Raw genomic sequence first — 72,089 nt, forward strand, 5'->3', positions numbered from 1 at the left:
TTCAAAAATGAATCAATGAAAAAATAAATGACTGTGATTAAACTGTATTTTATAAGCTCTGACAGTAATAAAAGGCTTTATTGAAAGGGGAAAGAATAGAGTTAGACAAAGTAAGAGGCTATTGAATTAATCTTTATTTGTGTAATTACCATTTAAATGACACAAGCATGATGCCATGAAAAGAAAGGGGACGTAGGGGCTGCTGAAGATAGGTCTAAAGAAGATGATTTGAAGAAACAAACAATAGAACTTGACGATAAAGTAGAGGAAAGAAAAAACTGAAGAATCAAAGATGTAATTCAGAAATCACTTAGCCCGGGAGCCTGGAAAACAGGAGGTCCTACTAAGAGAAACAGAAATGTGGAAGAAAAGCCAGCTTTAAGGGAAGTTAAAAATTCAGTGTTGAGCATATTAATTTACCAACCCTACCTATGGTCCAGATGCCCTAAGGGCATCTCACATTTTTTAAAATGTAAGTGTGAAAAGACAGGCAGTTTCTGCTTTTCGTCACCTAAAATACCATCAATTTGATTTCCTGAAAGTCTCTTTCGCACAACTCTATTTAACTTCCTGCCTCCTTCACCAGCTCATTTATCAGGTGCAGCCATCACTTGCAGGGGTTGTGGAGATCAGTTTAGACCGGCCCCGCCCTTGGTAAATCGGGATTCGGCTTTGCTGTGCAGGAGTGCCACCTAGTGCTCAGAGGATGTCACTTCCGTCTAGATTGTACACAGTAGTACAGGAGATGGGGGAAGGGAACATCCTGCTTTTCCTTCCAATTTCCAGGTGTACCTCTCATTGTCTAAATATGACTTTAGGGAGCTTACCTAGTCACAATGCTAAGAAATGAAGTATAACGTCTGCTTTTTAATTTCTTAGCAAATGATATGGATGCAGTTTAACGGAGAGAACAGTGAAATCAGTATAGCTCTATTTTGTTTCATTTTTCATCATTTTTCATTTTTGATGGAGAAATGTTATTTGTAGCCATAAATATAATTTGGCTATCTTCAGATCATTAAGGCAAAGATTTGAAAATACCTAACTGTAAACATCTCACATATAAATGGGTCACTTTCCTTAACTACCTTAAAGTCTCTCCCTTCATTTGCTCTTCTATGTAGCCCTGATTCATTCTGGAAAAAAAAAACATTAAGCTGTTTTGATGCCCATGGCCCAAATTCATCTCTTTTTCTCAGAATGTCAGAACATTTTGTCAAACCTTCACAGTTATTTATTATATGCATGTCTTATCTCTTTTGCTAAGCTGTAAGCCTCTTGAGGCAGAATCCCTTTATAACTTATGCATTCAAAACTCCAAACAGTGTTTCTAACATTGGGAGTCAGGGCCTCCTTTCAGAATCCCAGGCAAATGGCAGACTTCCTGGCCAGAAAATAGGTGACCTGCACATACATCCAAAGTTTTGCTCATACTCTGAGAGACTTCAGTGTTCCATCAAGCCCGTCAGCATGCTGGTCCAGTTAAGAAATCCTGACCTAAATGAACTTCTGGAACACAGCCCATTCATAAGTTGGACAAAATGGGCACATGCAGAAATACAAAGTAAGCTTTTACACGAACTGAATTCCCCTGTATTATCAAGTGTCCACCAGAAAAAAAAAAATCTACTTATGCTTACTGAAATTAGTAAAAGGCACAGTTGAAATTCCTTACACTTGGGTGAATAAACAAAATGTGGAAATGGTCATCCAAGGATTTATATACAAACAAGATCCCAGGATCTCTTAATCTCTTCTCTCTCTCTCTCTCTCTCTCTCTCTCTCTCTCTCTCTCTCTCTCTCTCTCTCTCTCTCTCTCTCTCTCTCTCTCTCTCTCTCTCTCTCTCTCTCTCTTTCTCTCTCTCTCTCTCTCTGTCACACACACACACACACACACACACACACACACACACACGCACACATACTCTTAAGTGGCAAAAATGTCCAAAACACAAAAATAGATTTCTTACTCTAAAAATCTGCCTCTGGATTGGTTTGGATGGCAAGCCTGGGATCTTTTGCTTTCACCTTAACCTCCCCAGAACTTCCTTCTCAGTCTAAGAGCACTGATGACCTACTCCCAGCTTTGGACCCCTCCTTCCTTCCATACAAAGGACTAGCCCAGAAAACTCAGCGATATCTTGACCGGATGCACAGATCACTATGAATTGACAGGGCCCGCCCCAGCAAGGCGAGCAGAGCTGTCCAGGCCCTTCTCGAAGTTCACATCAGCATGTCAATAACCACAGGCCCCTTGCTACCGACTCTGCATGATGGTTCCTTCTTGCTCATGAAGATAGAAGTGTCTTTACTCCACAGGAAATTTTGATCTTCCGCAGTGATTTTCAATAAAGCTTTTAAAACATATGTCTACTTTCACAACATGGTCCACATGCAAACATTTCATCAGAAGTTAGGCAAATAGAGTTTTGAGAGTTTACAGCAAGAAAAAATTAATGCAAACCTTACTTAGCAGTTCTTGCATGTGGAGGAGAGAGAAAATACTGAGAAAACATAAAATTCAGAGTCCATGCCTCAGTGTGGTTCTAAAAAAACTAACAGATATTACATACAGATCATTCGACCTTGGGAAAGTACCTTGTAAAGGGAACTCAATATTTACCTCTGGTGATCAGATCAATGTCTGCACTGATGCTGTTAGGTACAGTCCCCTGAGAAATAGGTAAAGCAAAGATCAGAAGGTTACTAAAGTGGCCAAAAGGAGAGGCAGTGGCCAGCTAATTAAGTGTTAGATGGGTTAACCAGACAGTAAAAGGCACTCCCAACATCACCTTGAGCAGAGATGAGAGTCAAGATCAACTGTACCCAGCATGACACTGCCACTAACATTTTGGAACAATGTCCAACCCCTCCTCGCAGTCACTGGCCCATGTGAGGAACTGAGACCTATCGCCAGAGTTCAGTTCAGATAGGAATGATTATCAAGAGGCCTCAAATAAAACGATGTGTAAGAAATGCAAATTCTCCCAGCCTCGATATTACTGCAGGACCATATTTTGAGTTAAGACAGGGATTCTCAACTTGGGACTGTTGACACTGTGGTCTGGAAAATTCTTTGTGATGGGGTCTGTCCATGGCATTGTAGGATGTGGAGCAGCCTCCCTGACCTCTATCCACTAGATGCTAGTTGTACTCACACCACCCTCAGTTGCGACAACCAAGATGTCTCCCCAAATTGCCAAATGTCCCTAGGGGCATTGTTGAGAGCCACTGTTTCAAAAACACTTTTTATGACCATCAGATCAGAAGAAACAATGCCCAGATATTTCGTGACATCTTTCCCTGTGCTCCCTGCTGAACTTGACCACTTGAGCATCGATCTCCCTGTTCTCTTAACCCTGACCTCAACTTGTTGCCTGATACTCTGGCCTTGGCATTTCAAACTATCCTTTGCCTCTACCTTCACTGTTACCTAGAGTCTAATGCACTGTGGACAGTAGTAGATCAATACCTTCTCCTCTGACCCTCAGATCCTTCCTTTCCTTCCCATAATGCTCCACAGCCAAGATCCAACATTTCTTCTCCCGTGCACAGCAGTCTCCTGAGGCCTCAGTCACCCAATGCCCAGAACCCCAACCCAAGACTGAGATTCTGACAAGTGCGATTGAAGGGATAAAGTTATTCTCTCTTTATTCCTGGGGACCCCAGAGGCTGACAAAATTGTTCTTCCCTTTCCTATACTATCTTCTGGGAGTAGAGCCATGAGGTGCCTCTCACCTGCACAGGTGTTAGAGCAGGACCTCCAGGGACAGGGCCTAGACACTCTCTTCCTCTTCCAAACACCCAAAGGCCCAACCTGCCTCGACCTCTCTGCCCAGCGGAGCTATGTCCAGTTCTTAGTTTGTAGTTTTCTTGTTTGTGGGTTGACTTTGCCAATCACACCCTCAGAAACTTCTCTGGACCATGGGGGCCAAGAACCCTACCCTTGAAAGAGTTTCAGCCACATGGCATACTGTTCTTTTTTTAAGGAATTTTTAAGGAGTGATGCAAGTTTATTTATTCAAAGAGTCTTTCTTGTGAGGCATGTTTGTTAATGTTTCAAGTAAACATATTTCACGTTTTAAAAATGCAGCCACATTGTGATTTACTTAACCAGATTTTTGAACTCAGACTTTCTTAATCTCACTTCTTAATCGTCACTCCACTGAAACTGTTCTCTCCCACCTTCTCCTACCTGGGCCGCTGATGGTGTCATACTGAGCTGACATAACTTCTTTTCGCTTCAGTTTCTACATCAATTGAAAAGACACTAATTATTTTTGCTTTTTTTTTCAGATAGATCTTTAGGTATTTATAAGGTAAAGTATTAAAAATGCAATAAATTATACTAAAATGTCCAATAAATTTTCCCCAAAATATTTTCTTTCTCTGGCTGGCAAACAAATAGGGCCTTCGGTTCAATAGTGCATTATATTTTATTCCATACAGATAACATGCAAGGTATAAAACTGGTTATGGAACTTGAACAGAACAATGCCCTTCTTAGCAACCAGAAGTATCAATAATAAAAAAGGCACATGAATGATGAGTTCTCCATCGATGAAGCTATTCAAGGGGACAGTAGATGACAAATGTTAGGTATGAAATAGCCAGGGTCTGGTGAAAGTAAGTAAACTCTGAAGTCTTCTGTAGGTGTTCAATTTGTCTTCTGTGGGTGTGCAGTTCTAACATGACTTTTCTTTGACCATCAGTGATGTTTCCTAATCTAGGATGGGCAATTCATTTACAATGGAAGGCTATGTTCCTAAATTGGATGTTTTTATTGTGTGATGATATTCCCTTTGTCAATGGAAGTAAGGGTTATTCTTGGAATTGATTTTTTTTTTTTTTTGCCCTATATGTAGAAGGCTATGGGGAAAATAGTACGATAATTAAATAAAGAAAGTTAATCTCTACTTTCAAATCCTTCTGAAGAACAAATGTTAGATACTTTTTGTTCCATGACCACAGGGGCCAAGGAACTCACTCTCTGTGTCAGGGTCCCTCTGAGACCCCAGGGATTATTGAAGAGGTGTCTACAAGGGCAGCTTACATAGAGCTCAGTGACTCATAGGGCACTGCAGAATAATTTTTTCAAATTTTTTAATTTTCAAGATCTTTTTCTTTTCCCAACAAAATATTTTGCAAAAAGATTTGGCTTTCAAAAGTATTGTTTGTGTTGTAAATCTCCTCTTTGCATATCTGCAATAAATATATTTTTTCTCAGGGCAATGGGAATACCTCAAACAGGATAAGGGAAGAGCCATGTGCAAGAAAGTACAGATTAGCCTTGCACGATACCTTGCTACATGGAATTACATTAAGACAATTCTACTGGTACAGGATTGTTATTCAAGAAAGATTTTGGCATTTGAGGGTGGTACAGGCATGTCTTTAAGTAACTTTACAACAAGATTCAGCAAACAGAAAGAGCAAACTGATGTGATGCCCACCCACTCTGTAGGAGGGGCATTACTTCAGGATGTAGGTCAGGTCACAAACAATCAGAGAGGCTGTGGATAGCTGTCTTCTAAGTGTTAGAAATTATTGTTGCATTTTTAAAATCACAAACTATGTTTTAAAAATAAAAATGCTAATTTCATCCTTAATAAAATGTTTATGCAGTTATGCAGTCTTTCACCAGACCTTTAAGTATTAAGTTGTTTTTTTTTTTTCTTCATCTTATTATCAAACTACAGAGAAAACAGTGCTAAGCTGATAAGATGCTCTGTGGAATTGAGTATTCTTTTATCTGTCCTTCCCTGGCCTTCAGTTTACTAAAATACTTTTTGTCTCTCAATAGTTCAATTACATGGGAAAAGACTCCCAATAACACACTTGTGGTGTAGTATATTAGAATTAAATGAGGGGAAAACTTTTCATTATGTAGTTTTATTGTTCTTCATTTGTACAGTCATTTGACAATACTGGCTCATGCTGCTGTGCATTCTCTTCAGCTCCAAATGTTTTATATCCCAGAGCTCCATCCAAGAAGCCACATAATTAAAAGAAAGGAATAGTTTGTTTTTCTAATACTATATAGACATAGCAGAATTTCAACTCACTCTATTTTTATAAAGCCATATATAAAAGCTACACTTTTCTGTGTGAATGAACTAATTCTTGCCATTCCAGTACCCAGCCTGACATATGTGTTAACAAATACTGAAATTAAATGAAAATCCTGGGTCAGACAAATTCATCATATATGAAGTTAACCATTATAAATGAAAACAAAACCCAGTCTAGCCAAAGGTATAAAAAATTATTCTCACTTTATTCACACACACATTCTCTCACACACACACACACACACACACACACACACACACACACCAGTTAAAGTCATGGAAAAATTTAGCTAAAAATATAACACATTTCAAACAATCATTTTTCTAACCGTAAACTGAAACCTTATTCTCAGTAAGATTATAAGGGGAACTAAGTTTTAAAGGAAGAAAATCAGAGAGTTCCTTTGATACTGGAAATAGTCCATTTCTGTTCTGAAATAGTTTTGCCCTTATGACTCCGCTCTCAAGGCAGGATTTTCTGGCATAAGTAGAGTTAGCTTTATTTCTGGGACAAGTAGTCTTTCTTCATAAGTGTCACACTGAGCTGGGCTGATTTAGCTTTCTGTCTCTTTTATACCAGCCTTAGCAAGTTTCAAAATATATGGCCATTCAAAGCAAGTTGTATTGCAAGCTTTTCTCATTTGTTTTCACATATCAAAAAGTTAGAACTACATGAAGCCAGAGTTCTTCAGTCAACACTAAGTCAAGGTCAGAATTCACTGGTTAATGAAGGGATTTTTCCCAAAGAATATGCACAAATTCCCAATCAAGGAATTAGTCCAGAAATTGTAGACTACTAAATTTTCACTTGAAAATAGATGAAACACCTAGTTCTTTGAGCAAGGAATTAAGGGGATAAGAACCATATAGATCCAAAAATCTACAAATCAATGCATCCCTTGAAGATGTTAAATATCCTATTTTTGCAAGGAGATTTCAGTTTATGCTGGATCTACCTACCAGTAAAGAGAAGAAATTAATGTTAAGGTCACTGCAAAGCAAATGCTCTTATTTCATGAGTACTTTAAGTTTTCCTTCCTGACGTGATGGTTCTATATGGCTTTGTCTAGGTTTTATATTTGCCTTTGTATATCTGTATGATGCCCCACAAGTTCTTTTTCACAAAGGCTCTGATGTCACTCATGACATTCTGTGGTGATTTATTCTCTGACCTTATGCTTCGGAAAGGACAGCGTGAAATGCTCAAGAAATTGGGGGCCTTAATGGATTGTACTGTAAGTTATGCCTCTTTCCCAGAGAAAGTATTATCAACCAAAGCAGGGGCCAAAGGAGGGTCCCTCTGGAATGCCAATACCCTTTGCAGAAGAACCATTTGAGCGGCATACAGGTTTAAAATTCAATTTGAGGCTAAGATGGTGGTCATGATACAGAGACAATGCTCTGGCAACTTTCCATTCATTTTTGAAACCTTGTGATACTTCAGACAACACTGAATCTAAAAAGGCATGCATATATAAAATTCACAACTGGTGCCTAATACCACAGTAGACGTTGTTCATTTTTTAAAATATTTCAAGCCAAGAAAATTCCCCCCAAATGTTCCAAAGTACATTCAAATTAAGTTTTTAAGATCTATTTCATTTTAAAATGTTTTGACATTCAGATTTTATATATATATCCATCCTGTTATTTATGTACAATACCAATTTTAAACTGGTGTGCAGCAAGAATTTTTAAAACATGAAATACCTGACTGTTTAGTCAGGGGCACTGAACTCTTTTCCCTTAGATTGTCAAATTTAAAAAAATAACAACATCCAACGTAATAGTAGCCACCAAGTGTGAATGAGTTAAAATTATACCTTTTTTTGTCAGATTGGACAAAAGTATACTTTTTAGTGTGCCACAGAATTTTAGTAATTAGTTTGTGTGCCATGAAGTGAAAAAGGTTGAAAATCACTGACATACAATGTGAGTCAGATTGAAGACGAGGACCCACACTTAGCACTAACTAATTGACTGAAGCTAATAGGAATTGCACAGTATTTTTTTTTTCATTATTTACTATGTAATGTTTTGTGATGATTTGTAAAACATAAAAGTTGCACCATTTAGTTGTTCTGGTACTGTGGCTCCTTTGATATTTATGTAACAAGTAATTATTAAGCATCATGTACCAGCTAATACTCCAGGTACTAGAGGCACTGGGCTTTGCAAAGATCCTTACTTTGCAAAGCCCAGTTTTGAGGTTAAAATCATCCAAACTATACATTCTACTCTAAATCAGTATGATTTTAAGTCACTCTATGCTCACTCCGATTCCCACAAGCCTCTGCATTTTCATTCTCCGAAGAGGGTTGATAACAAGGGAAAATCACCAACTGCTCATCAGTAGTGTGTGTTCCTCAGCTCTCTTCACATTGCTCTAGATGTCCTCGTCCACCTTGGCCAAACCACAGCTCTCAGTGCTCCCTAACAGAGTGAAAAATACCCAAATCTATCTCTGTCCCAGCTCCTCTCCTGAGCTTAAGACCTACACATCCAATTGCCACCGGCTACTGTACAGAAAGCTCACATTACATGGTCTGAAAATCAACTGACCATTTGCTCCATATATCTGATTCCTCTCCAAAAGAATTTGTCTCACTGAATGGCAACACCAGCAATACAGTGTGGCCATTCTCTTCCCCTCCCTTCCCTTCCTTTCCCCTCCCATCCTTCCCCTCCTTCTCTTCTCTTCTCTTCTCTTCTCTTCTCTTCTCTTCTCTTCTCTTCTCTTCTCTTCTCTTCTCTTCTCTTCTCTTCCCTTCCCTTCCCTTCCCTTCCCTTCCCTTCCCTTCCCTTCCCTTCCCTTCCCTTCCTTTCCCTTCTCTCTCTCTCTCTCTCTCTCTCTCTCTCTCTCTCTCTCTCTCTCTCTCTCTCTCACACACACACATTTCAGTTACTATGCCTTCGGTTTTGATGAGGGGAGCTTTAACTGTTAATAGAGAAGATAGTATTCTGGATTCATTATCTAACTGGTGGGGGTCCAGGGACAGAGCTGCCTGTCATCAAATGTAAGACCCATGTCCAATCTCCACCTCAGAAACATTAAATTGCAGGAGAAAACATGTGGTATTTAGAATCAAAGACATACTGTGTTCTTTCTTTTTTTGTTCTCCAGGATGATGCCCTGTGATAGCTATATGTTTTACTGACGTTATGCATTTTTAAAACATACAGGTGAGTGAATCTCCCTGTTATTTCAGAATATTTTTGTTTTCCCATTCTTGCTAGTTAAGTGTAGGATTTATATGATTGGTCTGTTGATAGCATAGGTGAGGATACAAATAATACCATTACAGTCAGGACATTGAGTAAAGACTGAATATCTTTGGAAAATTCTGTAACATTAGATGCCAAGAGCTCACAAGAAGATGAGACATTGAAGACTGAATTTAGAACATAGATCTCCCCTACTTTCTTTATAATAAAGACTTGACTACTTATTACAAATATAGGTTATTCTAATGACAGGAAGAGTACTTGAAACAAACTGAATATGAGAGGTAGCACACAGAGTAATAAAAGTTGGATGATATTTTTAATATTAAAATTAGAGGCATGGTTAAACTTTGATCAAAATATAATCCACTTGATTTCTGCTGAAGATAAAAATGTTCTCACGTGTCACAGCTGATATCATAATGGAATAAAAATATGAACTAGACAACTGTCTTATTTTCCTTCCCCCAGGATTTCAGAGGCGCACAAAGAAAACCACAAAGGAAGAGTTTACTGACATTAGCAAATTTTGTTTCTTAAATCTGTATCAAGTCTTCCCCGCTTGCTTGCCTCTGTATTAGCTGATGCTGTAGCCTAAATTCTGGTCATTTGTCTGTCACCTGCATTCTGTTATAGTCTTATAGCTGGTCTCCTTGCCTTTTGTCTCTCTTCTTTTAAAGCAGTTCTCCACACTTTGTACTTATCATCATAAATTATAAATAGGTGTATTTGCTTACTTCTCTACTATCTCTACATTAAATATTTGTTCTTACAGTTCCATGAGGGGTCTATCTCTAACTCAGCAATGTTGCAAAGCTTGAGATAATGTTATTACTGAATGAATAAATGAATGATAGTATCAGCATGGCCTTTCTTAGAGTTAAACATGGTTTTTAGACAAGGATTTTGGATAAGGTCCTGTACTCAGTGTTTTCAGCTGTACTATTTACCTCAAAGTTTTTAGGAAAATTAATACATGTAAACCATTTAAAACGGTGTCTTTCACATTGGAAGAACTTAATTAAATAGAGCTGTTTTAATTTATTATAATAATCATACAATGTTACCATCATCATTGTTATCTAATTCCCCTTAAAATAGGTTCCTCTTGCTTACAGTTCAAAATCTGTGCAAAGTACATCAAATCCAACATGATTGGTGGGGTGAACTGAACTGTGTGCCTCCAAAATTCAAATGTTTAGGCCCTCATCCCCACTGTGATTAGATTTAGAGACAGGCCTTTTAGGAGGTAATTAAGGTTAACTGAGGTCATAAGGAGAGAAAGAAAAAGTTTCTCTCCATGTGCAGACACCAAGGAAAGGCCATATGAAGACACAGCCATCAGTCTGTGCTGACTAATACAACTGAGGTCATGAATGATTCAGCACAACCCACCTTTCTGCTTTACAAAACCATCTGCAACCTACAATTCTTTCTCTTACCTCCATGCCTTGATGAGAACACCTTTCCCTTCTTCACTAGCTATTTAATTCGTACACATCCTTCAAGAATACATTCAGAAATTCCCTATTCCAGCAAGAGTAACTTAGCTTACCCCCATCTAGGTTAACAGCCCCCACTCTGTGCTGCGAGTTGCCCTGTGTTACGGTTCATTAGAGCACTGATGACTACCAGCACCACTAAGCACACTGTGAGTGCTCTTCAAATAGATATTTAATAAATATGTCACTCAAATGTCATCTGGGATAACCTCGATTTTCTGCTGATAGATTGACATCACAGCAATTCACAAAAATTTCAAATAGAATATCAGACGCTCCTATTACTAAAGTCTATCAGGCCATCTTTACAAATTGCTTGACTACTGCTTCCCCTTCATCTGTCCTTCCCTCTTTTCCTTGCCCATCCTGACCACCAACAGCTGCACCATCATCACCACCAAATTTCTGTTATTGCAAATGCAAAGCATCTTAGCTAACCCATTTTTCTTCACTTCTGACTCATGCCTTTAAGATTCACATTCCACTTGAAAAGAATTTCACAAAGAAAAACTTACAGTGGGTTTCCCTCACTATTAGGAATTCATAGACATACTGCTTACAAAACAATTGTTTAGACTTCGCTGTCTATGAATGATGGAGACTGGCAGCTAAACACAGCTTTACAGTGCCAACTGAAAGGGATTTGTCTCAGTGAAGGCAAAGCCCTGTGGGGCTAAATGCTACTGGGTGTCAAGAAAACAGAACTAGGATTTAACAAAACTTCAGCAAATGTTGAGAGAGGGGTAGAGAGAGAGAGAGAGTGAGAGTGAGAGAGAAGAGGGGAGGGGAGGGGAGGGGTGGGGAGAGGAGAAGAAGGGAGAGAATGAATGTGAAGGAGCCTGGAGAAGAAGGGTGAAGGAGACTCCAACTCAATCACTTGGACAGCTGCAACCAGACAAACCATCTGCGTGTTTCTTGCCTAAATCTTCCACTTGATCCAAAATGTGAAATAAACTGGGAAATTTTATGTTATAAACACGACTATAACATATTATGTTTTAGACATAGCTGAAGTATGTCTCTAAGTCACAGAAGAGAAAGAGAGAAACTAACAAGCAACTACTGAAGGGCCAGGAAGATATATTTGAAGTATTTACATTACAAACTATATTTATCTACACAATCAGACAAACAACAACCTTGATGTACATCTTTTCTTTCCAGCTCTTCTTTCATAAGCTCCTTTTAAACATCCTTAGTTTTCTTTATTTTCTTCATGATCTCATTCACAATATAAGAATAATAAGGACTTAGTGTAGTCACAAGAATAATAGAATGTTTTCCAATATCTTAATAGCATATGTAATGGTAAGCCAATGAGGCATCTATTGTTCTAATTGGAACAAAGTTTTCAAATATGTGTATATACATATATATTTATGTACCCCATCCTTATTTTACTCATTCTTCATTATAATAATAATTTTTTTTCAATTTTAAAATAAACATCTTTTCCTGGGAAATTGTTTTATACATGTGAATCAATATATTCTTACAGAAGAAATAACAGCTATGACTCAGGGCCATGAAAGAAGCTTCCTGTAATAAATTACAATGATTAGTGCTTCTAGACAAAGTGCTTTAGCTCCTGCAGCAAATTCATCCCAGCTCCTTTCATTAATCAGACTGCTTACCTGGCTTTATCATTAGTGCCAGGCCTTTGGACTTGGTGCCTGAACCAATTAATACATAATTTAAATCAGAGGCATGTTTAAAAGTCTATCAAAGTACCCTGTAGTGACTGGGATAAAAGAACCTAAGTACATCATCCTGCATTAATTCTCTAAGTTTGTTTGTAAAAGTAATTGATAATTACTGACAATAAGTTTTCTGAAGCAAAAGCTACCTTTTTTAAAATTCAACATTCTTTCTGCATGCAACAGATAGTACTATCTGCAGTTAAATATCATGTATCCATGGAACAAAGCCCTGGCTGGTTTAGCTCAGTGGATTGAGCGTCGGCCTGCGAGCTAAGTGTCGCTGGTTCGATCTTCCAGTCAGGGTACATCAGAGAAGGAAAACTCTGACTCCAAAAAACCTCTGCTGCCTTGCGGCATACCTCTTCTGGGGAAAGGCTAAGGGAGTAAACCCCGACAGAAAATCCGGAGCCGGAGTCCCTAAGGCGGTTTGACGTTGTAGTCAACACCGGCAACTCCTGCGGCGCACCTGAACCCAAGCTGTATCGACTCCGTCTTTCCCTTGGACCCTTCAGCTGCGAAGAGAGGGGGGGTCTGCTGCATGGGCAACAGCAGACCCTCCATATCACCCTGCCCAGGCTCTGTAGCTTCAGCTCCACTGGAGAGGACACTCCAGCGTCATCGCAAGATGTCGATTCAACACGGGAGGAGACAGATGCCGTGTCACTCCCGAGTCGGACTGCACAGCCATTCTCGGCGGTGCAGATAGACACTTAGGAAGCTACACCATCGTCTCTCGAGACGGACGGCTGCCGACGACGAGACATGGAACAAAAAATACCTTACTATACTTATATCCACACTGCCTGAAAATTTTTTCTTGAGTTTTTCAATCAACCTCTCAATATTCATAGTAACAGAATAAAACTTGCAAAGATCCCAAAACTTAAAAAATAATACATTAAACTGGGTAAACTATTACTAAGTCACTATTCATTGATTTCATGAATGGAGAGGTGAATGACGAAGACCTCCACTCATCATTTTCCCCATGACTTGCCGGTGTGTCCAGAAGATCATCTATATAGATGCCAGTGACAAGCTACTTGTCAGGACTGAAGATGAAAACAAAGGGCTTTGTTTAAAATATGTCAGGCCCTGTCAACTGCTGATAATAGAAGCTTTGATAATCTTTATTCTGGTTCTCATTGTAACCAAACTGCCACTAATAGCTATTTAGAACCCTACAGCCAGATTAACATGGTTTCCCCAGACTGAGTATTAGACTTCAGTATATGTGACAATCTTCTCTTAGAATAAAATCCTGATTCTTCATGCTAAGAGAAAATTACTTCAGGCATTATTTGTTGTTACCCAACAGCCATACACATTCTGGACCCCAGTACACACACACACACACACACACACATACACACACACACACACACACACTTCTTTATGAAGAGCCCGGATTTTATTCACTTTTTGTTGATAATATACCTGGACTTCTTCCGGCCTTGGGGTGATTATGAGGGAGGGTAAAGCTTAATTAATACACACCAGTCATAACAAGTCCTTTCTCCTTGCTAGAGTTTGACTTTAAAGTGATCTGATGATAGAATTCTAGCAAAAGGAACATGAAGAGGCCCTGGCCAGGTGGCTCAGTTAGTTGGAGCATTGTCCTGTACACCAAAAGGTTGTGGGTTTGATCCCTGGCCAGTGTACATACCTGGGTTGTGGGTTCTATCCCTCGTCAGAGCACATACAGGAGGCAACTGATCCATGTTTTTACCTCACATCGATGTCTGTATGTCTGTCTGTCTGTCTCTCTCTTGCTCTCCACCCCAACCCTTCCTCTCTCTCTAAAATCAATACACATATCCTCAGGTGAAGTTTTTTTTTTTTTTTAAGTAACATGAAGGGACTGTGTTTGGGGACTCCTGGAAAAAATTGTCCTTACTTTAAAAACAAGACATGTCAGAGAAAACAATTCTTTCTGCCTCTGGAGTTTACAGTGATGCTGGAAGCTGCTGCAGCTATCTTGAAACAATAGGGTCAAGTCCGAGGACAAGTGCCAACACACTGAGGACAACAGAACAGAAACATGGAAAAATCTAGATTTGTGATGATGTTATTGAGTTGCTCAGTTGTCTGACCTTGAAACCACTTTACGTTGGGGCTTCCACTTATGTACAATAAAAATATATTTATTCTTTAAATCATTTTTCATCATAAATGTGTTATTTGCATTTGAAAGCATTTCATCTGATAACAACTGCCAAGGTTCTGTGCTCAATAGCTCCAAGAGATGCTGTATTTCCAGAGAAAAAAGGGACCTATACAAATGTAAATAAGAATAAGCCAAAGTACAATTGAACCAAATAATCAGAACAATCTCACACCCTGACATTTTAGCTAAATATAATCATTCTAATTGTCCTTGTAATTTTATGTCAAGACATTGGAATGCTCTTCTGTACTTGCACAGTAACTATCAGAATTCATTCACACGACATAGCACAACACAGAGGTTAAAACGTCAGGCTCTAGATTTAGGTACACAGAGATTAGGTCCCAGATCTGCCCCTCTCTAGCTATGTTAATTGGGCAAACAACATAAGCTCCCAGAGCTTCAGTTCTATCACTGGTAGAGTGGGAATAATGATAGCACTTATTTCTCTGCAGTAATGCCGCAAGATGAGCTAATTCATGTACAGAGCTCAGCACTTAGCATATAATAATGATTCAGTAAATGCTGGCTATCAAAAAGGAAAACAGTAATTATGCAAATACACACTAAATTATGAAGAAATAAGAGTTTAGGTCTTTAGCATATTAAAATTATCAACCTACAGAGCACAAGTATATAATTTTAGACTGGTAATGCTATTTAGAAGTAAGAAAAACCAAAGAAACTCCAGGAGGACTTGTGAAAAAATTTCAACCTGTTTTCCACTCAAAAAAGTAAGATTAGACTTAATTAAATGAAAATTACTCAAACAACAGTATGCTAGCTTTATTTACTGGTAATATGCTCCATCATAAAAAAATAATAACATTGCAGTGTATTGAAAACCTTTGTGTAACATAATTTAGTATATGGGGAGAAAAGGCACACTCTGCAGCTTTATTTAAATACATGAATCAAAGGGAATGAGTATTAGAAATACTCAAAGGTTCAAAGAATGGCTTTCTTTTTAACTCTGGTGGTAAACTTCTGTTGCCTAATAGAAACAAAGATAAAAATTATGATGCCAAAAATTAATTTTTAATGGAGATAGAGAAAAACATTTCTAATATTCAATGCAATATATCTGCAAAAATCTACTCAATGTTAAAGGGAAAAAACAGTCTTTCCAGTTGTTAAAAACTCAGCACAATGATTATAGGTTGCTCACAATAGAGATATATGTGTCAGGTAATATCTAATCAAGAAGATGCAATTAATAAGTTTGTAAATTGGAAATTGATTTAGACTTATATTGTTAAGACTAATTTCTTTCTTTTTTAAAAATGATTTGCCACAATAATACCTTAAACAATGCAGCAAATATTTATTGAACACTTATCAGATGTCAGGCCATGGTCTTGGCATCCAGGCACTATGGATGAATGAAGCATGGTCCCACCTCAAATTCATCACAGTCCACTTAGAAGGATATCTGATATAGGCTACAACACGGATATGCTCAACGTGCCATAGAAGATACAGCAATGAAACTTAATTTAAGATTATTTCAATTTCAGCAATAATGAAACCTACAATCAAGGCCAAAATAATTGCTCTACCTGATGACTATATCTACAAGCAGAAATGAACACTAATGCACAAATAAGCCATTAACTAGCATCTGAGGTCTGTGTATGTAACTCCCTCACCAAATTCTGAGGCCAGTTCCACACATCTCTTTAGTTCTCCCAGGGGCTGGTTTGGTGTCTTACTTATAAAAGGCATTCAAGTCCTTTGAATGAATTCAGCATAACATTCTAAAAGCTCATTTGTTTCTGTTTCTGAATCAAACTATTAAAATAAATATATTGATCAGATGTTTTGATGAAATAAATACAAATTCAAATAATGAAACTTCAGCTCACAGAATATAACAATAAATGAAGGAAAAAACTGCAACATGTAATAGTGATTGATAACAACAACAAAGTATTTATATCTTGAAAATTTTGATGTATCCAGCATTTTCTTCCCATTTCACCTTGGCAAATGGAAACCTGAATGTAATTTAATGAAATTTATTTTTACATTTTACTAGGGGAATAATCTCATAACTCTAGCCCAAATGTTTACTATTACAACTTCATTACCTAGTAGAGACAAAAGAGTATCTGGATACATCAAAATCTATGTTGTTTAAAAACTTATTTTAGTCAAACATACCAACATGCATTTTTATTTTCATTACTTTCTCTTTACTTCATTCTCAGAGAAGAAATAAATAATATGTGAAGGAAATAAAAAGACAGTCCACAAGAATAAAAAGAAAAGAGGGATAGACATCCCGCTATTCCATGCCCTGTCTAAAAGTCCAGTTTCCAAATCTGGTAGTGGTGAAATGGTTGAAATAGTTTTGAAGGAGCAAGCAGGCAGTTCCCATCATAATCAAATTTTAATCAAGCTCTTCCTTCAATGGAGTTTTGCCTTAGCATGTTTGGACCTCACTTTTTTGCTTCATATTAATACAGTGTGGCAATTTGTAACACTTTCATAATTATCAGCATTGGAAAAAATATATTTGCAAATCTTCTCAAAGATAAGTTTGTGATGTTTAAGTTACATATTAAATCCCTATCCCCCAAAAGAAAAAAAAGAAAAGGGTAATCTTGTTACTTGACATATTTGGGATGAAATTACTGAAAGAAAATAGATTCTGATTAAGAATATATTTATATACAATATAGTCATACAAGAAGATTCAATTCCTTAATTTTCTCCAAGAAATTGCTATGACATTGCCAGGTTGTCATATCTAGCATTCCTGGTCATATCAGAGATGCTGAACATGGCCTCTTGTATGTTATTACACTGAGGTATCATTAATAGAAAATACTATACAGCACATGTACACAGCAGTAGGAGAACAGAGCATATAGAGAGGTCCAAAAAGAATCAAAGAATTTAACCTAAAAGTATACTCCTCCTTTCATATAAGGCTCATGGGGTACAACTGCCTTTGACTCCAAGATTAACTCTCCAACTTTTCAAACTGTACCATTTTTTTCCTATTCTCTGCCAAAAAAAAAAAAATTGTGGTTGCTTTGGAATTGGTTCACTTCTGCTTTCTAAGAAACCACTATAGGCCCACTACAGTTGATGGTGGTTGAATCTCCTCTCCTCTTGAGACAAGTGGTCCACCTAAGGATTGGCAAGGTCATGGTACCTGTGGTTAAAAGAAAAGGACCCTAACCTCTTCAACAGTCAGTTGCCTTGCTTTACTTATCCTACCAAAAAAAAGAAAAAGAATTGTTTACTATTCTGTCCAAATTCACTTCCTGTCCCTATTCAAACAGTCTCTGTGCACCTCTGCCTTCCAGTGTCTATACAGTCTACACAGTACATCCCTCCTTCATAAGTTGTTGCATATAGGTATGATGCAAAGTTAGTAAGCAAAGATGTCAAAACTTTGTGGGCATCCTGGGTACCTCTTTTACTATCAATTTAAATTGAAAAAGAAAATTCAAATTCTCTCAAACACTGAAATCAATAAAGCTTGAATGCCCTTGCTGAGGTCTCAGAACATTGATTTCAACATACACTATTAACTTCAGTTAGACTAACCTGTGACTTTTTAATCCCACATCTCTATTAGCTCCATCAGCTTCAGTCTTGCTTCAGTTTCTTGTGCACAGAAGTAAACACTTTCAATGGCATTTGACAGAGATTTTGTAAGCCATGCATGTCACTGCAGATGAGGTGATATCAATGAGAAGACAAAGGCCATGCAATAGTGAATCAGTGTCATCCAAAGAATGAAGTACCCTATGACAATATAAGAAATGGATGTCGTGGTTCATCTGGAACTCTTCTCAACAAAGTAGCTTCCTACTCACTCACTGCTCTATACTTTTCTATGAGAAGAAATAATAAAATATAAATCATATTACACAGTTGCTCATTTTCATAAAGCTAAAAGGCACCTAGTATATTTGAGAATACTTTGGAGCACTTATTCTGTTGTGCCTTTCCTTCTAAAACATATGGGCAATTGTGATGCTAGCAATCTCGTCACTCAAATCTATAATTATAAGCAAGAAAATAACTTAAAGCACAAATTGTCACTGCATTAGCCATCACATTTACATGTCTGTTCAATTCAATAATAGCCATAAAAGCCACTTTTAGTTTTTAAGGCTAAAATGAAAAATAATTAACTTGTTGTTGTTAACTCTCTTGAATAAGCAGCTTTATTTTATTGCAATTTTTAAAATAAAATTCTGCACCATTCAGTCTTGAATGACAGCTTATTAACAAGGCAAGGAAGGAACAGTTGAGTGTTTCATTTAAAGATTTCTGTAACTGAAATGAGCATCTTGCCGACCACAAGGAATACCATCTGAGAAAGCAAAACTAAGCCTCCCGGGAGCAATGCAACTGCCCTGGCTTTTTTTGGTAAGGAAAAACTCCTGCTTCCTATTTCCTTAACTCAGAAATGAAATCCTCCTCTGAAAAAAAAGCTTGATATATAAAGTAGGACAGGATGGTTTAACTGCAACAATAGCTATTCTAACTCGCCACAAATTCAAAGTAAGCCCATTTTGTTCACTTTAAATTCCATGGATTTCATAACTTCCTTTGTGGCTGTCTTCAAAATAAGAGAAAAAGAAAGATAATAAAACTCATCCTCCTCTAAATTCTAAAAATTATTCTCTGACTTGAGGCTGAATATTGGCTTGCAGAATTATGCATTGGCTTAATCAACACATGGGGATGCCTTGTAGATAGGCAAATACCTCCCTTGTTCACACGTAACTGGCTCTGCCCTAAGGAATTACACAGAAGGGATGAGACTCTGTTCTCCTGAAATCCCTTCACGAACATTTCCTTCCACCACCAAGGCATATTCAATACATATGAGAGGACCGCATAAGCAAGTTAAAATTGACAGTAATGGCAAAGAGATAGTCAAAGAAATATCACATCAAGAGAATGAGAAGACAAGCCACAAACTGGGAGAAAATATTTGCAAATGGCACATTTGATAAAGGGCTGTTATCAAAAATAATGTATATATATATATATATATATATGTGTGTGTGTGTGTGTGTGTGTGTGTGTGTGTGTGTATACATATATATATACAACACAATTTTTAAAATGGTCCAAAGACCTTAACAGACACCTCATCACAGAAGATATATAGATGCCAAATAAGCATATGAAAAGGTTTCCACATCATATGTCAAAAGGGAATTTCAAATTAAAAAACAATGAGACACCACTCTCTTGGCAGCTGTCCGTCTCGAGAGACGATGGTGTAGCTTCTTAAGAGTCTATCTGCACCGCCGAGAATGGCTGTGCAGTCCGACTCGGGAGTGACACGGTATCTGTCTCCTCCCGTGTTGAATTGACATCTTGCGATGACGCTGGAGTGTCCTCTCCAGTGAAGCTGAAGCTACAGAGCCTGGGCAGGGTGATATGGAGGGTCTGCTGTTGCCCATGCAGCAGACCCCCCCTCTCTTCGCAGCTGAAGGGTCCAAGGGAAAGACGGAGTCAATACAGCTTGGCTTCAGGTGCGCCGCAGGAGTTGCCGGTGTTGACTACAACGTCAAACCGCCTTAGGGACTCCGGCTCCGGATTTTCTGTCGGGGTTTACTCCCTTAGCCTTTCCCCTGAAGAGGTATGCCGCAAGGCAGCGGAGGTTTTTTGGAGTCAGAGTTTTCCTTCTCTGATGTGCCCTGACTGGAAGATCGAACCAGCGACACTTAGCTCGCAGGCCGACGCTCAATCCACTGAGCCAAACCAGCCAGTGAGACACCACTATACACCTATTAAAATGGCAAAAAGTCAGAATGCTGACAATACCAAATGCTGTGAGGATGGGGAGCAATAGGAATTCTCATTCATTGCTGGAGGGAATGCAAAATGGCACGGCCACATGGAAAGACAGTTTGGTAGCTTCCAATAAAACTAAACATATTCTTACCACACAATCCAGCAATCATGCTCTTTGGTATTTATCCAAAAGAGATAAAAATTTAAATCAACACAAAAACCAGTACATGTATGTTTATATAAGTTTTATTCACAATCGCCCAAACTTGGAAACAACCAAGATGCCCTCCAGTAGGTAAAAGGATAAATAAACTGTGGTCCCTCTGGACAGTGCTAAAAAGAAATGAGCTATCAAGTCATGAAAAGACAGGAAAGAAACTTAAATGCATATTACTAAGTGAAAAAAGCCAATCTGAAAGGCTACATGCCTTATCATTCAAACCATAAGACATTCTGGAAAAGGGAAAACTAAAAGATCACTGGTTGACAGGGGCTACAAGGGGAAGGAGGGAAGGAAGGGATAAATAGGAAGAACATAGAGAACTCTTAGGGCAGAGAAAATATTCTGTAGCACACTATAATGATGGAGACATGTCATTAGACATTTGTCTAAGCCCATAGAATAGACAATACTGAAAGTGAACCCTAAGGTAAACTATGGACTTTGAGTGATTATTATGTGTCAATGTACATTCATCGATGGTAACATAAGTATCACTCTGGTGGAGGTTGTTGATAATGGGGAGTCTGTGCATGTGTGGAACAAGGTATAAGGGAAATCTCTGTACCTTCCTCTCAATTTTGTTGTCCCTCTAAAACTGCCCCCCCCCAAAAAAAAGCCTTTCAAAGAATCACACAAAAGGAAAGAAAATCTGCAACTCTATTCTTGAGGCTATTATGACTGTGCGAAATTATAGCATAGGAAATATCTATCTAGCATTCTGTCTTGATCATTTTTCTCCCTGCATTAAGTTATTTAAATGAACATTATCTCTGGCATAATTTTTTTAACTGTGAGCAATGTGTTTGACAGCTCTTAACCTTCAGATGCCATCATTCCACAATCGAGTCCTTAGATGGCCAAGATACCTCCAGTTGACTTATTTTCTTTACTGTGATCTTACTGCTGCTCTGTGGGAAAATGTCACCCTCCATTGTACTAGCACAGTAATAACCTTTTCTTCCATTCCTAGTGAAGGTAAGCTGCGATAAATAATGTCAACCTTAATTTTCTGGTATTTTACTCTAAATCACAGAGAAACCAAGTGTGAAATATTTCGCTTCACTTTCTTCCATTCTCATTAATAGGCATAGAAATGCTGAGAGCTAGGGCAAATTTCACAAACTATCTAAAGTCCACCCCTTCCGTTTGCAGAAATAAAAACTGAGGCACAAAGAAAACAAATGGCTTGTTCTAGGTTCCTCATATCATAAGTGGCAAAAGCAAGCTCCTAGAGCAGTGCCTTTTTCTCACCACCCTCATTTACATGGCTTATGATATAATTGGATGAAAGTGATCTTGTGGTTGAAGAAAGCCCAAAGAAGTATAACTAGTACCTTTACATTCTCAGAACCTTCCGTGTTGAAAGAGACACTGTTAAAAAAAATTCATGTTAAAGGAAATCAAAGTCTAGTTTAGCCCAAAGACGGATGCCAACAGACCTGCATCCCAGTGCAAGAAGTCTCTGATCATTTGCCATCTCTTTGCTCCCAGACTCTTTGCTCACTCCAAGAACCTTAGCGGCAAGTGACAAAAATTCATTCAAGGTGGTTGAACAAATGAAAGGGGAATTTATTGACTTCTGTAACTGAAAAAGTCAAACATTACCTTCTGGCATAGCTGAATCTAGGAGTTAAAATAATGTTATGGGGGTACTTCTCTTTATTCCTTCCACTCTCTTCTTCTTCTTTGGCAGCCGTCTGTCTCGAGAGATGATGGTGTAGCTTCTTAAGAGTCTATCTGCACCGCCGAGAATGGCTGTGCAGTCCGACTCGGGAGTGACACGGTATCTGTCTCCTCCCGTGTTGAATTGACATCTTGCGATGACGCTGGAGTGTCCTCTCCAGTGAAGCTGAAGCTACAGAGCCTGGGCAGGGTGATATGGAGGGTCTGCTGTTGCCCATGCAGCAGACCCCCCCTCTCTTCGCAGCTGAAGGGTCCAAGGGAAAGACGGAGTCAATACAGCTTGGCTTCAAGTGCGCCGCAGGAGTTGCCGGTGTTGACTACAACGTCAAACTGCCTTAGGGACTCCGGCTCCGGATTTTCTGTCGGGGTTTACTCCCTTAGCCTTTCCCCTGAAGAGGTATGCCGCAAGGCAGCGGAGGTTTTTTGGAGTCAGAGTTTTCCTTCTCTGATGTGCCCTGACTGGAAGATCGAACCAGCGACACTTAGTTCGCAGGCCGACGCTCAATCCACTGAGCCAAACCAGCCAGGGTAAATTCCTTCCACTACAGTACAGTTAAAAAACCTAGTTGTTGTATATGAAACAAAAATAAGAAGACTCTTAGAGGAGGGAAGGAGAAGCCAGATTGTCTAGGGACATTGGGACCCAAGGAACAACACAGTGGTGAGTTTTCCCTGGGTTTTCTTTTTGCTTCCTGTACCCCACACTTGGAGTTGAAGAAACTAGAAACACAGAAACACCAATGGCAGTGAAAAAAGAGTCCACACCAAAACCGTGTTCCAGCCAAAGGACCAGGAAAGTGAAGCCTAGTAAGACAGATAATGTTTAGACAACAGCCCTACTCTAACCAGAGTTTAGAAAAACCAACAACCTCACCCACAGCCTATTAGCAGGACTAAGTGGGAGTCTCTCCTTCCATCCTTGCCAGGCTGTAATGATGCTCAATACCACCCCCTAACCCCATCCCATGATGGTGTCAGAGAAGGCTGAGTAGGGAGTTAGGACTCTTATCCCCACTGGGCAGCAAAAAGATTCCTGTCCTGTATTGTCATTGGAGGCCACTTGGGGAACCTGGACTCCAAACCCCAACTGGTAGTAAGGAGGCAACTCTTGGGCAGCAAGGAGGCCCCACCTCACAGTGTCGATGGAGTCCGAGTGGGAAGAAGTAATAAGGCACCCCTCCTCCATGCTAGGTAATGTCAGTGCTGGCCTGTTGTGGAACCTGAATTCCCACACCCACGTGACAGTAAATAAGGAATCACTAATTCTTTCACCACCCAGGATGTCAAGGAAAATCAAGTGGGGAATCTCTCTTGGCAATAAAGCAGCAGTGACCCTTCCAACCCCTTCCCCTGCTGGCATGATGTCGGAGGAGGCCTTCTAAAATGCAAGATTTAAGTAAGATCCAGAGTCTCATAACACAATACCCCAAATATTCAGGATACAACAAAAAATCAGTCATCATACCAAGAACTAGGAAAACCTCAACTTAAATGAGAAAAGCAATCAACAGATGTGAAACAACTTAAATGGCACAGAAGCTGGGATTCTTTCACAAGGATTTTAAAGCAGCCATCATAAGATTTTTTCAATGAGAAACTACAAACACTCTTGAAACAAATGAATGAAACAGAAATTCTCAGCAAAAAAATAAATATCTCCGACAAAGAAATAAAATTTTTAAAGAAAACCCAACAGAAACTTTAGAACTGAAAAATACAGTAATCAAAATTTTAAAGCTCAATGGATGGGCTCAACAGAGGAACAGAGATGAAAGGGGGAAAAAATAGCAGTGAACTTTAAGATGGAATGATAGAAATTACCCATTCTGAACAACAGAGAGAAAATACACTGCAAAAAAGTGGGCAGAGCCTCAGGAAACTGGGATTACAACAACAAAAATGTAGTGCTCATGTTACAGGAGTTCAAAAGTAGATCCCTCTGGTCACATTCCTTAGACCGCTATCATAGCATGCAGTGGTTGCCTCTTCATCTGCCTTTCTCTTTTCTAGACTCTAAGCTCTAGGAGGACACAGATTACGGTTTCCATCTCTGCATCCCTAGCCCCCAAGACAGTGCTGTGTACATGGTGAATGGTCACTAAATATTAAGTGAATGCATGGACCCCCCTTCTGTATTTTCTATGTATTATGTACTATGAGGCTTCAAATCAAGATTCAGATTCTGAAAATTTTTACTTTACTCTTGCAGATAAAGTCAGAGTGGCAAATTCTTTTGAAAATCTATCCACAACTAAGTAAACTGGTAAAAATGGAAAAACAATTTTGCTCCCAAGGAAATCTTTTACTTGAATCAAATTCAATATTAAAATGATACTTTGAAATGAATGTTTCAGTTGCAAAGTACTGAAGGGCTTCTGAATTTTTAATATACCATGATGTCATTAAATAGCATACAAGGTTATGAAAGCATTTTTATGAAGAAATGGGCTCTTTACTCAATTTCTCATTTAGAATGTGCAATAAAAGTCAAGTCATATTGTGAATTTTCATAGGCACATCGGAAAATCTATGAAGTAATTTCATGTTTTATGGATTCAGGAAACTATAGTTCAAAGATGTCTCATTTATTATCTTTTTTTGTACTTGCTTTATTAACCATCTAGATCAAAGAATACTAAAAATCCCAAAACAGAAATAGATTCAATATGAGATGTTTTGAGGAAAAATATGAAGTGAATTCTATCAAGCTGATCCTGTTATTTTTTGAAAGGGGTACATGTGAAGATTTGAGTGTTCCCAAGAGAAGACCAAATAACGAGTCTCCCAGAGAGCTCAGAAGCATTAGTATATTTACTGTGACGTGACCTCAGCTTTATCAGATCTATAGAACTGAGAAGATCCATCCAGATGACTCACACATCTCAAACTCAAAAGTTAAGTTCTACCACCTAGTGTTCAAAGGAGACGTTTCTTTCTATTGACCAGAATGCTCATGTCTTCCACTCTACTCATAACATTCTGTTGCTAGTATCAGTAAAATGGGGGGGGGGGGGGGGCTGGCAAAATTGTGTGTGTGTCTGTGTGTGTGTGTGTGTGTGTGCATAGAGTCCCACTGTAGATGGTCTCCAACTTAACTATAGTTAAACTTATGGTTTTTCCGCATTATACTGGTGTAAAAGCATTCACTGGAAAGCAACTTTGAATTTTGAATTTTGATATTTTCCTGGGCTAGTGATATGCAGTATGCTACTGTCTCCTGATGCTGGACAGAGGCCGCAAATCACAGGGGTAAACAAACTTTACAGTGTATTCATTGTGCCAGATGAGTTTACCCAACTGTGGACTAATGTAAAGTTTGAGGTAACTTGGCTAAACTATAATCAGTAGATTAAATGCATTCTCAACTTACAGTATTTTCAGTTTACATTGGATTTTTCAGGATGTAACTCCATCTGTATTGTGATTTTGCTAAAAATCTTCCACTTGTCCCTTTTGCCTTTCTGATATAAGCTGACCTCTGTGTCTTGTATCAATAGATTATGGACCTTCATTCTTCTGGTTGGGAAGCCAAGCAGGAAATCAGAGAAAGGGAGGAGAATGAAATGAATGTATTTATCCCTTTGCTCCCTCTCCTAAGGTTGCCACTGTTTAGACAGGACCCTCAACCACAAGGTCACTGCCAACATCATCCACATAACTCTCTCTTTCCACGTTCTTTTAACCTCTTCCTCCTCTCCATGCTTCATACCTACAGGTGATGAAACTTTCACTGCCAGTTCTGGGAATTTGTACCATCTCTTCTCATTCCTCGACATTCTTCCTACTCACACCTTTATACAGGCTCTTTAAAAATAGAGCCTCCTGACTTCTGGCCAAGATTGAGGCCTAGACAGACATCTGCATCTCCCTCCACAACTAAGAAGGAATACAACTACCTCAAAATTAAAGACAACTAGAAGTTCCAGAACATCGAGCTGCATAGAGGTCCAACAAACAAAGATATAATGAAGAAATACTCATCCAGACAGGTGTGACAGCTCTACCTAAGACACAGAGGCAAACAAACACTGGAGCCTGTCAATATGAGGAGACAGAGAAGTATGGCCCAAAAGGGGGAACAGATCAAGGTTCTAGGGGGAGAACCAAGTGATGAGGAGATAGCCAACCTAACAGACATAGAGTTCAAAAGTCTGGTGATAAAGATGCTCACAGGCTTGACAGATATGCTTAAGTATGACAAACGCATAAGGGAAGAGGTGAAGGCTATGCTAAAGGAAATTAAGGAAAACCCACACAAGACCAATGATGAAGGGAAGGAAACGGGGGTCCAAATCAATGATTTGGAACATAAGGAAGAAAAAAAGTTAACCAGTAGAAAATGAGGAAACAAGAATTGAAAAAAAATGAGGAGAGGCTTAGGAACCTCTGGGACAACTTTAAACATGCCAACATCCAAAGCATAGGGTTGCCAGAAGGAGAAGAGAAAGAGCAAGAAATGGAAAGCTTATGTGAGAAAATAATGAAGGAAAACTCCCCAAATTTGGCGAAGGAAATAGACATACAAATCCAGGAAGCACAGAGTCCCAAACAAGCTAGACCCAAAATGGACCACAACAATACACCTCATAATTAAAATGCAAAAGATTAAAGATAAAGAGAGAATCTTAAAAGCATCAAGAGAAAAGCAGGTAGTTACCCACAAAGGGGTGCCTATAAGACTATCAGCTGACTTCTCAAAAGAAACTTTGCAGGCAAGAAGGAGCTGGCAAGAAGTCTTTAAGGTATTGAAAAGCAAGGACCTACAGCCAAGATTACTCTATCCAGCAAAGCTATCATTTAGAATGGAAGGGCAGTTAAAGTGCTTCCCAGACAAGGTAAAGCTAAAGGAATTCATCATCACCAAGCCATTATTATATGAAATCTTAAAGAGACTTACTTAAGAAAAAGAAGATCAAAATTATGAACATTAAAATGACAACAAACTCACACTTATCAACAACTGAATCTAAAAAATAAAAACAAAATCTAACTAAGAAAAAAAAAAAAAAAAAAAACAACATAGAGCCTCCTTGGCTTATCTGGACTTAAGTGTGCTACCTCTTTTCTGTTGGGACCCTGACTGACAGACACAACAAAAGAAGATGGCTAATCTCAAAAGACATATGGCCACTGTAAGACTTCAGATGTGATCACAAGCCCACAACAGAGCACCTCTCTTGTGTGTGCACCCACCCTGTTCTTCATCTAACTTTAAATATTGCTAAACAGACACTGTCAACTTCTAGTTCTTGGGACCTCCCTTTTCTATGAGCTCTGCAGACCTTTCTCTCCCAACCCAGATTTGCTCACAGTGTCATCCCCAAGAAAGGGTACAGTATAAATGATTACCTTTCTGATACTGAATTATAATCATTTTCTCCAAGGTTTGCCTCTCTGACATTTCCCACGTTATTACTGTATATGGGTTGTGAGGTGTTTCTAAATTCTTCAGTCAAATAATTAAACCTCTTAGTTTACTATGATAGGCAACTAATTGTTTTCATACTTTTATTGATTTTACTAGTTTAATATTAAAATATTAATCTTCTTTTCTTTACTTTAATATTTAAAGAAAACAAGAACAACCAATTGATCATAAATAAGTGGAAAAACAAAATTGATGTTTCTCTCTCTCTCTCTCTCTCTCTCTCTCTCTCTCTCTCTCTCTCTCTCTGTCTCCTCCACGCCCCCCCTTCCCTTCTTCTTTCTCTCTAGAATCAGCAAATTTAAAAAAATTTAATTTTAAAGAAAGAACATTATTACTTCATACACTACAAACAAAAACTTAAAACCTAAGAATTCACATTTTAACTAAAATCCAATGACATTAATCTTTTCCTCATTAGGAAAAAAGAAGTTGATAATTAAGATAATAAGATTAGAAATGTCTTTCCTTTATAACTATGACTTTTCACAAAACAGAAAAGCCTCCTGCATAATTGGGAGAAGAATTGCACCTATGTATGCAATCTCAGTAGTTGTCACTCAAGGAATTATAATATCTGTTCACAAAAGCTTAGACCCAATGCATAGAGTTCCTCAGAATTCATGTGGTTGAAATTTTCCTACAAAGATATAATTCCTTGTTAAGAAAGTAATCACATATATTTCTAATTATAAATCATGTGGTTCAGATCAAGAGCCAAATAAAATATTGAATTTTAACTATAAATCAAGAACTCGTCCTATTAATAAGTTCTGCTTGTTTAACATTTGCTTTCCTTTATACAATGAGAAGGACTGCTTTTTTTTCATCCCTGAGACTTTTGTGGGTCATAACTGTTGGAAACCTTTTCTGGCAGAGCTTCAGAGGAACCAGTCCCTTAAGGTCTCCAAGTGAGCCATGACCTCAAGATGCTCCTCATTTTCCTTCAACTCTGACTTTCTCCCAAGAATGTTGAGCCTTTTCCTGGTCTGTGCTTTGTACCTACTTGGATCTAAACTTCCTCTTTAAAATGTAGAAATGCAACAGCCAAACATCAACCAGAAATCTAACAATTAAGTGACCTAAATGTGCAGAAATGTTTTTAAACATGCAGCCTGACTTGTTAAGACATCATAATTACAAAATAATTTAATTCAGAAACAAAATTAAAAAGCTTCAGTCCATAAGCTATTTTTCAATAGAAGAAATATTTACCACTTCAGCCAAAGAAATTGGTTTCTCTTTCTTTCTTTCCTTCTTTTTCTTTTTCTTTTTTCCACAGCAAACTATCAGTGACACCTAGGGAAAAAAATAGTCCCTACTGTATAAGGCAGTTATGTTACCATACAGTTTACAACATTAAGATTTATTTTTTCTTGAGGCAAAGTTAAGATTAAAGGGATGATGTCGCTAACAGAGCACAGGCTCATAAAACACTGAGCCATTACTATGACCTTAATATGAAGCTCAGGAGTCAAGACATCAATATTGCTTTGTAATATCTGCTTATTCACTTAAAATTCAGTTATAGTTTGTCATAGTTCTATTTCCCATTTTCATCTAAACTACTTTGAACTTTGGTTGTACAAAATATTTTTTTATTTCTTTACTGTGTACTTTAAAAATTCACAGGATCCAAAGGTGAAAGACAAAGAATTTACAGTATCAAGACCCATGCACCTCGTTTTCCAGTTTGTGATCTTGTTCAATACCTTTGCAGTGAGTTAAGGGGTTGCTGTGTGTACTAATATCAGACAAAATAACAACAAGAGAATATCATGAAAAATTACTTGGTAGTTTTTTTAAATTATATTATTCTTTCTCAAAGTTTACTAACTACACATTTACTTATATACCCAAAAATTACAGCTTTGCCATATATTGTGCAACTTGAGGATAATTTCTTAAACACTCAAAGGTCCAGTTTCTCATCTATAAAATGGGTCTTTGTGATGACTAAAGAAGTAAAATAACATATGTAAAATAGTTAGCATATAGTTTAGTTCACTTTTGCTCCCCTCACTCCATTCTGTATGGGGATTTTTAGACACTGAGCCAAAATTAAATAATAAGGACTTATAATAGGAAAAGGAACATATATACTCTTACCAGTATAAAGATTACAAAGAAATTATAGTTTTATCTTCCATACTTGAAGACATTTTGTATATGTCTATGTATTAACTTATACAGACACATCTACTTTCCATATTAACTATGTTTTATTAATCTGAAAAAATTTCAACTGTCCTTGAGCAGGTCATTCCTTATCTCTATGACTCAACTTATCTATAATATGAGTGGTTGAGCTAGATAATCTCTAAAATGTGTTTCATTCGAAATTCTTGTAAGATTATGTAAGTTTCTGAAAAGGCTATGAGGGAGATATCCCTGTAGTCCTGGATATAAACCATTAAAGTATTCTTGAATTAGCTAAAGAGAAGGCTACTGAACAAAGAGACCCCAAAATAGAAAGGCTTAAATAAGACTCAAGTTCCTTTCTCATTCAGATAACTGTTCAGCTACTCTGGACTTCAAGGCAGCTTTGCTCCCCATTATAGAAGAGCTCTGGTGATTTTGGTCTTCTGCCATCCTGTAAGATGGTAGTTCCAAAGGAAATTCCTTCCTAGCATTCCTTGGGGAATGTGTATGTTTTTCCCAAATCCTGAATTCTGAGAAAAATCAGTCAAAAATATAGTGGAAACACCAGTTCAGTGAATATTAGAAGGACAAGGATTTTTCTTCACACTGTATATTTTTCTCCCTATCTGATCCCTCCAGAGTTTGGCATTCTAAAGAAGTAAGTAACTACATAAGTTTCTTTGCATAAAACTAATAAGACCAGTTGTTAATAGAGGTTTTTTGACCAAGACATTGACTGGAATGTCATGCCTAAAGAAGACATGCTTGGGCTCTGGTTGTCACCAAAAAGCCCTCAGGAACTGGGGTTGACTTTCAAAGGTAATAAAAGGCCTGGTACCTTGGTTGGTTGTGCGGTCCACAGCAATCTCTCCAGGGAAGGAATGAAGGTTGTTTTCCTGAAAGATGGCTAGAAGGGACCTTAAGGCACAATGAAAAACCAGAACGACTTGGAAAAGACAGGTGTGTACAGGCAAGGCTGAATGCCAGGTATGTGGCTCAGCTTCTGTGCCCAGAAGGGCAGACTGAAGGTCACCCTAAATGTTCCTTGTGTAAGTTTCAGAAAAGCAGAACTAAAGATCATAAGTGATCATTTGCTGCTCTTGTTGTGTTTATGCAAATGAACAGGATAAATTAAAAATGGACTTAATACAGTCCTTTTAATGACAAGAAGGGTAATCTTAGGAAGAAAAATTGTTATTCAAGGAAAATCACAATGATCAGTGGCATACTAAAAAGTAGTGCAGCTAACCATCTTTAAAGTTTCTTTTCACTTAAAATATGTTTTCACAAATGAACTAAATAGGACAAAGAGCAGAATAGCAGTCAATAGGGGGGTGGGGGGAGGTCGAGAAGGGGGATAAGTAAGGGAAGGGTTTAGTCAAAGAACGTGTATAAATGACCCACGGACATGGGCAACTGAGTAGGGACTGAATGTGGGGGAAGGGAGGGACAGGGTGCAGGGAAGCAAGAGGGGGAAAAAAGTGAGACAACTGTAATGGAAAAACAAACAAAATTTTTTTTTAGTGGGGGAAAAATGAAAATATGAAGAATGGAAATGCCAGTTCAGTGAATATTATGTCAAAGATTTTCCTTCACGTTGTATATTTTTCTCCCTATTTGATCTCTCCAGAGTTTGGCATTCTAAACAAGTGAGTAATGACTTAAGTTTCTTTGCATAGACCTAATAAGACCAGTTGTTAATAGAGGTTCCTTTTTTTTTTTTGACCAAGTCTTTGACTGGAATGTCAAGCCTAAAGGAGACATACTTGGGCTCAAGTTGTTACCAAAAAGCCCTGAGGAACTGGGAAGCACTTTTAGAGGTAATAAAACCCACAAGATAAAAGGCCTGCTACCATGGTTGGTTGTGTGGTCCACATCAATCTCTCCAGGGAAGGAACGAAAGTTGTTTTCCTGAAAGATGGCTAGAAGGGACCTTAAGGCACAATGGAAAACCAGAAAGACTTGGAAAGGACAGGGGTGTACAGGCAAGGATGAATGCCAGGTATGTGGCCCAGCTTCTGTGCCCTGAAGAGCAGACTGAGGGTCACCCTAAATGTTCCTTGGGTAAGTTCCAGAAAAGCAGAACTAAAGTTCATAAGTGATCATTTGCTGCTCTTGTTACGTTTATGGAAATGAACAGGATAAATTAAAAATGGACTTAATGTAGTCCCTTTAAAGACAAGGAGGGTAATCTTAGGGAGAAAAATTATTATTCAAGGAAAATCACAATGATCAGTAGTACACTGTAAAGTAGTGCAGCTAACCGTCTTAAAAGTTTCTTTTCATTTAAAATATGGTTTCACTTGAAAATTAAACCATATCTGTGATATCACCAAAGAGATTCAAGTTGCAGACAAGTAGAATGTCAAGTGCCTTGCAACTGGATGTCTTCCCAATAAGACAGTCTTACAGATTTAGAGACTTGTTTGTTGGTTATGTTACATAAATTAACATGTGTTTTCTGTTTTCAAAGGGCATAAGCCTATGACTGCATTACCTGAGTGATTGTCTGTACGCATAAGCCTCACTTAATCCTCTCTGCAGCGCTGCCTCCTGAGACTCAACGGTTTGGCTGAACTAAATGGCTGGGTTGGTGAAGAATGTGGTGGTCTGTGGGCTTCACTTTAAAACTGGTTTCTCTTTTCTATCCTAATGGCTTGGACAGAAAGGGCCCAGAGGTCTGAGAGGGGGGAAACCTAAACTATTTCCCTCAGCCCAAACTAAGTATAATGGGCAAAAGGGTTTTGGACAGGTGAGATGTGCCTAGCACACCTTCCTCCAAAGAAGCCCTTTTTTTTCTTTTTTTTTTTTTCTTTCTCCTAATATGGAACATTGAAAAATTAATCCCTGGCTTTTGTCATCTAGTAGTTATGGACTGAATGATGTCTTTTAACCCTTTTTGCCAAATCTGTTACCCCCAGAACACAACAAGGATGCCAGCCTGTTAAACCAAGCACGCCGTTGTCCGGAGACAGCCAACTGAACTGGAGTCTGCATGATCCTTCCCCTTGTGGGAAGGTCACCCTCCCCTCCACACCCCCACTCTTATTAGGGATATCTGGACCCAAGGGTAGGTAGGACGACAACCATGTCCAGCTTGAAGCAGCTAGAGGAGCTTGAGACCTTCGCCCATTGTCCTTTACAAGATTACAAAGGGTCTTAATATCTGAGAGGAGGGGATAGTTATTTTTTACGAACCATGGGTATGGACTTGGGGGGATTGCTTAGGGGGGTTGCTGGGGGAGGGAGATGCTGGGTGGAGGGGAGTAAAGGGGAGAAAATTGGAACTATTGTAACAATATAATCAATAAAGAAAAGCTGGGGAAAAAAAGAACATGTATAAATGACTCATGGACATGGACAATGGGGAAGGATATGATTGTGGGAGAAGGGGTGGGCTGGGTGGGGGAGAAAATGGGGGAAAATGAGACAACTGTAATTGAAAAACCAAAAAATAAAAAATAAAAAATAAAATGTGTTTTCATTTGAAAGTTAAATTATGTCTGTGGTACCATCAAAGATATTTAATTTACAGGCAAGAAGAATGCCAAATGCTTTGCAACTGGATGTCTTTCCAATAAGACAGTCTTACAGACTTAGAGACTTGTATGTGGGTTATGTTACATAAATTAACATGTGTTTTCTGTTTTCAAAGGGCATAAGCCTATGATCTCATTACCTGAGTGATTGTCTGTATGTATAGGCCTCACTTAATCCTGTCTGCAGCGCTGCCTCCTGAGACTTAATAGTTTGGCTGAACTAAGTGGCTAGGTTGGTGAAGTATAGGGTGGTCTGTGGGCTTTACTTCAAAACTGGTTTCTCTTTTCTATCCTAATGGCTTGGACAGAAAGGGCCCAGAGGTCTGAGAGGGGAGAAACCTAAAATATCTCCCTCAGCCCAAACTAAGTATAATGGGTAAAAGTGTTTTGGACAGGTGAAATGTGCCTGGCACACCTTCCTCCAAAGAAGCCCTTTTTTTCCCTGATGTGGGACATTGAAAAATTAATCCCTGCCTTCTGTTATCTAGTGGTTATGGATTGAATGATGTCTTTTAACCCTTTTGCCAAATCTGTGGTCCCCAGAATACAACAAGGATGCCCGCCTGTTAAACCAAGCACACCGTTGTCTGGGGACAGCCAACTGACCTGGAGTCTGCACGATCCTTCCCCTTGTGGGAAGGCCACCCTCCCCTCCACACCCCCACTCTTATTAGGGATTTCTGGACCCAAGGGTAGGTAGGACGACAACCATGTCCAGCTTGAAGCAGCTAGAGGAGCTCGAGACCTTCACCCATTGTCCTTTATATGATTATAAAGGGTCTTAAGTCTGAGAGGAAGGGATTGTTATTTTTTATTGTTAAAATAATTGATTAATCATTTATTTATTTTAAAAAAAGAAGGATACTATATGAAAGGGTGAAGTGGGAGAGCTTGTATGAACAACCCATGGGCATGGACTTGGGGGGCATTGCTGGGGGAGAGGTGTGCTGGGTGGAGGGGAGCAAAGGGGAAAAATTGGAACTATTGTAACAATATAATCAATAAAATATACTTTAAAAAAGGATATAGTAAAATTAGTAAAACAGGAAAATGTATAATTTTTCTCAAATAATTAAAATGCTCAAACATAATACAGTATTATTGGTTCAAAGGATTCCAAAAGAAAGTAGTTACTATTCAATCAGTGTTGCTGGTCATTGTCATCCTGTTATAAGTGTGTATTCTTGGTCCTGCCTCCCACTAATGGTGAATCATTCTTGCAAATAAAATAAATATCAATTCGTTTATATACATAAAATATTTTTACAGGTCTTATGAATGGTGTTATAAATGTCTTGGAAGTAAAATAAGCCCTTAAAATGGCAATTTCAACACATGATTTAACATAGAGCTGTGAACCTTGCTGGGAGAAGTAAATGTTACATTATTTCAATTCCACTCAAATAATGTCTTCTGGCATTTTCCATTGTTTGAATATTCCTTATAGGCTAAAGTGCTTTGAAAATATGTTCATAGAAGAAATGCAAAGAGAAGACATAAATGTTGTGAAATACTCCAACATTAGATCAGAAACTGTTCTAAAATCTAAACAACAAAAAGCTATTTGATTTCAAAGCAACACAAAAATCAGGGCAAGCAGACCAAATGACCAAATATTTTCATTACTAAGAAAAGGCAAACGCTTATGTAAAGGAACATGCACCCTAACAACCAATGTGAAGATGCTTTTGGACACACTTTCAACAATCCAAGCAATGCCAAAACAAAATGAAAGAAAATTTTTTACAACTGCATTAGTTGTTACAAAATAGAGAATGTGACTATCAGGTAGGTCAATTAATGCATTGTATATTTTAAAATATCATTTTAAGAATAATTTTAAATATTAAATATAAATGGTACCATGTTGTGTTAATGTTCCTTTTTAATGCTTTCTGTTATCATATGTCAATATCAGGTAAAGCTATTTCCATATGAAGTATATAATCTTGCCACAATATTTTGGTTTATATTTATCATTACACCACTTTTAACAGAAACCTTTAGTACAATCCTATTATAGCAAAAATATCCATTATTTTTTATTGTGGTCATTCATATTTAAAAATACACAAAGTATAGTTAAAAAATACAGAATAACTTGTGATTTATGAAATTCCCAAGAATTCCTGGTAAATTGATTTCTCATTCTACATCCCAAAGGTTAATAATTATCTGTGGGAAATATAAAAACATTACCCATTGTCTTCATTTGCAAATTGAAATTGAGAATCAGCTATATCCAGATTCCAACACGCATGAATGAAAAAGAGAGGGAGTTAAGGATAAGCAAGTTCTTTTTAGCAATTGGTACAAAAGCTGCACACATATCCTTTTATCCCTTTAAATGAGAACACAGTCTCATGCCCACTTCCATTCTCAAGGAAGCTGGGAAATGTCTCTAGCCAGGAACCTGGGAGCCCAGAAGAACCAGGGCAGACTTGTGAAGATAAAGCAGTCTGCCACACATCCAAATGTTTTCCATTTAGATCCTTCATCGTGTTTAAAAACATAAATGTAGGCCCTGATTTGTGTGGCTCAGTTGGATGAGCGATGTACCGTAAAATGAAGGGTTGATGCTTTGATTTCTGGTCAGGGCACATGCCTAGGTTATAGATTCATCCAGGTCAGGAAACATGTGAGAAAGCAACTGATCAATGTTTCTCTCTCACATGGATGTTGCCCTCTCTTTCTCCCTCCTTTCCCTTCTCTCTAAAGAATAAATACATAAATATATCTTTTTAAAAAGTAAATATAGGTACTAGAACATTATATTTTTATATAGATAGTAGGTCAGACATTGTTTCCTTTTTTATTATAATGAAATTTAGGGAAAAGAAGTTAAGAAGTGACATGATACATGTTTTAAAATACAAGAACATTTAAAGACAATCCAGAGTCATATCTGTAATAGCCATAATAAGAAAGTATAAATATAGAGAAAAGATGAAAATAAGAATGACTGAGAAACTATGAGGCAATATTACAAGTTAAACATATCCCTCCAGTATAATGAAAAGGAAGAAAGCCTTGGATCTTTTCCCTTATGCAGAATTTTAAACTATTTCTATATAAAATGCCTGGTTTATAACACTCAGATAGATATAAATTGTGTAGGGATCATTGTTCAGGTCAGGTTGCCACTTTAGGCACTAGAGTCTTTACCTGAATAATCAAAGGAATTCAGACAGGTGTTCACCTCTTACCTTTCCTGCAAGGACTCTTTAACTATGTGGGTAGATGGCCCAAGGCCTCACTGGGGAAGACTGAACCCAGAGTAAGAATCAAAAGTCATTTTCATTTACATCTTTGTTCACTAAGCACTAGTTCACAGAAATGGAATGAAGGGATGAAGGAAGGGAAGGAAGGTAGAAAGAAATGAAGGAAGGAAATGGAAGGAAGGGAAGAAGGAAGGAAGGAAGGGAGGAAGGAAGAGAGGGAGAGAGGGGGGTGGGGAGGGAGAAAGACTGCAGAGGGTGCCTGATATCAATTTCCTGCTGCTCCTTGCAAAAAAAACAAACAAACAAACAAACAAAAAAAACTGGTGAAACTCATTCTTTAAGTATGGCTGCAAGAAAAAATCTGTTAGAATTGTCTATGAATTAATTTCTTCTGCTCCCCTGTGGAACAGGCACTGTGTTCGTATGTCACGGCTCTCGACTGATACTGACTTCTCTGTGTATGTTCCAAGTTACCTTGAATGCCAGGTCTCTTCCACAACATTGTTCAGGGTCAGGGCGTGCACTCAGATGCTGCCTGCTTCACTTTTTAACCCGGGGGTGACCTGAGAGACCACAGTGACATACCACCTAACTCTGTCCTAGGTTTTCTGTATTCTCAGCTACTAGAAGAAAGGTTTCTTAATTAGACTTAAGTAAGCCTCTATGAGACAGAAATATGATAATAGTGATACATCTTAGGACTTAATAATAAATATCCTTAGTTACCTTTCTTGCAATTCCTATCTTACATCTGTTTTCAAAGCATTCTTTAGTGACAGCATTTTACCAAGAGCCCCATCTTATATGAATGGGCATTAAGCAAGGGTCTACACAAGATATTATTTGAAATATTTATTCAATGTTTCATTTAGTTTTTGCATCTCTGTACATGTATAGCATGCATCTGCAAAAGCAGTCTAAGGTAATGACAGTGAATGCCTGCATGTGGACAGTATTTCCTGTAGCTACATAGCCATTAATTCCCTTTACAAATCCCTGCTTCAGGGGATTGGCCACTTTTGTCAATAAACATCATTCAATGGTTGCTTAATTCAAAAGTGAGTGCTAAAACCTTAATGGGGAGAAGTCCAGGGATTTGAAACACTACAGAATGAATACTTTTACCACGTGGTCAAAAATCAAGGAAAATGATGTCTATATTTTCTGATGTTAATGATTTTCCTGCACCTTCTGCTCTTTGGAGGCTGTTGCAGAGATCCTCCCCTGAGGTCGACCAGCTGGCCTCAGGCTGTATATGAAGCCATGTCTCCATGATGGAGATGCCAAATTTGGGCATATTGACAGTATTTTAACAGTCTTCAAATAAATTCAGGTATCTGGTAAGTTTTGCACTGATTCATTATTTCAAGAAAAAAATGATAAGCCTAAATAGTGCATTATTCTCAAACAATTTTAAAGGCAGCAGTAAAGTGGTGTAGAGACTGAAGAGCAAGGAACCCTTGGTTTCATTCTGAGAGCTGTCACCAGGTGACATTTGGCAGGTCATTTAACCTCTCCAGACTGCTATTTTTCATCCATTACATGAAGAGCTCAGACTAGATGATGACTCAGCTGCCATTATACGATTCCAGACATAAAGAACCTTTAGAAAACAAATCAAGTGGAACAACAGCTATGATGGAAGGCAATCTATCCTGTACAGAGAGTGTGAATCTGAAGTTGGAGAGGTTTCAGGACCCAGCTGGATGAATGTGAAAGAATCACTTGTCTTCGTCTCACAGGTTGATTGGAGGATTCAACAGATAACTTATGTCAAACACTTACCACAATGCATGGTACATGTACCTAAATCAGTAATTAACAGTTATCAATACTTATCATTTATAATATTCAGTTTAGAATCTGAATAATATACTAGATTCCTATATTCTAATGTAATAATAATAAAGAGATGTTAACATAACCCACAGTTTATCCAAATCTGAGGGGAGAGGGAAGGTCCAAACACTAAGCCTAGGGTAATGCCTTAAACAGAGGTTGAGAGGATTGGAAATGAGGTATGCAAAGCCCTCAAATATAGACACATTAAGCACATTAAATGTTAACTCATAGTCATTGATGGGTATTGGAATTTTTTCAATAACTGAAAGTGCATTGTCTTGGTTCACTGCAAATAATTATATTTGCAATGCATACATTATCAAGATTTTCTTTTTTAGATTTTATGCTGTTACTTGGCTAAAAAGAAATTCAATATTAAAGGAAATAATACAAAACTATCAGAGGGCAAAATAGTACACTGCCAATTTTTTTTAAGTTGTATTTGATTCCTTTTCTTCAAAGCATTCCCCAGGGAAACTTAGTTCAAATACTTTTGGACTTATGCATGAATTGAAAACTTGCAAAGGAAAATAGATGTGAAAATAACATCTTAAAGAGAAGGTAAAGATTTATTAAGATTAGGGGAAAAAGTAAATAGTTATATTTTCACTACAAATATTTTTAAGTATATTTTCTTGATTATGTTATTACAGTTGTCCTAATTTTCGCCCTTTGCACCCCTCTGTCCAGTAACCCCCTTCCCTCAAGTAATCCCCCCTTAGTTCATGTCCATAAGTTGTGCATATAAGTTCTTTGGCTTCTCTATTTTCTATACTATTTTTAACATCTCCCTGCCTATTTTGTACCTACCAACTCTGCTTTTTAATCCCTGCATGTTTTCCCCCATTATCCCCCTCACCACTCCCAGGTGATAACCCCCCAAATGATCTCCATACCTATGATTCTGTTCCTGTTCTGGTTGTTTGCATTGTTTGTTTCTTTGTTTGTTTCTTTGTTTGTTTGTTTGATGCAGTTGCTGGTAGTTGTGAATTTGTTGTTTTTTTAAAATTCATAGTTTTCATCTTCTTCTTTTTCTTAAATAAGTCCCTTCAACATTCCATGTGATAATGGCTTGGTGATAATGGACTCCTTTAGCTTTACTACATCTGGGAAGCACTTTATCTGTTCCTCCATTCTAAGTGATAGCTTTGCTAGATAAAGTAATCTAGGTTTGTAGGTCCTTGCTTTTTATCACTTTGAATACTTCTTGCCAGTCCCTTCTTGCTTGCAAATTTTCTTTTGAGAATGGGTACTCTTTTGTAGGTGACTCTCTGCTTTTCTCTTGCTGCTTTTATGATTCTTTATCTTTAACATTTGGCATTTTAATTATGATGTGTCTTGGTGTGGTCCTCTTTGGGTCCAACTTGCTTGGGATTCTCTGTGCTTCCTGAACTTATATGTCTATTTTCTTCCCCAAATTAGGGAAGTTTTCTTTTGTTATCTTTTCAAATGAGCTTTCAATTTCTTGCTCTTCATTTTCTCCTTCTGGCATCCCTATGATTCGGATATTGGTACAGTTGGAGATGTCCCAGGGTCTTCTTATACTATCATCGTTTTTTGGAATTCCTGTTTCATCATTTTGTTCTAACTGAATGTGTATTTCTTCTTTATGTTCTAAATCCTTGACTTGAATTATTTCACTTAGTGTAACCTTCATTTCTTCCTTTATGTTGTTGCCATACTCAATGAGTTCTTTGACAATCCTGACTACCAGTGTTTTGAACTCTGCATTTGATAGGTTGGTCAGCTCCATTTTGTATACTTTTTTTTCTGGGGTTTTGTTCTGTTCTTTCATTTGGGCCATATTTCTTTGTCTCCTCAGTTTGGCAGCCTCCCTGTGTTTCCTTCTGTGTATTAGATAGAACTGCTTTGACTCCCTCCCTGTCTTATTAGCGTGGCCTATTGTAGAAAAAGCACCTGTAAATTGGGTGGGGTGGAGCCTTAGGTAATTGCCAGAGAAGGGCAATCCACTGCACTGTTTTATGGCTTGGGGGGGGGGGGCTGTGCCACTGCCTGGCTTCTGGAGGTTTGCCCTACACTCCCTGTTTCCAGTCACTTCAACCACTCCTCATATGTAACTGGTACCCTCTAGCTATTGCCCTGATGTTGAATCCCAGAGTGGTTGGATTTACATACATTTTAAAGCTGTGCAGGTCATTTAAGCAGAGTTTCCTGAAAATATGGCAGTATCTTCTGCCACCCCAACCCCCACTGGTTTTTACAGCCAGAAGTTATGGAGATTTATTTACCTGGCACTGGAATCTTAGGCTGTGTGGTTTGGCCTAAGGCTGGGATCACTTGCTCCCAAGGTATCCCTCCCAATTAATATCCACCCCACATGAATGTGATACCACCTATGCCATTCTGCTGCCACAATGGCCTCTCCATACCACACTGTGTTTCCTCACCTCTCTTCCCTGTCTTCACGTCTCTGCCCCTCCTACCCATCCAGATGGATGTGGCTTTTTTAAATCCTTGGTCGTTGGACTTCCATACAGTTCAATTTTCTCACAGTTCTGGGTGTTATTTAAGATTTAGTTGTAATTCTTTTGTGGTTGTGCAAGGAGGTGAAGAGTGTCTTCCTATGCCTCCATCTTGACTTTGCCACCTCATTACAAATATTAGAAGATAGCCAACTTGTTCACTGAATATAATACTTGTGGTTTCCCAACATTCCCATTTCACATTTGTTGTGGAAAGAAGCAATGTTATCAGCTTCTGGTAGTATACTAGGGCAGAAATAATACATTAACTTTGCAATGCAGGTTAATATTTTCCTCACATACAAGAAACTTACTTTCCATGATGATAATCACACTCTCCTCTCCCACTTTAAAAATTCAGTTCCAGATATTACTTATACAGTAATCCCCTGCTGTCATGATTTTTTTTTTTTTTTTTTTTTGGTTTTTCAATTACAGTTGTCCCCTTTTCCCCCAATTTCTCTCCCCCACCCAGCCCACCCCCTCTCCCGCAATCATATCCCTCCCCGCTGTCCATGTCCATGAGTCCTTCATACAGGCTCTTTAATTAAACCCTTCCCTTACTTATCCCCCTTCTCTCCCTCTCCCCTCCCCCCTATTGACTGCTACTCTGCTTTTTGTTCTATTTAGTTCCTTTGTCTGTGTTGTTCTTTAGTTTCCTGTATTAGGTGATATCATATGGTATTTTTCTTTCTTTGCCTGGCTTATTTCACTAAGCATAATTCTCTCTAGTTCCATCCATGTTGTTGCAAATGGTAGGAGTTCCTTCTTTCTTTCTGCTACATAGTATTCCATTGTGTAAATGTACCACAGATTTTTGATCCACTCATCTACAGATGGGCACTTAGGTTGTTTCCAGCACTTAGCTATTGTAAACAGTGCTGCTATGAACATAGGGGTGCATAAGTTCTTTTGAATTGGTGTTTCAAGATTCTTCGGGTATAATCCTAGTAGTGGAGTCGCTGGTTCAAAAGGCAGTTCCATTTTTAATCTTTTGAGGTAATTCCATACTGTTCTCCATAGTGGTTGCACCAGTCTGCATTCCCACCAACAGTGCAGTAGGGTTCCCGTTTCTCCACATCCTCGCCAGCACTTGTTGCTTGTTGATTTGTTGATGATGGCCATTCTGACTGGTGTAAGGTGGTATCTCATTGTGGTTCTTATTTGCATCTCCCTGATGGCTAATGATGTTGAGCATTTTTTCATGTGTCTATGGACCTTCTGTATGTCCTCTTCGGAGAAGTGTTTGTTCAGGTCCCTTGCCCATTTTTTAATTGGGTTGTTTGTTTTCTTGATGTTGAGTCGTATCAGCTCTTTATATATTTTGGATATCAGTCCCCTGTCTGTGATGTCATTGGCAAATATGTTTTCCCATATGGTTGGTTTCCTTTTCAATTTGCTGTTGTTTTCTTTTGCTGAGCAGAAACTCTTCAGTTTGATGTAATCCCATTTATTTATTTTTTCCTTTATTTCTCTTGCTTTAGGAGATGTGTCCGTGAAGAGATTGTTATGTGAGATATCTGATATTTTCTTGCCTATGTTTTCCTCTAGGACTTTTATGGTGTCACGGCTTACATTTAAGTCTTTGATCCATCTTGAGTTTATTCTCGTGTGTGGTGTAAGTTGGTGGTCTAGTTTCATTTTTTTGCAGGTCCCTATCCAGTTCTCCCAGCACCATTTGTTAAAGAGGCTCTTCTCACTCCATTTTATGTTCCTTCCTCCTTTATCAAAGATTAGTTGACCATAGAGGCCTGGGTTTATTTCTGGACTCTCTATTCTGTTCCACTGATCTATATGTCTGTTCTTATGCCAGTACCATACTGTTTTGATTACAGTGGCTTTGTAGTATTGTTTGATATCTGGTGTTGTGATTCCTCCTGCTGTGTTCTTCTGTCTCAAGATTGCTTTTGCTATTCGGGGTCTTTTTTGGTTCCATATGAATTTATGGAGTATTTGTTCTAGGTCTGTGAAATATGTCATTGGTATTTTAATAGGGATTGCATTGAATTTGTAAATTGCTTTGGGTAGTATGGCCATTTTGATGATGTTGATTCTTCCCATCCAAGAACATGGTATTTGCTTCCATTTATTTGTTTCTTCCTTAATTTCTTTCTTCAATGTTATGTAATTTTCAGAGTACAGGTCTTTTATCTCTTTGGTTAAGTTTACTCCTAGGTACTTTATTTTTCTTGTTGCTATAGTAAATGGTATTTTCTTTTTTGTCTCTGTCTCTGCTATTTTATTGTTGGTGTACAGAAATGCCTTGGATTTCTGTATATTTATTTTGTACCCTGCGATTTTGCCAAATTCACTTATTATATTGAGTAGTCTTTTAGTGGAGTTTATAGGATTTTCTAGGTATACTATCATATCATCTGCATATAATGAAAGTTTCACTTCCTCTTTCCCAATTTGGATTCCTTTTATTTCTTTTTCTTGTCTGATTGCTGTGGCTAGGACTTCCAACACTATGTTGAAAAGGAGTGGAGAGAGTGGACAACCTTGTCTCGTTCCTGAGTTCAGGGGGAATGCTTTCAGTTTTTGTCCATTGAGTATGATGTTGGCCTCAGGCTTCTCATATATAGCCTTAATTATGTTAAGATATGCTCCCTTTATTCCCATTTTGCTGAGTGTTTTCATCATAAATGGGTGTTGAACTTTATCAAATGCTTTTTCTGCATCTATTGATATGATCATGTGATTTTTGTCTTTCATTCTGTTTAGGTGATGTATTATATTTATTGATTTGCGAATATTAAACCATCCTTGCATCCCTGGAATGAAGCCCACTTGATCATGATGTATGATCTTTTTGATGTGTTGCTGGATCCTGTTTGCCAATATTTTATTGAGGATTTTAGCATCGATGTTCATCAGTGATATTGGCCTGTAGTTTTCTTTCTTTGTTGTGTCTTGACCTGGTTTGGGGATTAGGATAATACTGGCTTCATAGAAAGAGTTTGGGATTTTCCCTTCTTCTTGGATTTTTTGGAACAGTTTGAGGAGGATAGGAGTTAGTTCTTCCCTGAATGTTTTGTAGAATTCGCCTGTGAAGCCATCCGGTCCAGGGCTTTTGTGTGCAGGGAGATTTTGGATTACTGTTTCAATTTCCTTCTTTGTTATTGGTCTGTTGAGACTTTCCACTTCTTCTTGATTCAGTTTTGGAAGGTTGTATGTTTCTAGAAATTTGTCCATTTCTTCTAGATTGTCAAATTTCTTGTCATACAGTTGTCTGAAGTAATTTCTAACTATCATTTGTATTTCTGAGGTATCAGTCGTGATTTCTCCTCTTTCATTTCTGATTTTGTTTATTTGTGTCTTCTCTCTTTTTTTCTTGATTAGACTGGCTAGAGGCTTGTCGATTTTGTTGATTTTTTCGAAGAACCAGCTCCTAGTTTCGTTGATCTTTTGGATTGTTTGTTTAGTCTCTATGTCATTTAGTTCTGCTCTGATCTTGATGATTTCATTCCTTCTTCTTGCCCTAGGCTTTGTTTGTTGTTGTTGTTCTAGTTCTTGTAGCATTGTGGTTAGGTTTTTTATTTGAGATTCTTCTAGCCTTTTCAGATATGCCTGTATTGCTATAAACTTCCCTCTCAGGACTGCTTTTGCTGTGTCCCACAGGTTTTGGGTTGTTGTGTGCTCATTATCATTAGTTTCTAGAAATTTCTTGATTGCTTCTTTGATGTCATTGTTAACCCATTCATTATTTAATAGCATGTTATTCAATCTCCATGAGTTTGGGTGTCTTTGATTTTTTCCTCTGAGGTTGATTTCTAGTTTCAAGGCATTGTGATCTGAAAAGATGCTTGATATGATTTCAATTTTCTTGAATTTGTTGAGGCTTGTTTTGTGACCTATCATGTGGTCTATCTTTGAAAATGTCCCATGTGCACTTGAAAAGAATGTATATTTTGCTTCTTTGGGGTGAAAAGTTCTATATATATCAGTTAGATCCATGTGGTTTAGTGTGTTGTTCAATGCCTGTATATCCTTGGTGTTTCTTTGCTTTGATGATCTGTCTATTGTTGATAATGGAGTGTTGAAGTCCCCTACTATGAGTGTGTTGTTGTTGATATCCTTTTTGTGGTCTTCTAGTATTTGCTTTATGTATTTGGGTGCTCCTATGTTGGGTGCATATATGTTTATCAAAGTCATATCTTCTTGATGGATTGTTCCTTTAAGTATTATGAAATGTCCTTCTTTGTCTCTTTTTATTGTCCTTGCTTTGAAATCCATTTTGTCTGATATGAGAACTGCTACCCCGGCTTTTTTTTCCGGTCCGTTTGCTTGGAATATTTTTTTATATCCCTTTACTTTCAGTCTGTGTAAATCTTTTGTTTTGAGGTGTGTTTCTTGTAGACAGCAAATATGTGGGTCCTGTTTTCTTATCCATTCCATTACCCTATGTCTTTTAATTGGAGCATTTAATCCATTTACATTTAAGGTTATTATTGACGTGTATTTATTCATTTCCCTTTGTACCTCTGTTCCTCTCCTCTCTTGTTTTTTCCTAGAACAGTCCCTTTAGCATCTCTTGCAATGCTGGTTTGGTGGAGATGTATTCTTTCAGTCTTCCTTTGTCTGAGAAACTCCTTATTTCACCTTCTATTTTGAATGAGAGCCTTGCTGGGTAGAGTATTCTTGGTTGTAGGCCTTTGTTTTTCATTGCTTGAAATATTTTTGACCATTCCCTTCTGGCTTGTAATGTTTCTGTTGAGAAATCAGTTGATAGCCTTATCGGAGCTCCCTTGTATGTTATTTGCTGCTTTTCTCTTGCTGCTTTTAGGATTCTCTCTTTGTCTTGGAATGTTGCCATTTTAACTATGATGTGCCTTGGAGTGGGTTTTTGGGGGTTCCTCTTGATTGGAACTCTCAGTGCTTCTTGGACTTGCATAGCTTTTCCTCTCATCAGGTTCGGAAAATTTTCTGTCACTATTTCTCCTATCAGATTTTCAATTCCATGTTCCTTTTCTTCTTCCTCTCGTATTCCGATGATCCTTAAATTATTTTTCCTAATGCTATCCTGTAATTCCCTTACATCTTGTTCATATTTTTTCAATCGTTTTTCATTTTGCTGTATTGTCTGGGAGTTTTTCTCTACATTATCTTCTAACTCACTAATCCGATCTTCTGCTTCGTTTAGTCTGCTTTTGACTGATTCTACTGTGTTTTTCAGTTCAGAGATTGTATTCTTAAGTTCTTCCTGGTTCTTGTTAACGATTTCTATGTCTTTTTTTATGCTGGTGTAGTTCTCTGCCAGTTCCCTGTAATTTTCTTGGAGCTGCTGGTAACTTCCTTGAAGGTTGTCATAGTTGATTTTAAGGATGTCGAGTATATTGAGCTTCTTTACCACCATTGTTTTGAATTCCATGTCTGACATTTGGGCTATGTCTATTTCGTCTATCTCTCTTTCTGAGGATTCCTCTTTTCTTTTCATTGAGGGGTTATTTTTGCGTCTTACCATGTTGGATTCTTTTTGTTTTTATTTATTTATTTATTTATTTATCTATTTATTTATTGGGGGGGTAGTCTGCTTTGACTTCCCTCCTTTGTGGTGTAATATTCTTTATCGAAGGTCTGGGAGTTTCAGTGGTGCAGTCTCTTTGATATCCTGAGCCTGATGGTCTTAAGTTACCCTTTATGTCGTTTGTTTATGCTGTTCGGTTATATTTCAGATGTTCTTTGATAGGATCTTCCTTCTGGCTACTTGGTTGAGAGTCACTCTATCTGCTTTGTCTTGAGTTCTTTTGTGGATATGCTGTTAAAGACATAAACACACAGCCCAGGCAGGAGACCCACACCCTCAGAAAGTATCCCCCACTCTATCCTGCTATCGTTAGCCAACTAGCCCGTATTAATATAAATGTAAAGAGATTTGAGCTTTTATACTATAAGAAGAATAGATACGAGTTGTTTTGGGGGAGGAAAAATATAATTTTTGATAGAGGGGTTGATAGATTAATAATAGTTGAGACTGTGCAAGCCAGTTAGTAATATTTACATTGTATGTTAAGAAAAATAGAAGAAAAGGATAGAAAAATACTTAGTATAGTAAGAAAGTGGGATTGTATTGTATTTGGGTTTATATAGTAATTATATTGTATTATTTAAAGTAATAGGGGGGCTAAGCTAGACACACAAACGAATAAACCACTATTAAAGAGAAAGGCTGAGAAGGAGAGGTTATATGCAACACGTTAGAGATAAAGTTTGTTATTATTGGAAGAGGTGGAGGAAAAACACTCCCCCAAAAAATCCCCAAGAAAATAGGAGAAAGAAAAGAAGAAAGAGAGAAAGAGAAGAAAATAAAAAATTTACCACAACCCCCCCCAAAAAACCCCAAAAGGTTAGCAAGAAAGGAACAAAGAAAGATAGAAAAGAAAGAATACAGAAGAAAGAAAAAAGAGAGAGAAAAAAAAATTGAACCAAAAAAAAAATATATATATATATATATATATATATATATACCCCCCAAAAACCCCCCCAAAAAAACCCCAGGAAAAGAATAAAGAAAGAAGGAAAGAAAAGAAATTATTAAGAAGAAAGAAAGAACAAGGGAGAAAAATTTTGGGAGAAAAAATTTGGAGAAAAAAAAAAACGATGTTTTTACTCCGTTTTAGCCTTGGTGTGTTGCCTTCTTTTTCTGGGTCCGCAGCTGGTCTAGTGTGGCAGGTCAGAGGTTCTTGTTCTTTTGCCGGACTGGTGTGCGCACCCGGTTGCCGCTATGGTGCGCGCCCGCGATTGCCGGAGCGGCGCGCTACCTTGCTGCCCGCTGTAGCCAGTTGAGGTGCCCTTGCGCGTAAGCCCCTGCGCGCTCTGACGGCCCGAGAGTTTGCCCTGCGGTTGGAGCCCACTGCTGCCGGGCCGCGGTGGTTCCCCGTTCGTGCCAAGGTGTCTCTGTCCGCGCGGGCGGCCCGAGCGCTTTCCCCGGGATTGGCTCCTTCTTTCGCTGGGGCGCGGCAGTTCCCCGTTCACGCCGAGGTGACCCTGCCCGCTCGGACGGCCCGAGCGCTTTCCCCGGGATTGGCTCCTTCTTTCGCTGGGGCGCGGCAGTTCCCCGTTCGCGCCGAGGTGACCCTGCCCGCGCGGACGGCCCGAGCGCTTTCCCCGGGATTGGCTCCTTCTTTCGCTGGGGCGCGGCAGTTCCCCGTTCGCGCCGAGGTGACCCTGCCCGCGCGGACGGCCCGAGCGCTTTCCCCGGGATTGGCTCCTTCTTTCGCTGGGGCGCGGCAGTTCCCCGTTCGCGCCGAGGTGACCCTGCCCGCGCGGACGGCCCAAGCGCTTTCCCCGGGATTGGCTCCTTCTTTCGCTGGGCCGCGGCGGTTCCCCGTTTGCGCCAAGGTGACCCTGCCCGCACAGGCGGCCAGAGAGCTCCCACTGACCCCGGGCTGAGGTGCTTTCACGCTCGCACGCTGCCCCGTGCCCTCAGTCCCGCTGAGCCGAGCTCCGGGAGTTGGTCTCTCGCCTCTTAGGGCAGGGCCAGGGACACTTGCGCTCAGTGGAATCGAGCGTCCGTGGGTCGCCGCCTCTCGCTGTTCCCGTGCTGCAGCCGCCCGCCTTCCCTCACCCGTCTGGGCGGGCACAAACAGAGCCTGCGCTAGTGGTCTGCTTTCCAGCCTGGGGCCCTGCGCCCACGGGAGCTGTCTAGGGGTGTCTGTGCACAGTCCTCTGCGTGTTCAGTGGGCCCTCCCTGTGCCCGTTGGGGCACTGATCTTATGTCCGTTGGGGAATGTCCGAGGGACGCCTGGACTCACGGCCCCGCGCACCTGGGCCAGTGAATGAGAGCACTTCCCTATGTGCGCCCCCGCGACCCAATGGTAGGGTTGAGGAGTGGATTAGCGCACCCCTGCGCCTGGGCTCCTCCAGAACGGCCTACCACACCCAAACTTTCCTCCCGTCTCCACCATCCACTAGAGAAAAATATAAAGGAGAATTATGTTCTCACTTGCCCGGTAGCACGCTGTCTCCTGTCCTTCAGCGCCAATGCCACTTGGTCGAGTCCCGTCTCTGCCAGCGGGCAGAGATCCGCTCTCCGCCTGACTCCTCTCTGGGGTAGCCTGTGGTCGCCAAAAATCCTTTGTGTGCTTCCCGCCACAGCTCGGGCAGCCGCCCCAGTCAGGAATCCCGTTTCGTCCCCTTTTTCTCCGCTATCCTCACTAAACAGGTTGTTCCCAGGTGGATTTTCTCTAATCCAGCAGTGCCTTGGCTCAACTCCCGCCAATGTCCAGCTGCTCACTGAGATGTTCTCTCTGCAATTAGACCAAACTGTAGACGGGTCTCCGGAGCCTAAAACCGCAACCTCTCCTCACTCCTCCGCCATCTTACCTCTGCTGTCATGATTTTATCTATCTAAAGCTCCCCTTTGACTTTGTATTATATTCAAAATCAAAATTAAATTTTTTGCCTAAATGGTCAACATTGTTTGTCATGGTGCTTCTAGAAATTGCTCTTCCATGGTTCCCCCATGTAAAGTCTCATTCAGATTCAGTATTCTTTCCTGCTTCCTTCTTCTCTTTACAGCCTCCAGGAATTTTCTCTTCCTTTCCTCCTAAACTCTTCCCTTCTGCCTTGTATATATGAAAATGGGGTGTCTACTCATCTAAAAAAAATTGCTTCTTTCCAAATCTTTGTTCTTCTCATCTTTTGTCTAATACAAAAATTTCCAAGCTATACATTTGCCCTTTGCTAATATATTTCATGAGAAATCATCTTTTCTTACAGCTTTCTTGAATATACTCCCATAGCTCATGATTTTCTTTAAACAGGGTACAAGTAAATGGTTTTTAAATTAACCCTGTGCTTATATCGAATTTTTGGGTAATGCCTAACCCACTCTAGTGTTCAGTCAAAATATGTGATACCCCTAGTAGCAGTCAGTCAATAAGTATTTATTGAATTAAGCCCTGTTTTAGGTGCTGGTAATCCAGCAATAAATAAAAGTCTCTGCATTCTTGGGATTTACATTCCAATAGAGAGAAAGAGACAAATGTAAGCAATAACATAAAAAACAACAACTAAAAGCATCATTTTAGATAGTGCTTCAAAATACTTGTGAAAATGATTTTGACCATTCCCATTTCTGAAAGAAAAACATCCCAAGTGTGCTGAACATACTTTATTTATAAATAGAACATTTAGACATCTTACTGAATATTTTAACTTGATGCAATATCATACTCAATTACAGAATTGTGGTAGCAACATAAATCCTGTGAAGGATCTGCAGCACGATGCTATTTCGGTTCTACCTGATAATATTCCTGTACTCAACCCAAGATCCACATTTTCTCTTGCCTTAAAGGTTAACTAAAAGTTCATAGTGAGGTCTCAGCCACTGTCATTGGCCTTAAGTTGCAGCCAAGGCAAGTTTAGCTTCACATGCGCTCAGAGATAACATTACTGGAAAGGCTAACATGGACATTTCTCAGATTTCCATAATTGCCTTCATGGCTTGGTTTTGATTTGTCATGAAGAAACTAAAGCCTGAGCAAAGTGTGCCACCTACACATTTACATTTATTTTCTAGAAGTATTGTACTTCAGTGGAAAAATTTGAGAACTACTTCAGGAATGTTAACAATACTTCAAATAAAAGGAGTATGTTTTAAAAAACTTAAATGTAAACTTAAGTTTTATAGATATTATGTAAAGAATTTTTCATGAAGAGGTTTTTATCACATATGCATAAGAAAAAGGTCAGTATTCAAAAGTAGTATAGTTTTGTATTTTATCCAGTAGTAAATGAAATAAAGAATATGGTACAGATACTATAAAAAACTTGGCAGTTAAAAATTGTCAATTACATAATAATTGAATAAAATTTTTTCTTCCACTGATATGCAAACAAATAAACTAAATTTTTTAAAAAGTCACTTTCATCAAATTTATATAAGATTAATGAAAACAAAGGTAATATTTTCAATTAAATATTTAGAGTTTTTATATCCTCTTCTACCTGTTTGTTAATTTTCTAAGATTTCAAGAAGAAATTGATTTTTAAAAGACCAACATTCCACCAGGGTCCTCTGACAAAATTCAATTTTAATAATGATTCACAATTATTAAGAACATAATTTATCTTTTTTAAAGAGAGTATGTAGAATCTTCTAATCTTGGTAAAACCATTTGTGCCTCAGCAAGATAATTAAGCTATAGGATCTTCTCTAATTTTCCTTAAAACTACAGGAAATTACCCTAGATTTTTTTTTTCAATAGTAAATGCATGTCCCACATGAAAACTTTATACAGCATGTTTTGATGAGATTCCACCCACCCTTTCCTTTTTGGCTTTTCCATCAGTTATATCTTTATACCCTATAGCAACTATGAGAAGTAGTTATTATTACACCAAGGTCTAAGATAAGAAGACTGAAAACAAAGTTCGGGTGATGTACCCAAGGTCACAAAGATTTTAATTAGGTCTAGAACCTCAATTTATTGCCTCAACCCCAAGTTCTTTCCGCTCTGACTCTGAGAAAATCTTAGGTAGTATCTGCTGAGCTAGGGGACAAGGCCAGGAAAATATAGAGCAGGAAATAAAATAACAACAGTACACAAGGAGGAAAATCAATGTGGATTCTTTAGCGACTCTGTCCATAGGAATCCCCAGTGGTCAGCCAAAGTCACAATTAATAGCTAAGCTCAACAGGCAAGTCTGTGGTCACAAGACAATGAAGAGATCAAAGGCCAGGAGCTTCACCATCTGGAACTCTTACTGAAATCAAGGAGCTCCCTGGTCAACAGTAAAGGCACTAGGCATGGTCTTTTTACAGAGGAGGGGGTGATTAGGAGGGAGAACACTTGAACAAAGGGGGTTGCCCATGCATCCTATGGGTAGGCCATGAAGAAACCTAACAGGGGCAATATTGCCCAACAGGAGATTCATACTCTTCTTCCCCCATGAAGTACACTTTTCCAGGCTTTTTATTTCCTTTATTTACATTATATTTAATATAGGAGATGAATTGAAAACTACCAGTGCTTTTCTGTATGGTTGCACTTAAAGACTTCAATATAAGAAATGTACAGTTTTGTAGCTAGTTCAATTTGGAAAAAACAGTGCAATAATAATGTCAAAGATGGTGTTACTTTTGTTAAAATTTTTAAATATTTGAAAATAATGTTATTCCCTAGAAATTTGATAGTCATCAGATTTTTTTTTAAAGTTCAAACCAAGGAGTCCTTAAGAGTAATTACCACTAAATGAAAAGAATACTGAATTGTTTTGAATAGATCTTTTGATTTTTTTATTTGCATGTTTACTTTTTATTTTGGAAAGTTAGTGGAAAACATACACCAAAGAAGAAAGAACAGCATAATAACCCTCCATGTAGGCACCACTCTGCTGCATCAATTAGTAACTCTTGGTTTTATCTATAATACACTCAGGGCTCCAAATTCCATATTATTCAAGTAAATCTCTGAGTATCACTTTACCTGTAGACACTGCAGTATGTACTTCTAAAGGTTTTCACCTAAAACCATTATCACCTTAAAAATTCATACTAATTATTTAATATCCTAAAACATTTGGTTACTCTTCAAATTTCTCCAAATGACTCATACTTTTCAATGTGTTTTAATTAAGATTCCAGCAAATTCTATATGTGGTATTTAGTCAGTAGGTCTTTTATGTCTTTTAATCTAGGTCCTACTCTTTCTTTTTTCCTTCTTTAAATTTATTTGTTAAACAAGCTCCAGAGTTCTCCATAATTTGCATCTTGCTGATTGCTTTCCCATGGTGTTGTTTCACATGCCTCCAACCTCTGCATTTCCTGCATAATGGTATTTGAATTGGACTTTCTCATTGTTTCATATATTCCATATTTACTGCTAGAAAGCCCATCTCTCTGTATTCAAGCCTCCCACCTGCTTTTGGAATGACTCATCCACTCAATGAACTTGGCCCATTCACTGAGGGAGCAACACTGAGTATTTACTGTACACATCTCAGTGCCAAGTGCCCAGTTGCAAAGATGACTGTGGCATTGAAGGGAAGTGTGCATAAGCTATAACTGTGTTTACAAACAATGCAAAACTTCCTTTTACAAATACGGGATAATTTTCTAGCAGTGGTTGAGTTGGCTTAACAAGCACTTTGTCTTAAAAAATCCTTACCTCAACCCTATGAGAGAAGTATTATTCTACCCTTATCCTTCTACAGATGAGAAAACTGCAGTTTAAAGAGGTCATGTGATTTGCCCTAAGTTACAGTGTGAGGCAGTGGTGGAACAGGGATTTGAACCTGGACTATATGGCTTCTGACCCATCTATCTAATCACTATGTAATACTGCCCTGCCAGGGCCCTGCTAACTGTCCACCCCAGACTCTCAGTGATAGGAAAACTAAGTAATTCTCTGGAAAACTTGTAAGTCTCCTCAGGCTGTTTATTTTCATGTTATCTTTTGAGTCAAGTTAACTGTGATGAGTGGTGACCAACAATGTGATTATGCAAAGACCTGGAATAAAATTTGCATCCATGTCATGAAGTGTAAGGAGCACAGGCTTTGTAATCATACCAGACTGGTTTTTTGAATCTTGTAATTCAATAATATAATACATTTCACTTTAAGATTTTTGGCTCCCAGTGTTCCTTTTCTTAACTCTATCTTCTCCGCTCCAGAAGCTATATTCTTAAAAGTCAACGTTTTTGATTTGCATAAGCTAAGTATTTGGAATTCAAAAGCTAAGTCTGAGGGTCTAGTGAAGCCAGGAACACTAGACTCTCTCAAGAGTCAGGGGAGAGCCAGGTTACTTTGTCCTAAAGGGCAAGGTTGTGCCCAGGGTACAGGGGCCCCAGGCAAATATTTATTGCAAAGTCGCTGTCTATATAAAAGTCTTATTTTGAAAATGCCTTACAAAATTCATGGGCCCATGTGAAGTATAGTGATTTATCAAGGAAGATTTCTTATAATGGATATATAAGAGGTACTTTTGTATTTTTTGTACTCTAATTAATGTAAGAAAAGATTTTTCATTCTCTGTTTGACATTAAAGTCACCCCAAATCGACATGTCAGCACCACCTTGGCAATTCCATGAAAATAAAATAAAATACCATGCCAGCCAGCAGAAGCCATCCATCCACCAGGCTGCCCTCGTGGAACAACTTCGTAGGCTGGAGTCCCAGAATTTCTTAACTGAGCACATTAGTAGCCCAAAGAATGCCCCAAAATGGGTAAATAAAATAAGGCTAGGACCCATATAGGCTCCAGTCTAGCCTCATGGTGCTCACTCAGACAACACTGAGGACCCTGCTGGGCCCAGGCTCCAGAAGAAGACATAGAAATGTTAGCAAAAGGACCCCAAACCATAGTGTGCCAACTGAGGCACAGATCCTAAAGCAGAAACCTTACTTGCCCCAATAAAAAGTCAGTACTGGCAAAATCTCATCCAGTCTGGAGAAGAGAACCAAAGTAGGCTTGCTCAGAGAACGAAGCCACTTGGGACCCCAAATTCTGAGGACTGCTATCCTAATTACCCCTTTTTCACATGAGATGGTGGTTGTGTGGAAAGGAAATCATCTATATTGAGGAGAACTGAAGAAAACCAACTCAAGATCCTTTCCCAAAGTTGAAACAGTGGTAACATACACCTTATTGCATCTACTATAGGACCTTAAGCAATTCCTTTACTACCCTGAATTTTTGGGATGTCCTCATTCCCCCCAAAACCTGGGGATTATAATAGTTGCCTCTAAGAATTGCTATAAGGATTTAATGAGCTAATATAGGACACGTGTTTTGCTCATGTGAGGCACTGAATGCTAAAAGTCATTATAAATATTTTCTTCTAATTATTTAATAACCACAAACTGGGTATTAAGTATAAGAAGCAGCAAATGAAATAGAATAAAAGCAACTTCTCCAATACTTAAGAATTTTTCATTTAACTGTGGCAATACTGGCATATATATATGAAACCATTAAGAACCACTTCAGTATGAATCAATTGAGAAGGGTGAATGGGAATGCATGGAAGAAACAGAGAAAAGGCACAAACAAAAATTACTACATTTAATAGGGAAGGCATCCTAGAGCAGGGCAGCTTTGAGTCCAACATGTTAACAAGGGGAGGAACAAGAATGGAAGAGAGAAGGGAGGGCCCTTGCAGAGGAGAAGACCTCAGACTGACTTAGACTGTTGGGTATGGCTTTCTTGATTAAAAATGAGATACCCAACACCACCAACACAGGCTTGGTAATTCTTTGCCGCTGTAACAATGTTAGAAGCAAACCAGAAAACAGGTCAGCAGCGGAAGGGTATTTCATATGTTGCAAATAACACAGCAAGAACTTTTGAACACCGACTATTCAAAAATAAAGTCCTGCTGGCTTTTATACCTGAGGAGGAATAGCATGTGAATTTCCTAACTTGATCAAGAAACAAATATATCCATACTGAGTTTACAAAAGGTTGATGCCTCAAGTGAAAATGATGCCAAAACAACCAATATGGGTGTCAATATCAGCCAAATCAGTTGCTTGGCACCGTGAAAATTGTTAAGGTCTTTCAGGAGAGAGAGTGAAAAAAAGAGAGAGAGAGACTTGGGTGGGCTACCTTAAGTGGAAAATTAGATCCTGGAAGTAAGGAAAATAATGTGCACACAGCCAGCAGTCCACTTTGCACACAGCTCACCAAGATTAGTGGGAGCTAAACACGCAGTGGGAGCTCTGGCAACCCCACAAAAACTCCAGTTGTCATTCCCTCCTACGGGGCATCCATCACTGGTGACCCAAGTGCTCTGCACAATGCTGTCTGGAAAATACTTAACAACAGGCTATACACAAGAAACCTTGATCCGAAGCTTTTGTTAACTTCTTTTGCATAAAAACTTCCCTTCAAGGCCAATATCAAGCTATCAGTGTGTTGTCACCAAATACAGAACCGGGAGAGACAAGCCCTTGGGGGTTTGGAGAACCACTGACAGTGACTCACAAATTCGGACTCAGCCTCTCAACTCTCCCACTCAATAGACTCACTTCTTACTGCTATACTCCCTTCTTTCTACTCAATGCTTTCTCCATCCTACTTTATTTTCGTGAACTTTCCTGACACCAGTTATATGTCTCATTGTTCAAACTCTCTAAGAGAGGATATCTGATTGATTTAGCCATTCCCTAACCAGTAAGGAGAGTGCCACATGGTTCGAGTTCTCTGGCCAGACTCTAATCCATCAGCTCTGGTTGATGCCCTGCCATCAAGAAGGGGAATTTGTCCTGGAAGTTGCAAGAACTTTTTGGAAAGGGGTAATCTAATACAGCAGGATCCTTGAAAGGGCTATTGAGTACCTTGTAACATAAGCAATGAAGCACCTGATTTGAGTTGGTGTTAGACGAATTACTTTGGTATCACTTGGAAACATCTCCACCTAGACTCCATCTCTGATGGCTTGCCCAGTTTTACACTGCTTAGTGTCATTCCAGAGGTGGAAGCACCGTGGTGACCTTCCAAGAACTCCAAATGGGAGATAGGAGACCAAAAATTACTTAGTCTTTTTCGGTTGCCTTGGACAATCTCACTTAAACTTGCTGAATCTAAGTTTCCTCATTTATAAATGAGAAAATTGCCCCTTCGAAATCCTAAAATCTTTTAGTGGAGTGAAAGGAGGCAGGGGAGGAGAAGAGAGGGAATTTAAATTTATTTTAAAGCAAAATTAACCTTAACAACAACAAAAAAAATGTGGGTCTTAAGTGTGAAACTGGAGCTACTCTGGTTGGAAGAGATGGCAGCAGAGAGAAGGAGCTAGAGCCCAACCTGTACCTCCTTCCTGTGTGCTCTGCCTTCCCCCAATCCATGAAGCCTGGCGGGCCTCAGAGCACTGCTATAAAATGACTAGTCTATGCATATGTGAGGTATTTGATGTCTGGAGTTTTTCCTCTGGTGTCAATTTGGAACAAAAGTATTTCCCCACAAAAACATTCAGTAATCCTAGAAACAACAACAAAAATGTATCTCTGGAAAATTTGGTGCAAAAAGTAAGTTGGAAATCATTTCAAATAGAAGGTGTTGAGGTGATTGGAATCACAATTTCTAATCTCCTACTAGAAACTAAGTCATGAATGGTCCTTGTTTGTACAAAAGACACAGTAAAATGTATATTATTGTTGTTACTAAAGGGAAGAATAGAGAAATAAGTTAATTTTATCCAACCCTCTATCCTATTTTGCCTCCTATATTTCTATTTATTGCAACTCACACATACTCTGATCTGAATTACAATGAGCACAAAAAAGCCAAATATGCAAAAGTGATTTTATTACTTTTGTTGTTGCTAGTACTATCGTTAACTTGATTATTTTAGCCTCCAAAACCATTTTCTTGACTTTATTGATGTTTTGGATATTATCAGATAGATAAATACCAAACGAGGTTTTAAATGTTTAAAAAAATTTTGTTGACTTTCTGTACAGTGAAATGTCAGTTTCAAATCTTTCTATTCCTATTGAGGGTACAAGTCTAATCAAAGTGAACATTGTGAAGGAAACAGATATAGAAATAATGTTATTTTATATTAATAATAATAGAAGTGCATTCACGCTATAACCTTTTACAGTCATCTTTAATAGATGAGAAATGAATCGATTCTGTTCTATCATCAATAATTTCTACAAAGGTGGAAGCCATAGTTAATTGAGCATCTACCAGCCCTATGTTAAATAGTCACTGTATCAGCCAGAGTTCCAATAGAAAATGGGATTATTAGAGAAAAGTCTGGGCAAGATTATTCACAAAAAATGTTAATTAAAAAATTAGCAACATGGGTAGGGTATGAGGGAACAACCAGGGATAATGCAGAAAACCAGAACTGGCTGCCGGAGAGCTGTCTCCATGCCCAGACCTGAAGGGATGAGGTGAGAACAAGCCTGCAAGTGCCCAGGAGAAGAAAAGAAGTCCCAGGACCAGTTCTGTTCAAGAGAAATAGAATGAGACCCACAAATATAATTTAATTTTTTCTAGTAGTCACATTTTTTTAAATTAGGTAAGTGAAATTAATTATTTAATCCAATATGCAATTTCAAAATTTTTTTTAAAGTATATTTTATTGATTATGTTGTTACAGTAGTTCCAATTTTTTCCCCTTTACTCCCCTCCACCCAGTATCTCCCTCCCCCAGCATCCCCCCCCAAGTCCATACCCATGGTTCGTAAAAAATAACTATCCCTCCCTCTCAGATATTAAGACCCTTTGTAATCTTGTAAAGGACAATGGGCGAAGGTCTCAAGCTCCTCTAGCTGCTTCAAGCTGGACATGGTCGTCGTCCTACCTACCCGTGGGTCCAGAAATCCCTAATAACAGTGGGGGTGTGGAGGGGAGGGTGGCCTTCCCACATGGGGAAGGATCGTGCAGACTCCAGGTCAGTTGGCTGTCTCCGGACAACGGCGTGCTTGGTTTAGCAGGCTGGCATCCTTGTTGTGTTCTGGGGGCAACAGATTTGGCAAAAAGGGTTAAAAAGCATCATTCAATCCATAACTACTAGGTGGCAAAAGGCAGGGATTAATTTTTCAATGTTCCACATTAGGAGAAATAAAAAAAAAAAAAAAAAAAAAAAAAAAAGGGCTTCTTTGGAGGAAGGTGTGCTAGGCACATCTCTCCTGTCCAAAACCCTTTTGCCCATTTTATTTAGTTTGGGCTGAGGGAAATAGTTTATGTTTCCCCCCTCTCAGACCTCTGGGCCCTTTCTGTCCAAGCCATTAGGATAGAAAAGAGAATTCAGTTTTAAAGTGAAGCCCACAGACCACCCCATTCTTCACCAACTCAGCCATTTAGTTCAGCCAAACTGTTGAGTCTCCGGAGGCAGCGCTGCAGAGAGGATTAAGTGAGGCTTATGCGTACAGACAATCACTCAGGTAATGCGGTCATAGGCTTATTCCCTCTGGTTCAATTTTGCTCATTTGTTTGTGTTGTTCATTAGTTTCCTGTAATAGGTGACAGCATAACGTATTTTTCTTTCGTTGCCTGGCTTATTTCGCTAAGCATAATTCTCTCTAGTTCCATCCATGTTGTTGCAAATGGTAGAAGTTCCTTCTTTCTTTCTGCTACATAGTTTTCTTGAATTTGTTAAGGCTTGTTTTGTGTCCTACCATGTGGTCTATCTTTGAAAATGTTCCATGTGCACTTGAGAAGTATGTATATTTTGCTTCTTTGGGGTGAAAACTTCTATATATATCGACTAAGTCCATTTGATCTAGAGTGTTGTTCAGTGCCTCCATATCTTTGGTGTTTCTTTGCTTCGAAGATCTGTCCATTGTTGACAATGGGGTGTTAAAGTCCCCTACTATGAGTGTGTTGTTGTCTATTCTTTATCTTCTTAGAGCAGACCTTTTAGCATCTCTTGCATTGCTGGTTTGGTGGAGATGTATTCTTTTAGCCTTCTTTTGTCTTGGAAGCTCCTTATTTCACCCTCCATTTTGAATGAGAGCTTTGCTGGGTATAGTATTCTAGGTTGTAGGCCTTTGTTTTTCATTGCTTGGAATACTTTTTGCCATTCCCTTCTGGCTTGTAGTGTTTCTGCTGAGAAATCTGATGATAGCCTTATTGGAGTACCCTTGTATGTTATTAGTTGTTTTTCTCTTGCTGCTTTTAGGATCCTCTCTTTGTCTTTGAATGTTGCCATTTTAATTATGATGTGTCTTGAGGTGGGCCTGTTGGGGTTCATCTTCATTGGGACCCTCTGTGCTTCCTGGACTTGCGTGACTCTTTCTCTCGTCATGTTAGGAAAGTTTTCTGTCATTAGTTTTTCAAAGAGGTTTTCTATCCCTTCCTCTTCTTCTTCTCCTTCTGGAATTCCTATGATACGGATATTATTACGTTTCATGTTGTCCTGCAGCTGTCTTAGAACCTCTTCAGTCTTGTTCAGTCTTTTTTCATTTTGTTGCATTGTCTGGGAGTTTTTGTGTAGGTTGTCCTCCAGCTCGCTGATCCGATCTTCTGCTTCCTCTAGCCTGCTTTTAATTCCTTCTACTGTGTTCTTCAATTCAGAGATCGTATTTTTCATTTCCTCCTGGCTCTTATTGATAGCTTCTATGTCCTTTTTCATGCTCACGTAATTTTCTGTGAGTTCCTTGTAGTTTTTCTGGAGTTCTTTGAAGTTTCCGCTGAGCTCATTCAGCTTCTCCATAATCCATGTTTTGAATTCCATATCTGATAGTTCGCTCCCCTCTATTTCATTTAGCACTCTTTCTGGGGATTCTACCTTTCCTTTTGATGGGAGGTTGTTTCTCTGTCTCCCCATTTTTTTGACTCCTATTGTTTGTTGGTGCTTCTTGGAATGATCTGCACTTCCTGGATCTGCCTCTGGTGGCGTCAGATCATGTACCAGTCTGGCCCTAGGCAGCCTGTTGGAGACTTCCAGGGATCTACTGCTGTTGTCTGTCTTCTTTGATTGTTAATCTATTCAATCTGTGATTAGCTGTCAGGCTTAAGGACTGTGGGTGTGGCAGCTTAATTCCTGTAGGCAGGGCTTTTGCTTCCCCTCAGGCTGACGCCACTTGGAGGGGAATGGTCTACCCGCAGTACTGGGGATGAGTCAGCACTGGGACCCAGTCAGCTGCTCCTCCAGTTCTCCCCTCAAAGCCACCGTGCCAAATTCTCCCCAAGTGTCTCCAGTCCTCTCTGCCTTCCCTCTGCTTGAGCCCAGGGTAAGTGGTGGCCAAAATATTTTCGTATGTGATCCACTTAAGAGCTCTTTTTCTCCTGCTGTTTCTCTCCGGCTAGCAAGAAAGCCTGTGGCTTTTCGCTTTTCACAGCTGATACTATTTTACTTTCCACTCTGTCGCTGTAGGCTGGGCAGCCCAGCTGGGGGTTTAGACCCTGCCCTTCTCAGGGGGAATCCCCGGCTGCTGAGCTGTTTCTCAGTCCTTTCAGCAGCCACCCGTGTGAGCCCAGCCAGCCCTTCCGCGTCTCCGCACTCCCTACCGGTCACGTTGTGATGTAGCGGCCTTTTCTGTCTCTCCGTGGTTATAAGACTTCTTTCCAGCTAGTGTTCCGTTGGTTATTCCAGATGATTTCTCCAAAATTAAGTTGTAAATCCAGACTGGTCCTGGGAGGAGGTTAGTGTAGCTTCCACTTACTCCTCCGCCATCTTGGATCTCAGCAATTTCAAAATTTAAGAGAAAAATTATTGAGATATTTTACTTTTGTTTTTTTTTTTTTACAAGTCTTTGAAATCCAGTGTGTATTTTACACTTACGGCATATCTCAGTTTGGACTTGCCATAGATTTTTTTGTTGCTTTTTGTTTTGTTTTTTTTGGTTTTTCAATTACAGTTGTCCCATTTTTCCCCCATTGCTCTCCCCCACCCAGCCCACTCCTTCTTCCACAATCATATTCCTCCCGATTGTCCATGTCCATGAGTCATTTATACATGTTCTTTGACTAAACCCTTCCCTTACTTATCCCCCTTCCCTCCCTCCCCCCTCCCCCTTATTGACTGCTATTCTGCTCCTTGTCCTATTTAGTTCATTTGTTTATGTTGTTCTTTAGTTTCTTCTATTAGGTGATATCATATGGTATTTTTCCTTCTTTGCCTGGCTTATTTCACTAAGCATAATTCTCTCTAGTTCCATCCCTGTTGTCGCAAATGGCAGGAGTTCCTTCTTTCTCCCTGCTGCATAGTATTTTATTGTGTAAATGTAGCACAATTTTTTGATCCACTCATCTACAGATGGGTACTTAGGCTGTTTCCAGCCCTTAGCTATTGTAAACAGGGCTGCTATGAACATAGGGGTGCATAAGTCCTTTTGAATTAGGGTTTTAGGATTTTTCGGGTATAATCCTAGCAGTGGAATCGCTGGTTCAAAAGCAGTTCCATTTTTAGTTTTTTGAGGTAATTCCATACTGTTTTCCATAGTGGCTGTACCAGTCTGCATTTCCACCAACAGTGCAGTAGGATTCCCATTTCTCCACATCCTCGCCAGCACTTGTTGTTTGTTGATGATGGCCATTCTGATGGGTGGGAGGTGGTATCTCATTGTGGTTTTTATTTGCATCTCTCTGATGGCTAATGATGTTGAGCATTTTTTCACGTGTCTATGGACCTTCTGTATGTCCTCTTCAGAGAAGTGTTTATTCAGGTCCTTTGCCCATTTTTTAATTGGGTTGTTTGTTTTCTTGATGCTGAGTCATAGAAGCTCTTTATATATTTTGGAGATCAGTCCCCTGTCTGTGATGTCATTGGCAAATATGTTTTCCCATATGGTTAGTTTCCTTTTCATCTTGCTGATGTTTTCTTTTGCTGAGCAGAAACTCTTTAGTTTGATGTAGTCCCATTTGCTTATTTTTCCTTTATTTCTCTTGCCTTAGGAGATGTATCCATGAAAATATTGTTACGTGGGCTATCTGAAATTTTCCTGCCTATGTTTTCCTCTAGGACTTTTATGGTGTCAAAGCTTACATTTAAGTCTTTGATCCTTCTTGAGTTTATTCTTGTTTGTGGTGTAAGTTGATGGTCTAGTTTCATTTTTTTGCACGTCCCTGTCCAGTTCTCCCAGCACCGTTTGTTAAAGAGGCTCTTCTCACTCCATTTTATGTTCCTTCCTTCTTTATCAAATATTAGTTGACCATAGAGGCCTGGGTTTATTTATGGGCTCTCTACTCTGTTCCACTGATCTATATGTCTGTTCTTATGCCAGTACCAGACTGTTTTGATCACAGTGGCTTTGTAGTATTGTTTGATGTCTGGTATTGTGATTCCTCCTGCTGTGTCTTTTAGTGGAATTTATAGGGTTTTCTAGGTACACTATCATGTCATCTGCATATAATGATAGTTTTACCTCTTCTTTCCCAATTTGGATGCCTTTTATTTCTTTTTCTTGTCTGATTGCTGTGGCTAGGACTTCCAACATTATGTTGAATAGGAGTGGAGAGAGTGGACAGTTTTGTCTAGTTCCTGATTTCAGAGGGGAATGCTTTCAGTCCTTGTCCACTGAGTATAATGTTGGCTTCAGGCTTCTCATATATAGCCTTAATTATGTTAAGGTATGCTCCCTCTATTCCCATTTTGCTGAGTGTTTTCATCATAAATAGGTGTTGTACTTCATCAAATGCTTTTTCAGCATCTATTGATATGATCATGTGATTTTTGTCTTTCATTCTGTTTAGGTGATGTATTATATTTATTGATTTGTGAATATTAAATCATCCTTCCATCCCTGGGATGAATCCCACTTGATCGTGGTGTATGATCTTTTTGATGTATTGCTGGATCCTGTTTGCCAATATTTTGTTGAGGATTTTAGCATCTGTGTTCATCAATGATATTGGCCTGTAGTTTTCTTTCTTTGTTGTGTCTTGACCTGGTTTTGGAATTAGGATAATACTGGCTTCATAGAAAGAGTTTGGGATTTTTCCCTCTTCTTGGATTTTTTTGGAATAGTTTGAGGAGTGTAGGAGTTCTTCCCTAAATGTTTTGTAAAATTCACCTGTGAAGCCATACAGTCCAGGGCTTTTGTGTGCAAGGAGATTTTTGATTACTGTTTCAATTTCCTTCTTTGTTATTGGTCTGTTGAGACTTTCTGCTTCTTCTTGATTCCGTTTTGGAAGGTTATATGTTTCTAGAAATTTGTCCATTTCTTCTAGGTTGTCAAATTTCTTGCCATACAGTTGTTTGTAGAAATTTCTTACAATCATTTTTGTTTCTGTGGTATCAGTTGTGATTTCTCCTCTTTCATTTATGATTTTGTTTATTTGGGTCCTCTCTCTTTTTTTCTTGATGAGCCTGGCTAGAGGTTTTTCGATTTTGTTTATTTCTTCGAAGAACCAACTCCTAGTTTCATTGATGTTTTGTATTGTTTGTTTGGTCTCTATGTCATTTAATTGTGCTCTGATCTTGATGATTTCCTTCCTTCTTCTTGCCCTAGGCTTTGGTTGTTGTTGCTGTTCTAGTTCTTGTAGCTTTAGGGTTAGATTTTTTATTTGAGATTCTTCTATCTGGACTTGCCATAGTTTAAGCGTTCAATAGCCACATGTGGTTAGTGACTACTGTGCCAAATACAGACTGCCTTCATCTCCTGCTGGGATACAGACGGCAGGCAGAGGAACATTGGCCAAACATAACCAGAAGCCAGAGGCAAAAAAGCCCATTGATATAGCTCAGGAAATCTGAATGGAATACCTTCCGTTATATTTAGTCATCACATTGACTGATAGATAAAAAATGCAGGGGCATGGATGTAAAGAGGTTTATTAATTGACTATATCTAGTATTGTGTTAACTGTACCTACGCAGTATGACAAACATTCCTGGAAGTGCTAAGAATGAAGAGACAGGAGTATAAATATGCCAACCAGGCAATAGTCCATGAAACAAATTACTTGAGATGATTTGGGCAAGAATATGCTGATACCAGAATTTACTCAACCTATTAAGTATCCTTCATGGATGAACCAGGCACTGTGCTTAGTTAATGACACTCTTCAACAGTAAACTAAAAAGAAACTACATTTAGCCTACTTAGCCTATTAAAATTGTTATCTAAAAAGAGACCTGAAAGAAAGGAGAAACCAAAAAGATTGTTTCCTAAACAAAGTTCTTGTTTTGTTTTATTAAATTTGATCAGTGCTATAATTATATGAAATACTCATGAGCCTCTCTAACTTACCAAAAAAAAAGAAAAAGAAAAACCTATCACTTTAGTATCAGAAGTGGTACATAGGAATATGGAAAAGATGGGCTTGGATTCACAATATCTGAATTTTCCCTATTAATAATAGATTACATAAAGTTGAACATAACAGTCTTTCTGAGTCTCAGGCTTCTCATCTGTTAATTGAAAATATAGGAATACATATACCCATATATTATGTATCCAATAATTCCATTTGTTCAACAATTTAAGAAGCATTTCCTATGTGCTGGACACTGACCTAGGTATTGGGTATACCCAGATAAGCAAGATATAAACCTTGTCCTGAGTTTAACAGGAAAAACAGACATATTAACCCCAACCTTGCTCATAAGCCTGGGTCAATTGCTGAACATGCTTACTTTATTAGTGTGAAAATAGACTCCCTTGAATTATTTTCTCTTTAATAATTTTTTTTCTTTTTAATCCTTATACATCTAACTGCTTTTCTTGTCTTGCTTCATTGTCAAAGATCTCCAATACAAGCTAAATATCAGTACAGTAGTCCCTTGCTATATTGTGGCTCACTTATCGCAGCCTTACTGTATCGCAGGATTTTTTTAAATATTATATTTAATTATTTATCGCAGATTTTTTGCTATATCCCAGGACTTTGCAGTACTGTATACATATGTTGTTAAAGTTACATAGGTTTAAAAGTGTAGAATAAATGTAAGGTTCCTACTTTGCAGGGCAGGGGGCAGATTACTGTAATGATAGCCGAATTTTTTGTCTTGATCTCAACGTAAATAGAAATCATTCTAAAATCTCTCTACTAACTATGCTTATAAAATATGTAGGTATTTTATATATCTGGTTTAGCAGGTTAAGGTAGCTCCTTTTGATTCTTAGTGTGCTAAAAAAATTATTGTTAATAAATTTTGAATATTTCCAAATGCTCTTTCTGCAGCTAACTAGCAACAAGAACTGTGAAGGGTGTGAGATTTTACCTTAATTGCAGGTTCACAAGTTAGCCTGCCACAATTTTGCAGATGCTGACAGAAGACCTGGAACTCCAGGGTCAGAGTCAAAAGACTTTTTACCCATGGCACAGCGAGCAGCATGAATATCAGAATATTTCTGTCAGCTCCTCTTGCCCCCAAGTCTCATGTGAAAATCTTAGATGCCTGCACAGGCAGTAGGCTGTATTACAAGAGAGAAACCCTGAGCTTAAGGGATCCAAACCTTAAAATGCCTGCCTTCTTCTCCAGAGGGAGACATTATCTTTATTAGACTGTACAGTAAGCATGCCTGCCTTTTGCTCCAGAGGGAGACACTATCTTTACTTTTGAAGGCTGTTCACTTCACAAACATGCTTAGAAAATTTTCCCAAACCAAAGTCAATCAGTGTCTGCTTGTAAGTTGTGCAGAAATATGAGAACGTGTCCCACAATTTTTCTAATATGGTACATAAAAATATCAATACATACTCTAGAGTTCAAAACCCTTGCATTCCTTGTGGCGTAATTTTTATACATTTCTGAAATATGTTTTTTTATTTTTTATTTTTATGCTTTGTTTGGACCTAATTAAAAAATTATTGAAACCATAATTTACATTTCTTTTATTGTCCTTGTCTAGTTTTGACATCAAAGATATACTAGGCTTTTCAAAATAAGTTAAGTGAGATTTTTTTCTTCTTCTAGTCACTGAATGTTTGCTTATAAAATAAAAATTTCCATTACTTAAAGATTAGGTAAAATTAGCCTAGAAAACCACCTTGACTTTGTGTCTTTGGAGAAAAGAAAACTGGATTAGTAATTCCATTTCTTTAGGAGTTAATCATTTAGTTATCCTTGTGTTTACTCTAGTAATGTATTTTTCCAAAAAAATCTCCATTTCCTTTATTTTTTCAAATATATCTACATAAAGTTGTTCATAGTACTCATTTATAATTTTTTAAATCTTCACTCTATTTGTAGTTATATTATCCATTTAACATATACCTATACAACCCATTTATTTTTCTATCTTTTCTCATTCAAAAAATCCCACATTTCTTTATGCCTTTTTTTCTTTTTCTTTTTCCTTTTTTTAAGATTTTATTTATTTTTAGAGAGATAGGAATGGAGGGAGAAAGAGAGAGAGAGAGAGGGAGAGAAATATCTTTGTGAAAGATATGCACCCAAATGGGGACCTGGCTTGCAACCCACACATTTGCCCTGACTGGGATTCAAACCCATGACTTTTCAGTTTGCAGGCCAGCTCTCAGTCCACTGAGCCACATCAGCCAGGCCCACTCTTATTTTTTTTTTTTTTTTTTTTTGATCAGTCTTGGTAGGAGTTTGTTATGAATTAATTCCTTCAAATTACTTTACTAGTTTTTATTATGTTAGTCTTTTTGGTGCTTTTAAATTTTTTTTCACTTCACTAATTTTTCTCTCATCTTTATTATTTCTTTTTAATATGTTTAGAATCATTTATTTTTATTCTTCCACTTTCTGGGGCAAAACATGAATCATTTATTTTCATAATTTCTTCTTTTTAGGAAAGCTACCTCTAAATACTGTTTTACCTGCATCTCACAAGTTTTGATGTACAAGGAGGGACCCAAAGAAACCCAGAATTATCTTCTGGAGGGTGGACCCCTTGTAGTACAGACTTCCCTGTTAGGTAAGTGTTCTAGGAACCTATCTGCATCAGTGTACCAACTGGTGTTGTTGTGAGAGGTTGTGTTCGACTTCAATGAATTTTTTTGAAGACTCTTTCAACAACATGTTTGTCCATTTCATGATGAGTAATTTATGAGCACACCTGCCCACACTGTGCTGAGTGTTCATCAGTTTTTGACCAAAAATGGCATGGCCCTGTGCCCCACCTTCCCTGTTCACCCAATCTCACCCAAGGCAACATTTTTGTTTCCCCAGATGAAAAAATCCTCAAAGGGAAATATCCTGTTGACATGGAAAAGGTGAAACAAAAAACAACAGAAGCACTAAAAGGCATCAAAATCAGTGAGTTCAAAACTATTTTGAGCAGTGGAAAAATGTTTTGATAGGTGTATTGCATCAAATGGGAAGTACTTTGAAAGTGACTGAAGTTTAAACATGTAAGAATAAATACACAATTTTTTAATAAATAAGTTTTGGGTTTTTATAGTAGTTTTATTTCTGTACAGCTTTTGCACCATTTTCTTCCTTAACCCATAAATTATATAAGGTCATTATTGAAGATACTATATAAATATAGATACAGAAGTACATGTAGTATTTATAAAGAGATAGGTACAGAGAGAGTTTATTGGCTTTACTTTTCAATGCTTCCATAACTTTATTGAACTTTATGTTCTTGATCTATCAGTTTCATTATGATTGAGGGTTTATTGGTTACTCCTTATAGTTCTAGTTTGATATAATTTGAGAATGCTTTTTCATACACACACATATATCTTAATTATTGTGAAATCTTGATAGATTATTTCTTTTAAAATTATTTGGTAGTGTTTCATGAATTTTCTTACTCTAAATTCTATTTCATTGGAGGACCTCAGCTTACTTTAACTGTGTTTTTGCACATTAAATCCCTGGCATTCCTGCCTGCAATTTCAACTTTTCAGCATCACTTTGCTTTTGGTATTTCTCTTGGATGCAGGATAGGCAGATTGAGTCTTAGGACCAACCTGACCAACCTGATAATTGAACTTCTAACAGATAAGTTTGATCAGTGTACATTTATTGCAATTATGGCATTAATGGTGACTTGGACTTACTTCCACTACCTGATTTTTTTCTTTTTGCTTCCTTCTGTTCATTTAAAAGCTATCATTTGTATTGCCATTACTTTGGTGATTTACTTTAGCATATTAAGATTCAAATGTAACTAAAAAAAATTTTTTTAGCAAGATCTTGAATTACGAGGTACTTCTAGCCTAGTCATAATTAAAACAATAAGTACAGCACACTGGGAACCCTTGAACAGCTCCACAACTTAATTTTATATAGAGCTTCACATTTAACTTGTTAAACAAAAAGCACTTTTTGTAATCAATATTTAATTAAATGTGCCAACCTACTTCATTAATTTCTGCATTTATTCTTGTTCCTCATGGCCCACATCTTCTCTCTGTGTTAAATTTTTCTTGCCATGGAAGAAAAATTTAGTGAATGTGAGTGAAAAATTCTCCTACTCTCTATGCATATCAAGTTCTCTTTATTTTGCCCTCAGTTTTGCATGACTTTTGTGTATATACTTCTAAGTGTACTTATATTTTCTCTCAGCATTTTAGGATTCCACTCCATTCTCTCTGGCATCGACTGTGACAGAGTAAAATGTTGTTTGTCTAACTGTTGTTAATTGGCAGATAATTTGTGTATCTTCTTTGACAACTTTTAAGATTTTCCTTTACTCTATGGCCATTATGACTAAAAAGAAATTTATTAATATTTATACAGTTTTATACTCAGAGGATGAATGATAAGGTTAAATTCAAGAATTTTATTAACAATTATTTTTTACATATTGATTGTCTAATATTGCTTCTGTTCTCTCTTTGTAACACATATTAAATAAATATTAGAACTTCTCAATTAATTTTTCATATATATTGACAGCCCTTCCATATTTTTTGTGTGTGTTTGCTGAATGATGAATGAGCACTTCAGTTCTATCTTCAAGTTTACTACTCTCTTTTTGCCTGTGTCTCTTCTAGAGTCTGTCCAATGTACTGCATTTTTATTTTATTGGCTATATTTTTATTTCCAAGACACCTGATAGCATCTACCATTGCATTATGCTATTTGTCTTCAGTTTGGTCTCACACTTTTCTATTCATTTAACAAGCATTTCAAAGTCCTCCTCAGTCTTCTCTAAAATTAATTAATCAGAACATGAGTTTATGTTCTGATCGTTTGTTCATTTGGTTTTGCTCATTTTTATTTTGGCTGTCATCCTTAGTATCAGATGTTTTTTTTCATGAGTCTTAGAATTCTGTTCATAGGTTAATTCTTAGGACAAGTTTTTAAAATGATATTTACTTTTCTTCCTTCCATGCTTATTTCTGCATGGCTAGTGGATGTACAGCCAATCCACCCAACCAATCCAGAACTAGTTCTGGTGACAGTGACTGCCATGACATATTGTTAGCACCACATAGTGCACTTCCCTCAACACACCTTTTGTGAGGTACAAATCTTGATCAGGTGCCACTTCAGTGCTCTTCCTCTTGGATACAATAATATAATTACTATTTACTCTTGATTTCTCTCCCAGCAAGACTGTCCTATAAGGGCAAGTACCCTGGCCATCTGGTTCAGTATAACATAATGAGCACCAAGAGCAATGCTTGAATCAAACTAACACTCATTAAATGGTTACTGAATAAAAGAAACAAATGTTAGCATCACTGTATAATGTGTCTGACAGTTTCGCCATTGAACCATTTTCTCAGGATTCATGTGATTAATTTTGAAACTCTATGGGTTATGATTTTCCTGGATGGCAGATACTCACTTTTGATGAATGATTTAGTAAGCACTTGGATGTTAGCTCAGTCATTACTTCTTTACGTATGAGTTATTTTTCACATTGGGTGCATCCGATAGGACCAGCAGCGATAGAACTTGGCAAGGGAAGGGCACAATGTCTCCTACTCTGCATTTTGTTCCATTGGTGTAATTGCTATGAAAATTGTAGATAAACCTGCTCTTAGTTATTATAATTTCCTCTTTGATACACAAAGATGAGGGTTTTAATTCTACACAAAGACCTTTTCATTTCTTTATGAACAGAAACCAACTCTAAAATTAACTCCAAAATGGAACTGTCTTCAGAATTTTCATTTCCTGTCAATACTACCTGACAATCTTAGAATCATTTAAACCTTCTCATGAGTGGCTGTAGAGAAGAACATTGTTTCACTGTATTCTTACAGCTTAGTAAAGATCAAATTAAAATAGTATGTAAAGACATGAAACATTTCTTGATGTTTAGAAAGTATTCTAATTTTATTTACATATACTTTATTTTCAAGATCTCTAATAATTACTAAAATAACAAATAAACATATCATGTTTCCTTTTACCCATAGGAAAATTGTTCTTGTTTTGTATTGTTTTCTGTCAGGTGTAGTAGTAATTTCTATCCCAATACTTATGCTAAGATTGGTTTTTAAAGAAAGCTTAATTTTTATCAAGCATCCTTCTTTAATGACGACAACATTCATTATTTAAATATTTTAAATCTTTTAAAGTAAACACAGAAACACTGCATACTAATGGACCCTAAACTCTACATGCCTATAAGAGGCACTAAAAAAGTTCACCCTATTTCTGCCTTTCTTTATATATAGGAAAAATTATAATTTTTTTGTTTCTTGAGTATTTAGTTATTTTACCAAATTCATAATATTTCTGGTCTGTTAATTATACATATAAAGGCCATAGAAATGGTTTCCTCCAGATATTATGGTCATCTTTACAATACACCCTTCACTGCATATAGAGACCAGCTTAGTATATAATTTGTATTCTCAAACCTTAGTTTACCTGAATACTTCAGATGGAAAATACATATATAATTCCATATATGGCTCCCATTTCTATCCGAGTTATTTACTAGTTATCTTGAAATGTTTTTACTGGTTGTCTATATTTTCATAATAAAAGACACTCACAGTCCTTACTGGTTACAAATTAGATTGATGGGAATAAACTATGATCAGGAAAGGAGCTAAAAACACTTATTAGCATCTCTCAGAAGCTGTACCTTTAAGTAATTGTACATGGGGAGTCATTACATTTCACATGTTTAGTATGACCACATAAAAAATATATAATAACAGGAATAATGTTTACTGCAACTGTGGATTGTGAAACATTCAAAATTCTCAGAAATTGTAAATTTAGATTTCAACACTATGAGAAATAAACTATATTTAAGTAAAGAATATTGTTGATTAAAGTATACTGAATACTAAAATGTTAGAGGAAATAATAAAAGAGTCATATATGAAAAAAATTATCTAACTACCTAGATAACAACATATTGCCTACAAAGTATGTGAAGAATTTGAATACCAATTCTTAGACTCCTAAGTGTGATTCCATGATGACAAACACATCATTATAGCTCAAAGTAATTCGTTTTTACACAAATTATTGAATGCCTACTATGTGCATGGTGAAACAGACACCATTCTCTGCTTTGGGGAATTCACAGACTAATGGGAAATAAAGTCTAATTTGAATAGTAGATATGTTTTTATGAATAAGTCTTCAATTCTACATATTAATAAAAAATGCACCTGCCTCTGTAATTTATACTTATGCATAAGTGATCTTTTTATATAAATTAACAAAAACCTCCATTCCAATTAGGCTCTAACATAAAACAGTTGCTTCCCATCTGCCATCGCATTTGCTAATACATACAGGGAGAGGACAATTAACTGTTGAGTGCCACAAAGCGAACATTCTGTTTTGCAAAATAAGTGACACGAAATGCTTATAAAATTTTTTGATGAGAATAAATGA

Source organism: Furipterus horrens, unplaced genomic scaffold (genome assembly GCF_987537825.1).
Source record: "Furipterus horrens unplaced genomic scaffold, mFurHor1.1.pri manual_scaffold_6, whole genome shotgun sequence".
Lineage (NCBI taxonomy): Eukaryota > Metazoa > Chordata > Mammalia > Chiroptera > Furipteridae > Furipterus > Furipterus horrens.